Raw genomic sequence first — 70012 nt, 5'->3', positions numbered from 1 at the left:
TGGCAAAGAAGAAGTCAAACTCTCCCTCTTCACAGATGACATGATACTGTACGCAGAAAACCCAAAAGACTCCACCCTAAGATGGCTAGAATTCATACAGCAATTTGGCAGTGTGGCAGGATACAAAAATCAATGCCCAGAAGTCAGTGGCATTTCTATACACTAACAATGAGACTCAAGAAAGAGAAATTAAGGAGTCAATACCATTTACAATTGCACCCAAAAGCATAAGATACCTAGGAATAAAGCTAACCAAAGAGGTAAAGGATCTATACCCTAAACTTCTGAAAGAAATTGAGGAAGACACAAAGAGATGGAAAAATATTCCATGCTCATGGATTGCAAGAATTAATATTGTGAAAATGCCAATGCTACCCAGGGCATTGTACACATTTAATGCAATCCCTATCAAAATACCATGGACTTCCTTCAGCGAGTTGGAACAAATCATCTTGAGATTTGTATGGAATCAGAAAAGACCCCAAATAACCAGGGGAATTTTAAAAAAGAAAACCATAGTTGGGGGCATCACAATGCCAGATTTCAGGTTGTACCACAAAGCTGTGGTCAACAAGACAGTGTGCTACTGGCAGAAAAACAGACACATAGATCAATGGAACTGAATAGAGAATCCAGAAGTGGACCCCCAACTCTATGGTCAACTACTATCAACAAAGCAGGAAAGACTATTCACTGGAAAAAAGGACAGTCTCTTCAATAAATGGTGCTGGGAAAATTGGACAGCCACGTTCAGAAGAATGAAACTGCACCATTCCCTTACACGATAAACTAAGATAAACTCAAAATGGATGAAAGATCTACATATGAGAGAAGAATTCATCAAAACCCTAGAGGAGAAGACAGGCAACACCCTTGTTGAACTTGGCCACGGCAACTTATTGCAAGATACATCTATGAAGGCAAGAAAAACAAACGCAAAAATGAATTATTGGCACTTTATCAAAATAAAAAGCTTCTGCACAGGAAGAGAAACAGTCAACAAAAGTAAAAGACAACCTACCAAATGGGAGGAGATATTTGCAAATGACCTATCATATAAAGGGCTGGTATCTAAGATCTATAAAGAACTTATTAAACTCAAAAGCAAAGAAACAAACAATCCAATCATGAAATGGGCAAAAGACATGAACAGAAATCTCACAGAGGAAGACATAGACATGGCCAACACGCACATAAGAAAATGCTCTGCATCACTGGCCATCAGGGAAATACAAATCAAAACCACAATGAGATATCACCTCACACCAGTGAGAATGGGGAAAATTAACAAGACAGGAAACAACAAATCTTGGAGAGGATGTGGAGAAAGGGGAACCCTCTTATACTGTTGGTGGGAATGTGAACTGGTGCAGCCACTCTGGAAAACTGTGTGGAGGTTCCTCAAAGAATTAAAAATAGATCTGCCCTATGACCCACCAATTGCACTGCTGGGGATTTACCCCAAAGATACAGATGCAGTGAAACGCTGGTACACCTGCACCCCAATTTTTATAGCCACAATATCCACAATAGCCAAACTGTGGAAGGAGCCTCGGTGTCCATCAAAAGACGAATGGATAAACAAGGTTTGGTCTATGTATACAATGGAATATTACCAGCCATTAGAAACAAAAAATACCCACCATTTTCTTCGATGTGGATGGAACTGGAGGGTATCATGCTGAGTGAAATAAGTCATTTGGAAAAGGACAAACATTATATGGTCTCATTCATTTGGTGAATATAAAAATTAGTGAAAGGTAATATAGGGAAAGGAGAGAAAATGAGTGAAAATATTAGTGAGGGTGACATAACATGAGAGACACCTAACTCTGGGAAATGAACAAGGGGTAGTGGAAAGGGAGGTGGCCAGGGGGTTGAGGTGACTGGGTGATGGGCACTGAGGGGGGCACTTGGTGGGATGAGCACTGGGTGTTATGCTATATATTGGCAAATTGAACTCCAATTAAAAGATAACAATAATAAAAGAAAACCAGTTCAGTAAAACCTTCCAATTTGACAGACAGTCCACATCTATAACACTGTTCTCCCTCATTATGCCACTGCCAGGAGATTATTACGTCCCTTTTTCCAATGGTTCCCAAACTTTGGCATGTATCAGTGTCACTTGGAGAGTTTGTTAAAGCAGAGATTTGGGGCCCCATCCCAAGGGTTTCTGATACTGTAGGTGGTGGCCCCAAAATGCATTTATAACAAGTTACTACATCATGTACTGCTACTGCTTTGGATTGCATCTCATTCAATTGATTTTTAATTTCTGCCTGATTAGATCTAAATTCTGCAGTCATGAAGTCTCTTGAGTCCTTTATGCTTTTTTCTAGAGCCACCAGTAGCTTTATTTTTTTTTTTTAAATTTTTTTCACCAGTAGCTTTATATTAGTGCTTCTGAATTTGGTTTCTTTTTTTTAGGATTTTATTTATTTATTCATGAGAAAGAGAGAGAGAGAGAGAGAGGCAGAGACACAGGCAGAGGGAGAAGCAGGCTCCATGCAAAGAGCCCAACATAGGACTCGATCCCGGGACCCCAGGATCACACCCTGGGCCGAAGGCAGGCACTAAACCGCTGAGCCACCCAGGGATCCCCTGAATTAGCTTTCTGACACTGAACTGTAATCCAAATTTTGTAACTCTGTGGGAGAGAGGACTGTTTCTGATTCTTTCTTTTTAGGTGAGGTTTTCCTTCTAGTCATTTTGCTCAGTGCAGAGTGGCCAAAAACAAGTTGGGAAAAGGAGAAAAAGAGAGGAGAGAATGAAGGATAGAAAAGAGAAAAGAAAAAAGAAAAAAGGAAGAAGAAAAAGAGAAAGAAAAAGAAAGAAAGGGAAAAAAGGGTGGGGAAAGCAAACAGAAACCTAAAAGCAAAACAAAACAAAACAAAACAAAACAAAACAAACCACGGGGGAGTATCTTCTGATTCTGTGTACTTTAAGTCCCTTGACTTCCCCTGGAACTTGTCCGTCCAGCTGGTCTTCTGGGGCAGAGGCCTGTTGTGCTGATTTTCAGGTGTTAGCACTTGGGGGAGCTGCTCAGCCCCTGCCTGGTGCAGGGCTCAGTGGGGGTTGTTTACCCCGTGAGGCCCCAGGAGGAACAACCGCAGTGCCGGGGCCAGCCCTGGAGCCCTGGAGTCAGCCCCCGCAGGAACTCCGGGGCTCTCGGTCTGCAGGGCCTGGAGGCTCAGGGGCGGGGCCGCTGATCTGCTCAGCTCGGGGCAGGAGCGTCCTCGCTGTCCTGGGCCCTCCCGGCCTCTGCCTGTCCCGGGGGAGGCCGGATCCTGGGCTGTGTCCCGGCGCCCTGTGCTCCGGGGCCTGCGCTGTTGGATTCGCGCTCCCGCCCCCAGCCCCCTCTGCGGAGCCGCCCCCGAGCCCCTCCGAGCTGCTCCGGGTCCCGCCGTGCGCGCTGCAGCCCTTAGGGAGCTTGGCCCATCTCACGGGGCGCAGGTGTCTGTTAGTGCCCCCGGGAGCCCAAGGGCATCCCCGCCCTCCTGGGTCCTGCTCCACCTCCCTGCGAGCCCCTTTCCCCCGGGAAGGTTGGTGCAGCTCCTGCTCCTCTGGGTCGGGGCTCTCCTGTCCTGGGGACACTCGCCCCGACCTCAGCCCGGCTCCTCGTGGGGCCCCTCCCCCTTGGAGGCCTTTTGTTTCTTTATTTCTTTTTCCCTCATCTTCCTACCTTGATAGAAGCCGAACTCTTCTCACTATAGCATTCCAGCTGTTCTCTCTTTAAATCTCAGGCCGAATTCGTAGATTTTCAGGATGAGTTGAAGGTTATCTAGGTAATTTGGTGGGGACAGGTGACTTGGGGACCCTACTCTTCCGCCATCTTGCCCCTCCCTCCTGCTAATGCTTTGGGAAACACTTTGAGACCCAATGAAGTATTTCACTCCATTGATATCATTCCACTTCTCTTCAGTAAGTGTGAGTTCGTCTTCCATGAAGATCATTAGTGAGGCAAATAAAGCTGAGGAAATAATATATCCAGGAACAAAGTGGAGTATAAGCAAATCAATACAGTGTGGGAATAGTAGGCTCAAGTGAGGGGCTTATTAAAATTGAACTGTTTGTAGGAACCAGCAGTAGAAAGAATAAAGACACAGCGGTAACTGGCAAGAGGAAATTTATTATTTTTTTTCTTACTTTGTGTGTCAACTGTCTCTGAGAACCATGAGCAGAAGTGGCTTCAGAGTTTGTTAGTGGTAATTATGATAGAGCATTATGAGCAAATTCGCCAGGCCTTGCCTTCCCTGAACAGCAAGAAAAATTCTTTGTCCACTTGGGCTTATAATAAGAAGTAACCAATTTATTTCCTAGCCTACCAGTGACTCCAGTGGGGATAAATTAGCAGATAATTGTTTAGTTCAACTTGAACATATTTTTCTGTGAACCTTACATGCCTGTGGGAAGTTATAAAATATTGCTTCCATTATCTTCCTGATGCTTTAAGTGATTAATGAAGGAAAGTAGTTATCAGGCATCTCCCCATCCCAAGACCTCAGTGAATCTGCACTTTGAATTCAGAATGGGACTAGGCAAGGCAGTTACAACACAAAAGCTATGCAAGTAATTTATTAATAGAGTGACTGAGTATTGGGTTTTGCCTGGGGAAGAAGAAAAAGGAGTCAAGACCAGAAGGTGTTGACTAAAACTAAGGTCCAAGATTGGATATAGGTGATATGCAGAAATAAAGAAGTATATAACTGTAGGAAGTGGTTCCAGGTAAGGTGGGGAAAACATGTTCTACCTTGTATCCCTCATTGAAAATGGCCATAAGATAGAATGGATGGGGCAGCCATTAGAGGATTCTGCACTATGGATCCCAGCAGGACAACTGGAAAGGAGACCAGAATTGAAGTACTAACAAATCAGTGGTGAGTTTACCGTGTTTTTAATTCTCTGGTTCTCTCACTTCTTGGTCCAGTCGCAAAAGTAAGCAGCAGAGAAGAGTAACTAACGCCCCATGCTTCTGGCCACAGAACCTCAAAGAGGCACTTCAGGGACGTGTGTGTACTGGGGAGAAAATGATGAGGGGGAACCAGAGGAAGGAGATCCCGTTAAGTTGTCCAATAACTCAAAGATGTACTCCCACACGGTGCATGACTGGATCTGATCTTCATCAGCATAATCAAGACTCTGAAAACTGAATTACCAGAAAGATTTCTGGCCAGAACCCAGACTGGCACTGAGAGGTGCACACGTGGGAAAGATCTAAATAGCTTTGCAAAAGTTTTGAAAAGTGTACTGACAGTGAAACAGCAGCCTGAAGAGGATGAGATGGAATGTATGGCTTGAACCGAATCAGATCCATTTCTTGCCAGAATAAAGAAATCAGCATTTCCAAAAGGATGTTGAAAAGACTCAGAGTCTGAAAAAATGATATTCCAGTTCAAAATTACTCAGATGAACCAGGAACATCTCAATTTTCTTGGGAAAAGAAAGTCAAGAGACATCAATCTCACATGACATCGAAGTTGGAATTATCTGACAAAGACTTTGTATCAATTATTTAAAAATATTCTAACCAGCAATTAAAAGCACTTGTAAAATGAATAGAAAAATAGGACTCTGCAATGATGTTTAAAGAAGAAGCCAATGGAATTTAGAACTGAAAAATAAGTGACTAAAATATAACATTCGCTGACTGAGCTCAAAAGCATAGGTGGCGATGACATAAAATTCTCCATGAAACAGAAAATAGACCAGTAGAAATGATCCCACCTGGAAAGGAAAGACAAAAAAAAAAAAAAAAAAAGACTTAAAATAAATGAACAGAGAACCTCAGGACCCTGTGGAAGTATAAAAGCTAAAACTTCTTGTTACCAGAGAGACAAGAACAAAGAATACAGTGATGAAAAATATATTTCAAGAAATAATGGCTGAAAATCTCCTAAATTTGTGGTTTCCTAGACTTGAATTTTCCTAAATTCAAACTACATAAACCTACAGATTCAAGAAGCGGAACAAACCCTAAACAGGATGAATCCAAAGAAATTCTATGCTCAGCCAAAACAAAATTAAACTGTTAAAAACTAAAGACAAAAGAAAATATTGAAATCAACCAGAAAAATAAAGACGTATTACCTGTAGGAGGAGAGCAATTTTAATGACTGTGGATTTCTAACCAGAAACTACAAGAAGTGGCATGATAGTTTTCATTGCTGAAAGAAAAGTATTATCAACTTGAAATCCTATATTGAGCAAAAAATAACTTTAGGAATGAAAGTAAAGGACAGGTGTTCCAAGATGAAAGAAAGCTAAGAGAATTTGTTGCCACCAGACCTGCTGTAAAAGAACTTGGTAAAGTAAGTTCTTTCATTTTTAAAAGCTTATTTATTTAATCACTAATTTTAATTTAAATCTAATTGTATTTTGTTTTAGCTAAAGAAAGTACTTAATGATACAAGAGAAATGATAACAGAAGAAAACAGTACATCAGGGATAATGAGCAAGAGAAATGGTAAATATCTTGGTATATTCTGTTTTTGAGTTCTTGAAAAAATATATTTGATGGTTGAAAAGAAAAATAATAACATTATCTACTGGGGTTTTTCAATGTGTACAGATATAATATATAAGATAATTATAACATAAACAGGAGGAGGGTAATGGGATCTACATGGTGGAAAGATTTCTGTATTCTACTTAAGTGTGAAGTGTTGATTCTAATTAGATTATGGAAAGTTAAATATGTAAATTGTAATTTCCCTAGTAACCACTAAAGCAATCTATACAAATAGACACTATTTCTAAAAACCTGAGACTTAAAATGGAATAACAGCAATATTCAAAGAACTCAAATGAAGACAGGATTTGGGGACGTGAAGGAAAGAAAAACAAGAAAAAACACATAAAACAAATAACAAAATGGCACACTTAAATCCAAACATACCAATAATTTCATGAAGTGGAAACAACCTAAACTCATCCAACTAAAAGACAGAGATTGGCATAAGAAATTCTGCAAGATTCCATTTATATGGGGTATCTAAAGTAGTCACACTCTTAGAAATAGAAAGAATGGTGGTTGACAGGGATGGGAGAAGGGGAAAATGGGAGTTGTCTTATGGATGTAGAGTTCGAGGTTTGCAAGGTGAGAAAGCTGAAGAGATCTGTTACACAACAATGTGGATATATCTAATGCTACTGTACTGTACACTGAAAAATGGTTCAGATGGTAAATTTTATGTTATGTGCTTTTTTACCACAGTAAAAAGACAGAGACTTGTCAGATTAAAACCATAAAATTGAACAAATAATACATGGTTGAACTTCATGTGGTTTACAAGAAGCTAATTTGAGATATACAGGGGGTGCCTGGGTGGCTCAGTCAGCTAAGCATTCAACTCTTGATCTTGACTCAGGTTATAATCTCAGGGTGGTGAGATCAAGTCCCACATGAGGCTCCTGCTGGGTGTACAGCCTGCTTAAGATTCTCCCTCTCTCTCTCTCTCTCTGCCCCTCCCATCACTCTCATATTCTCTCTCTCTTAAAAAAAAAAGAAAAAGAGCACCCCCCCCAAGAGACACAATGATACAGTTAGTCACAAGTAAAAGGATGGAAAATGACATAAGATACAAACACTAATCAAAATAATGCTAGAGAAGCTATATTCATATAGATAAAATACACTTCAGAGAAAAGAGAATTACGATGAATTAAAGAGAAAGACTACATGATAAAAAAATAGTCATTTCACCAATAAGTTGCAAAATTCCTAAATATATATGTACTTTAAAAAGAATTTCAAAATACTTGGAAAAAATATGGCAGAATTAGGAGAAATAAATCCACAAAAATCACTGGAGACTTTAACACTCCTTATTGGTAATGGATTTAACTGGAGAAAAGAAAATTAGCAAGTACGTGGAAGAACTGAATACTACCTTTAACTAAACAGATATAATTGACACAGAATGCCTTTACTGAACAATAGCAAGATCTACATTATTTTCAAGTGCATGAAGCATTAGCCAATAAAGACTTTTTCCTGCATAACATAAATTTTAACAAATTTACAATACTTTAAATCATACAAATCATACATATTCTCTGGCCATAATTACATAAAACTAGAAATTAATAACAGAAAGATAAACAGAAAATCTTCAGGTACTTAGAAATTAAAAATACATATAAAATAAAAGTACTTAAATTATTTAAGTACTAAAAGTTTTTAAAATACTTATAAATTAAAAATAATTTTTGGCTAAAAAGGAATTACTTATTTTTTCTAATCTTTTATTTGTTATGAATAGGAAGATGGGATGTATGAAGGAAAGTATTTTCATATTTTGAGTTGAATGAAAAATGAAAACATAACATCAAAATTTGTGGGATGGAGCTAAAGCAGGGTTTCCAGGGAAATTTGTAGTGCTACATGGCTATAAGTAAGTCAAAAGTCTTGCCCATATTCAGTGGAAGGAGAGTGCACAAGGGTGTGAATACCAGGAGGTGGGGATTATTGGAGGCCACCTGAGAATTTAAATGCCACACCACCTTTATAGGATTTTCATTGGCACAACGTTGGAAAGATATAGTCTATGGCAATCTATCCTTAGACGAAAATGGATTTTATTAGTCCTTTACTCAGAAAGTGTTTAGAGAAAAAGTGACTAATCTCTCCTTTCCCTTCCCATATCCTCTCTCCATCTCCATCCCTACACAGTCGCTTCATGCAGCCAGTGTTTGTGGAGTTTGTTGTCTTCCTTAAATACTTGTGCTTGAACATCCATATATTAACTATACTTAAGTATGTTTAGTGGGTATTTCCTCTCTATAGAAGTCAGATCATATTGATTACATTATTTTAAACTTGTTTTTTCCTTTTAAACTTATTTAGCTTTTCACTTTGAAATAACTTCGAACTTACCTTAAAAAGTTGCAAAATGAAAAAAAAAAGTTGCAAAATGAACCCAAGGAATTCTCATATACCCTTCATACAGTGTCCTCAAATATTAACACATAACCAGAGAGTAATAATCAAAACCAGGAAATTAACATTTAATTTGCAGATCTTATTCATATTTTGTCAGTTATCCTCCTAAATGTCCTTCTTCTGGTCCAAGCTCCAATCTGGGCAAATGCTGCCTCTGTGCATAGTTACTTGTTTCCTAGATCTTCTCTGATCTGGGATTGTTTCTTCCATATTTCATTGCCTTTCAGGACTTTGATACACTTGAAGAGTGCTATTTATTCTATACAATGATGCTCAATGTGGGTTTGTCTGATTAAAGTTAGCTTGTGGAATTTTGTCCAAAATACTATAGAAATGATATTGTGCCTTTCTCAGGCATATGATGCCACCATATCTTATTGCTGGTAATGCTAGTTAACTGTTAGTTGTAGGTTAAAAGTGGTGTCTGTTTATTTGTTTTTTTCTGTGGTGTCTGTTTAAAATGAGTAAAGTTACTATTTTTCCCTTTGTAATTAGTATTTTATTGAAAGATGCTTTGAGACTATGTAAATATTCCATCCTTACACTTTTGTCCACTCATTTAGTATCCAGTGATGAATCTTGCCTGAAGCAATTAATACTGTGGTATTTTTTAAATAGTGATGTTCTATTTCCATCATTCCATCTATGCTAATTAGACTTCTACCGTAGAGAAGTGGTTTCTCCATCTCCCACTGTTTATTCAATCAATTCCTGGGACGCTTGGGTTGCTCAGTGGTTGAGGGTCTGCCTTCTGCTTAGGGTGTGATCCTGGAGTCCCGGGATCGAGTCCCATATCAGGCCCCTTGCACGGAGCCTGCTTCTCCTGTCTCTGCGTCTCTCTCTGCCTCTCCCTGTGTCTCTCATGAATAAATAAATAAAATCTTTTAAAAAATCAATTCTTTACTCATATAAGTATGGATGGACTCATGAGTATTTGAATGATTGATTGATTATGTCTATATCGATTAGTACACTGTTCATTGTGTTGCTCAAATTGTTCCATATATGGCCAAAAGGAGCCTCTTCAAGTTAGCTCCTTTGCCTTTTGACATGTCTCCATTATTTTCCAACCACCATTAAGGAGCTCCAGGCCCTTGTTCTTTCTTGTAGCAACATTGTAATTAGCAAATTTTAACCCAATTATGATTGATGTGTGTCCGCATTGGTCATCTGAAGCTTTCAGTTCTTTAATAGAACTTACCACTGAACAGAATTGCATTTATTTTGTTTTTGTAGGACTGGGGGTGTGTAAGTACTCATACACTCCCACATTCTTTATTAGATTACTTAGTTTTTGAAAATTATAAATAGATAGAAATTTGTGATAGAAACTCTCCTCCTGGGAGGAGTAATGCCTTTCCATGCCATCATTTTCATTCACTGTTATTAACCAAATTCTGAAGTTATCTCTCCTTTTTCTTGCCTATTTTGTTTGACACTAGCTTGAGTGTTAAAAAGGAAGCTTCCTAAAGGACAGGGGATTGATAGTTTTTCTTACCCACCATCCAGCTAGCTTTGGGGACTAATTGGTATACAGATGCTATTAAGCAAGTTTTTGCTTTTGTTTATTGCTAGAACAATAAATCCTTCTCAAAAACACTCAGTGAGAAGATTCTGTCTTGTCTGTTTAAAAGAGAAAGCACTTTAACATAGGAGGTCTTCATTCTTAGTTTTCCTACTTCAGAGCTAATGGTTTCTAAGCTATTAACTGTATAGTTTTGTAGTCAAATGCTTGATATGCCATTTCATAAGAAAGGCTGGATGTTGGATCTTGAGACTTACTCTTTTTTTGTGCCACAATGGGTCCCTTCATGCGTACATCAAGCCTTCTTCAAGGAAAACTCATATGTATTCTCAGTATAACCATAATTTTGTGCTTGCATTCTAAAATAGCACAATTTCACTAAACATGATTTAGAATTGCAAAGGCCATTATGGGGAACTTTTCAAATGCTAAAGACAAAGCATTTTGGAGTAGCTTCTGGAAAGAAGGAACCATACCAAATATTCAGAAGGGATATTTTTTATTGTTATGCTGAGGGCTCAAAACAAAATTTTGACTCCATAAGCCTTCTCCAAAAATTCTCTGGGAAAAGCTAAAGGTTCTTACCTTTATTCATATCATCATACACCGGTCCTCATTGTGGCTTCTTATGTTTTACTTGCTGTGATTTCACAACTTAGACTACTTTCCTCAAGATTTTACCCAGAAGACTATTGATTTAATGGGTCATTCATTCTTTCCTCACTTCAGATTGCCAGAAGGTAAATCAGTGGAAGATTAATATAAGCTGAGTCATATTAGAGCCATAATAAAAGACTTTCAAAACCACAGAAAACCAAAATATTGCCATGGGTTTAAAATTCTATTTAGAATTTCATGAGAAGAATGAAACTAGACCACTCTCTTGCTCCATACACAAAGATAAACTAAAAATGGGTGAAAGATCTAAATGTGAGACAAGATTCCATCAAATCCTAGAGGAGAACACAGGCAACACCCTTTTTGAACTCGGCCACAGTAACTTCTTGCAAGATACATCCACGAAGGCAAGAGAAACAAAAGCAAAAATGAACTATTGGGACTTCATCAAAATAAGAAGCTTTTGCACAGCAAAGGTACAGTCAACAAAACTAAAAGACAACCTACAGAATGGGAGAAGATATTTGCAAATGACCTATCAGATAAAGGGCTAGTTTCCAAGATCTATAAAGAACTTATTAAACTCAACACCAAAGAAACAAACAATCCAGTCATGAAATGGGCAAAAGACATGAACAGAAATCTCACAGAGGAAGACATAGACATGGCCAACAAGCACATGAGAAAATGCTCTACATCACTTGCCATCAGGGAAATACACATCAAAACCACAATGAGTTACCACCTCACACCAGTGAGAATGGGGAAAATTAACAAGGCAGGATGCCTTTCCTTATTTAAAAGAAAAACTAATCATTCCTTTCACTGGTCATTGTAATACTTCTGTTTCATCTACAAGGACCAAATAGATAAGACTGTAGCTCTGTTCAATATTTTATGCAATTAATGCAATAGTATACTTTGTTTTTTGACACAGCCTAGTCCAAACAGCATAGTTTCTTTCCTTAGTCCTACTTAAGGATAAAGCTTCTGTAACAGACTTGTGCTCAGCAATCTTTACTATCCCAGTAGATAAAGACAGTCAATGTTTATTTGCTTCACTGGGGGGAAAGTTACAAAACACTTGGATCATGATGACTCCAGGATGTGTTATTGAGGCTCCATCTTGTATCTCCTGACTTTTAGGTCAGGATATCTAAAAAGTATCTATATTAATATACCTTGATACAGCATGTCACTGATCTCCTTCTGCGTTTGACTTAACTGATTCTTCTAAAACTGATTCTAAATACTTACTGATTAAATTGGTTTAAAAAGGATGCAAAGTTTTTAAGTAAAAGATTGTGTCAGCCAAATGTAGGAGTCGATTGGGGAAAGATTGCTGACTATTCAAAATTATCCAAAACTATTTTCTAAAAGACAATCAAGAGAATTTCTTGGATTTACTGTTTATTGCAGATGATGGGGTCCCAGTTTTTCTGAACAATTAAGGCCTTTACATGAGCTTCACTCCTGTGGAACTCAGAAGTTAAAGATGCTTTTAGTAATAAAAATATCACTTTTAGTAGTATCAGAATGTCCCTCTTCAGCAACCACTTTTGCTCAGTCTTCCAGATGATGATAAAGTTTTCTTCCTGTATGTCCAGGAAAATTCAGGTCATGGTCTAGAGGCATGAATGTGAATATACTCATTAAGGACACATTGTATATAGCCTCTCCCTTAACCCAATAGCTGAGGTTTATCTTTCTTGCCTCTGAACAATTGTAGCTTCAGCTAAATTTTTCTACTAGTGAAGCTGGCCACTCTTTTCTCCTTACCCACTAACTGGGCTATGTTGTGTTTTTAATAGGATAATCTAAGCCCAAAGCTGGTTGTCTGAATACCACCTCCAAAATCTTGGTGTGATATTATTTGCTGATAGGTTTTATCTTAAAAAGTGAAAAAAGTCAATACCACACATGGTTTCTCCTTTGCCCAAGCAAGAATCTTGAAGTAAAGTTGTTTAGGTTTGAAACAAATGTGATTTGCTGTATAATATCCCATCATATGACTGTGTCATAATATTAATTATTAACTGAAGCCATAAAGTTAATTAGGAAAGAACAAAACTAAAACCTTCATATTCAACAACATAAAAGATTATTAAGACTCCATATAACAAAATATATTTATATATATAAACAAATCAGGTATAAAATGATTAATTGATTGGAAGAAAATATTTACATCATACCTGACAGATAAAGGTTAGTATCCTTTTTTGTTCAGTATCCTTAATACACTAATCACTCCTAAGAGAAAGACAAACAATTCTATGGACAAATTAACAAACAATATAAAGGATAATTCTCAGAAGAGTAAATGTACATATCAAATATAATAATAATCAAGAAAATGAGAAGTAAAATAATAGTCAATAGTGAAATAACATTTTATCTATCATATTGGCCAACACTTAAGAGAATTACAACAGATGTGTGTTTTTTGAGGCCATTGAGGGGATTAAAGATAATATGTAGGAATTGTATCTTGCAAATTAGCTATCAGTATTAAAATACATGACAATATGGAAACAGTGTGGGATTTCCCAAGGAGGACCCCACCTTTCCTTAGTCTGTCTCCTCATACATCATTCTCTGTACTTGGTGTTTCCCATAACACAGCACTCAGCAGGAGCAGCAAGGGAAGAACAGAAGGAAATAACAGCAAGGAATAGCAGAAATAAATTCAACAGTCAAGGAGAGAAGCCCATGCTTCCTCAGCCCAGGATGGAGATACCCTGGAGGACCACCTCCTGGAACTCTAGCTCATTAGTCTATTGATGTTTCTTTAAAGTATTAGTTAGTCTCAGAAAGTTTGGGGTAAGGGTGAAAAGAAGTCTCTGCATCTTGGAGGCAGCAGTTGAGCCCTGGTCATGTCTGCAGGTCCTGGAGTCTGACCATTATCACCTTGTCTCTGATGGTTTTATTATCTCATGGAAGTAAGTCTCCCAGTGGGTACTTCCAGAGAGCTTGGAGGCTCTGGGGCAAGTTCTCAGGGGCCACTTCTAGCCATAGGAGACTCTGGAAGCCTTTGTTAAATCTCCTCTAGTAGATTGAGACATCACACTGGGGTTTAGGCTTCACTATATGAATTTTGGGGGAACACATTAATTCATTCTATAGCAACTCTCCCAAGGGCCTGCCTTCTACTTTCTGAGATTTCCTTCAGTAAATTCCCTATAAACATGTTTTTGCTCAGGCTCTGTTTTTGGTAGTATCTGAAACCAAAGTAAGTTTATTTTTCCTGTTTAATTCCAGAAGAGTATTTCCTTTTCTTTATTCTGTATTATGTGCCAACAATCTAATGACTTGGAAGCAGATTCTTGTCCAGAGCCTCCAGATAATAACTGACTGGATGAAACTTTGATTTTCACTTTGTGAGACCCTAAGCAAAAAACCCAGTCAAGCCCACCCAGACTTCTGACCAAAGCTACTAAATTTGTGGCACCTCGTTTTATCACTGATCTTGAGTCAAGGAGCACCTTGAATGATAGAACCTATGTTCTTTTAGGGTCCTTATAAAATTCACATCCTTCTCGGAACTTCAGAATGTGACCATATTTGGAAATAGAGTCACTCTGGGTATATAACTAGTTTCAATGAGGTCATGCTGAAGCAAAGTGGCCCCTTAATCCATTATGACTGGTATCCCTACAAGAAGAGAAAAAGAGACATAGACATGAACAAAAAAGGGAGAAGGCCATGTGAAGGTAAAGGCAGTGTTTGGGGTGGCACTAAAGAGCACCAAGGAATGCTAGCAACACTGGAACCTGAGAGGAAGGCATGGGGCAAAGAGTTCTCTGAGTGAGGGCATGGCCCTGTCTACATCCAAATTTCAGACATCTCACCTCCAGAAATATGAAAGAATATAGTTATGTGGTGGAAAGTCACCTAGTTTGTGCTATTTTGTTACAGCAGTCCTGGGAAACTTGGACAGGACATACGTGTCTTCCTGCTCTTTTAGGTGGAAATAAAGCCTGTGCTATAGTTTCCTTAATCCAGCCTTATTTGTTAGCTAATAGGTTGTCTATCACTCTCAGGTTTTAGTGAGACTGTGGATTAAAAAAAAAAAAAGATTTTATTTATTCATGGGAGACACACAGAGAGAGGCAGAGAGGTAGGCAGAGGGAGAAACAGGCTCCCTGCCTAATGTGGGACTTAATCCCAGGACCCCAGGGTCATGCACGACCTGAGCCAAAGGCAGACACTCAATCATGGAGTCACCCAGGTGCCCCAAGACTATGGGTTTTTATCCTCACCTGTGTGCTCATGAAAATATTAGTGGGAGGTTATAGGAAGCTACTAGACACTGCTATGCAGCACAACTATTCTGACTGTTGTTGATGTAACAGGCTTTTTAAAACTACCATGAATCTTTTCTGGAATCAGGTGAGGTATTAATTAATTAATTATGAAGATAATAAATATTGCTAGAAGGTAAGAGAGCACTTCAATCCATTACATAAACTTTGCCTTGGCTATGGGGCTTTGAAGGTTTAAAAGGCCAGCTCCAGAAAGGAAAGACATAAACCAGTCAATTTCTCTTCAGGCTCAGAAAGGCAATAAAAGCATTTATGATTCTCAAGTGGTATCATTTGGAATAACACACCTTCAGCATTAGAAAGTGGTTAAGGAGAGGAAACTGAAAAGACTCTGAAACATACATCAGGCTATGTCCTTGAGACATTCTTCTACACTGCTGCCAGAAAAAAACCATCAAAATGCAGATCTGGTTTGGGCTTGTCCCTACTTAACACCACTCTGATGGTACCACACTGCCTTCAGGACATCATGCCACACTTCTTAGCTAGGCATTCAAGCATCTCCATACTCTGTGCCCTCCCTACTTCCCTGCATTTATCTCCTCTACTTCCAGCATATGCTTTTAGCAGCAGCCACACTGGGCTATGCACACCTGCCTGAATATTCCATGGTCTTTAACCCCTCTGCCTTTGCATGTATTTCCACATGGGCATGCCTTCTCCTCCTCCATCCCTCTCCCACTATACTGACGAATCCTTCCCTGGTCCCCTCAATGCAGGTGGACCCCCCAACCCCTAGAACCTGCTGGAGCCAGCACAGGTCTCTGTTTTGCACACATCTCCATTCTATGCAGTACTTCATCTCATGGTTGACTTTTCTACTATTCTATTATGCAGAGAGCTCCTAGGCAGGTGCTATGGCCTGGTGAACTCCACCCTGGCAGTACTGCTACTGTGCCCATCAGTGTTGGCTGATTAAAAGATCACTGAATGGAGCACTGACTACACTTTTAGAGTCACATCAGAGGTGAGCAGTAGCTTGGTGTCTATGTAGTAGAAAGCCCACTGAGGCAGATAAAACCTCCTAATATATGTTGAGTAGGCTACATAACTTTTTAAGCCAAAAGAGCACACAGCCTTAAAAGGCATGCCTTTTCCATCATTGTGACTCATGTGCACCACAGCAACCAGATTCTATCTCCAGCATTATTTTCCAGTAAAAGGAGCCAAGATCCCTTAGAGGAAAACCGATTCCATGGCTTAGAAAAAAAGATCAGTGGGTCTGGACTTACTGATAACATAAGATGAGGATGCTTTTAAGATATCAAGGGGAGAGGATCCTTGGGTGGCTCAGTGGTTTAACACCTGCCTTTGGCCCAGGGCGTGGTCCTGGAGTCCCCGGATTGAGTCCCACATCAGGCTCCTGGCATGGAGCCTGCTTCTCTCTCTGCCCCCTCCCCCTCTATCTCTCTCTGTCTATTATGAATAAATAAATAAAATTTTTTTAAAAAAGGAGTTGAGCTGATATATTAAAAAAAAAGATATCAGGGGGAGAGGCTCCCACTAGGGAGGATGAACAATCAGAATAATAATTGTGATGAATTAGAACAAGTTAATCCAGGGAAATGCCATGAAATGAAAGTAATTTTTTCCTAATTATACATTAGTAAAAGGGTTTTTTTTGTATATATATATATATTTTCTATATATATATATATAGAGAGAGAGACATATAAAAATATACAAATATGTATTTTTTAATCTAAGTAAATGTGAAAGAACAAAATAATGTGTTCAGTGTAGTAATATACAATCTGAAGGGCAAGTTACAAAAGATATCTTTAACAATTCTGCCACAAAGAATAAAGTTTAAAACTGGTACTTGACTTAGCTTCAGATGTTTTAAGGGAAAACTGCCCATGATGAACATTTCTCAGTCTAAGTGTGAGGTTAAAAACAAATTTAAATAAATTTATTCTTATTACTTCTGAGTAGATATGATTTACTTACTGGAAGTCCTCAGAAGACCTGAGTCAATAAATGTGAATATTTAGTAGCATTTTTCTGTGAGAATGGATATAAACATAATACAAAAACATACACAGAGATGAATTATTGTTTCTTTTAAAATAGTCGCATCAGAAAGTATGTGTTCATTGTAATATTCCCATTACTTAAACTATTGTTAGATCACTAATTTAGATATTTGGAGATTATTTTCAGAGCTAATTTATAAGTTTTAAGAATATAAGTCCTATCCCTTTACTCATTTTTTTTCTCTCTCCTCTCAATTCCTTTTCTCCTTCCCTCCCTCCAACTGTTAGAAATGGCAATACTCCTTCCCCTTGCAAAACATATCCATGGGAGCCCTGTCATCACAGCTAGCAAGCAGATGGTGGCTAGAACTGAGAACTTCCAATGACAGCTTTTTAAAGATCCGCGCATGACCCTGACATCCCTAGGGCTGCCCTGGCTGACCTTCCTTCCTAAGATCTAGTGGTTCAATTCTTTCTTTAACCATCTTTCTTTACTTCTCTTTGTATTGTTTTAGTTAGCAAAAGTTGGCTTCAGCAGCTTACGGCTATAGAACATAATTGAGACAACTGGTTTACCTGTCAGTTTTGACTTCATTTGACAGATGAGAAGACCTACAATCAGAGAGGAAAAACGAATTGCCTGAGGGCATATAGATTTTCCACAGCAGAAGTGGATCTGAAGGGGCACCTGGATGGCTCAGTTGGTTAAGCGTCTGCTTTCAGCTCATGATCCCAGGGTCGTAGGATGGAGCCCTGAGTTGGGCTCCCTGCTCAGTAGAGAGCCTGCCTCTCCTTCTCCCTCTGCTGCTCCCCCTGCCTGTTCTCTCTTTCTCCCTCTATCAAATAAATAAATAAATAAATAAATAAATAAATAAATAAATAAGTAAGTAAATAAATAAATAAATAAATAAAATCTTAAGAAAAATAAGAAATGGATCCGAAACTCAAGACTAATCACTCCAACTCAGAGATATATCTCTTATATGCACTACTTCTCACATTCAACACCCTTCTTCCCCTCTACCTTCACCCTAAGTGTACCCAACCCCTGAACACAAAGATGTTCTCATATATGGCTCTTTGATATAATTCAGCCTTTTTGAAGTGGGGGAAAGAGAAGCACCAGGAAAAGGACTGGAAGAATAAGTACCACATAAGATGGTGAGTTTATGAAATGCAATGCTACTTAGGATATCTTACCTACCAGGCAAAGGTGACAAAGCACCTAGGCATTACTCTGGGATCCCTCCTCTCCTCCCTCCCCCCGCCCCAGGCTATTTAAGTCAATCTTTTGCTACAGGAATGTAATTGGCTTTACATTTATATTTTATTTTATTTATTTTTAAAAGATTTTATTTATTGATTCATGAGATACACACAGAGAGACACAGAGACTCAGGCAGAAGAAGAAGCAGGCTCCCTGCGGGGAAGCTCTACATGGGGCTTGATCCCAGAACCCTGAGATCATGACCTGAGCAAAAGCAGACATGTAACCAACTGAGCCACCCAGGTTCCCCAAATTTTCAACATTTTGAGTATAGCATTTTCAAAGGAAAATACAAGTTGAATGTAGTTGAATGTGGATCAACTACAGTCTGGTTTCTATTATATCTCCTTTGCTGCCATGCAGTGATGGTTCTAGGAAATACAAGAATCCCAATGTCCTAGAACAATGAAAACTTCTGTGACTGAGTACAATGTTCTTTGCCCATGAGGTACTTTCATTAGGTGGGGATATTTCTGAGCCTAGGGATTTAATCTGCTGATTTGCATCAGTGGTGACACTTAATGTCCTCGAGAGCACTTACTAAACATGTTTCTGGGTCCTGTACAAAGCAAGGAAAACAGACCCCTGAAAATGACATGTGGTCCATCTCTAGCTCAAACAAAAAGCCATGAGGGCATCATGAGAAATAAGCCCATCATTGAATACTTGGGTTGCTTCTATCTCTTAGCTATCATAAATAATACCCACCCTCTCCCCTTTTGTTCCAGAACAGTCTCCATGGCACACAGCTTTAACCTGCATCAATAAACTAAACAGCTTTCAACATCAGAGAAAGCAAGGGAGGGTTCAGTGAATGAAATGAGGAAAGACGGATGCCTGGGTGGCTCGGTGGTTGAGCGACTGTCTGGCTCAGGGTGTGATCCCCACCCAGGGTCCTGGGACTGAGTCCCGCATTGGGCTCTCTGCATGGAGCCTGCTTCTCCCTCTGCCTATGTCTCTGCCTCTCTCTCTCTGTCTCAAACAAACAAACAAATAAATAAATAAATAAATAAATAAATAAATAAATAAATAAATAAATAAAATCTTTAAGAAAGAAATGAGGAAAGAGGATTGGTTTGTGTAATCCTATCCCTTTGCTGGCTGGTCTCCAGTTGGTTATGAGGAGAACCAGCCAACAGGCGGCAGCAACAGCATTTTGGTTTATGCTCACTTCCAAAGTGAAAGCTGTGTCTACTGCTGAGTGAGGCGAGATCTGATTAGACCTTTGGTCCCACTGAAATTCTTCCCTACAGAGGACGTCACCATGCTCTTCCCACTTGTGAGCATCCCTTTGCTTCTCCTCCATTCATTTTTATCGAGTTTTCAGGAAAAACTATAGATCAAGACTTGCAAAATTGTCCTAGGAGTAGCAGAGTTGAACAACCAAGATCTACATGTAAAACAGAACCTATGTTTAGATCTCTTTGGTTCTCAAAGGGCAAATAAATCCAAATTTGTGGGTGTCTATGGAACGAAGGTAGACCCAGGCATGGAACCAGAAGAGCTGGAGGCTGTGTGTAGTAGAGTCAACACTCATTCTGTCATACTCTATCCTGGCAAGTCTCCTCTCTCTTTGAGGTCAAGGAGGTTGGGACTGTTACTTTTATTTTTGATAGCCATATAAATGCATTCATCTCACATGATCTAGGATGGGGTAACAAGATTTCTAAAAGAGACATCCAAAAGGCCATGAACCTTTTTGTCATATTCGACCTTGAGTAAGTTACTTGAACTCTCTGAGTCTGTTTCTTTATCTAGACAGTGGGAATAATACCTGTTGTGAAAACTCAGATATTGAAGCCCTAACCCCTTGTGTGAATGTATTAGTAGATAGGGCTTTTAAGGAGGAAGTTAAAGTTAAATGAAATCATAAGGGCGACACTAATTCAATAGGACTAGTGTCCTTAAAAGAAGAGGAAGAGACCTCGTCAGCCATTGTCGTCGTCGTCTTCTTCTTCTTCTTCTTCTTCTTCTTCTTCTTCTTCTTCTTCCTTCTTTCTCTCTCTCTCTTTCTCTCTGTATGGATAAGGAATAAGCCATGCAAGAACACAGTGAGAAGATGGCTGCTTGGAAGCAAAGAAGAGAAAACAGAAAACAGCCCTGTCAAGACCTTGATCATGGGTTTCTGGCCTCCAAAAGAATGAGAAAATGTTTATTGTTTAAGACACCTAGTCTGGTATCCCATTATAGCAGCTCAAGCACACTAATATAATATCTAATGTTAGCACAGGATGCTGCAAATAATAATTTCCTTCTTGAATATCTTACATGCTTAGACTTCGATATTCAATTTCCTATTATACTTTTTCACCCAGATACTATCACAAACATCTCAAGATCAGCATTTCTTAAAACAAATTTATCTTCTCCCCCCTAAACTCCTAGTTACCTGGGCTGGAAACTACCACTGTGTTTCCTCTTTTGCTCACATCTCAAATCTGATGTGTCTCCAGGCTTGTCCATTCTATCACAATATCTCTTAATTCTCTCTTCCTCAGCACTTTCCACTCCAGGAACCCACTTTAATTTCCTCCCAGATGGACTATTCTAAGAATCCTCTTGACTCTCAGTGATAGCAAGTAGTCTCCTGGATCCACATCTCTATCTTTCAAATCATCTAGAAAAAATATTCTCTCCAAATTACCAACTTAAAATCTCTTCCAACAACTTTTCATTTTCTAATTTTTGAGGGTCTGGTATTGCTTGGACATGAAAATGATATTAAGAAACTGTGTGTGTGTGTGTGTGTGTGTTTTAAAGTCTGCAAAGTCCTTAAGATGCTCTAAATCTGGCTTTAAGTTGAAAAACACAGTGTTGGGTTATTTAAAAATTGGAAATGGCTGTCTTCTAAAAATGATATAGACTCTATGTGTGTGTATTTTATAATTCAAAGAGTGTAAGAGAAGAATTAGGTCATTAAAAAAAATAATCATCCAATATAGGGGAAGGTGAGGTAAGTGGCCTTCCAGGACCCTTCAGACCTGAGAATCTCTGATTCTTTAAAGGTTGATGCCATTTTTTACATTTGTTTTTTTCATTCACTCAACAAATAGAAGTGTGTGCCTTGTGGAGGGCTAAAGAATGAATTACACAATGAGCAAGGAACTCCAAGGGAATAGAAAGACTGAAGAAGAGATAGAAGGACAGCAGATGGGGGAAGAATCAAGTTCTAGGTGGGATCTCCAGCAAGGTAGGTATGGTAGTTGACAGCTAGGCTAAAAAGTCCCCAGAACTCTCCTTACCTCTTTCTTTATCCTTCTTTGTGTGCTTCTGTCTTGGCCATTCTTCATTAAAACTGTGGCTTGAATGACTACTATAAGCCAGGAGCTCACAGTCTAGTAAGAGAGAGGAAGAATGAGAGAGCTTGAAACATGGATCATTACAATTCAGTTTACAGGAAGAACATCTAAGAAAGATTCAAGACTGACTTCCTGGAGGTCTGACTCTGAGTAGGTATTGGGCAAAGCAAGATAAGCAAAGTTATAGAGCAGTTTGGAGTTGCTGTCACTCAGTGTGGAGCAGGGAATGAAAGGAAATGAGATGTGAGGCCCAAGGTAGGAAGTGAAGCCATGTAGGTCCGAATAGGCCAACTCGGTTTCTTCTGGGGGACTTTTTCATTTAACAACATGGTTGTTCTACTTCACGGGATCATCGCCTTTCAACCTATGCTCTAAAAATCTTTATGCAACTCACCTTAACAAACTGTTTCACTCTTAAGGTAATATTTAAGGCTCTTGTGGAGGCCCATTCTAGCTGTATCTCCCACACTCTAGATGAAACTGAATTGTCAATAAAGCAGCTACTTGCTGTTCTCTGAGCATTCTTCTGTGCTTTACAGCTTCCACTCCATCATATAGCTCTGTCTCTCCCCTTCTTGCTCCTCTCACCCTGTCATACATGCAAGCTTTACATTCTTAAAATTCTACTCCAAGTGTGGCAAACTGGTTAGAAGAGTAGTGACTAAAAATCTGAATTTTTGGTTTCTCTTGGAAAATCAAGAGCTGGTATGTGTGGGCCTGAATGTCTGCATGGCAACAAGTGGCTAAAATGGAGTTGGGTTATCCTTTAGAGGGGCACATGTGCTGCAGTTTACAGCACAGGTCTTTTTAGCTTAGCTGCCTGGCCTCTACCACCTTTTTGGTTTCCATTCCCTAACCTGATAAATGTCATCCCTTTCACAATAAATTCTCCCAATTTGAATGACAATCATACCATATACTCATCACCTGTTTTAATATTACTTTAGAAAAATATAACTTACCTTTGCTTCCGGTCTTTTATATATGGCCAGTGCCCAACACATTTTTATTTCCTCAACAAAATGAAAGCACTCTGCCTCCCTAATATGGAGTATAAATACTGTGTTTGTGGCTATGTACATGTATTTTGAAGAGGGACTCATATTACCTGTCAAAAAAATCATAGGTTCTTAAATTTCCTTTAAAAACGTTATTAGATGGTTCTTGCCCTTTATAGGCATCCTTTTCTCTGTAAGTCTTGACTCATTTAACAGAAATCTCACAGAGGAAGACATAGACATGGCCAACAAGCACATGAGAAAATGCTCCGCATCACTGGCCATCAGGGAAATACAAATCAAAACCACAATGAGATACCACTCACACAGGTGAGAATGGTCAAATTTAACAAGACGGGAAATAACAAATGTTGGAGAGGATGTGGAGAAAGCGGAAACCTCTTGCACTGTTGGTGGGAATGTGAACTGGTGCAGCCACTCTGGAAAACTGTGTGGAGGTTCCTCAAAGTTAAAAATAGATCTGCCCTACGACCCAGATCCAGCAATTGCACTACTGGGGATTTACCCCAAAGATTCAGATGCAGTGAAACGCTGGGACACCTGCACCCCGATGTTTCTAGCAGCAATGTCCACAATAGCCAAACTGTCCGGAAGGAGCCTCGGTGTCCATCGAAAGATGAATGGATAAAGAAGCTGTGGTTTATGTATACAATGGAATATTCCTCAGCCATTAGAAACGACAAATACCCACCATTTGCTTCAACGTGGATGGACCTGGAGGGTATTATAGAACTGGAGGGTATTATGCTGAGTGAAGTCAATCGGAGAAGGACAAACATTATATGTTCTCATTCATTTGGGGAATATAAATAATAGTGAAAGGGAATATAAGGGAAGGGAAAAGAAGTGTGTGGGAAATATCAGAAAGGGAGACAGAACATAAAGACTCCTAACTCTGGGAAACGAACAAGGGGTAATGGAAAGGGAGGTGGGTGCGGGGGTGGGGTGACTGGGTGATGGACACTGAGGGGTGCACTTGGCAGGATGAGCCCTGGGTATTATATGTTGGCAAATTGAACTCCAATAAAAAAAAGTATTGACTCGTTTAAAGTAAGAGAGAACCTATCTTTAAATTTATGGGAGTAATACTTTTGTCACTGACAATTTCAGATTCCATATAATAGTTTCTCTGTCTCTGGCAACCTAATCAGTAAATTCTAAACAACGTCCCAGGCTTCATGCTAAGCTCTCTACCTGCATTTAATTCCTTCCACAACTCAACCTTAAGTATCTTCTTTAATTTACTCAAGAGCAATTATTCAAATTGACTAGTTGCTAGGTAATTAAGATGTAAACCTAAATAGGCTGACCCCAGGGCAGTCTTCATCATTAAATCCTGCCCACCCTTACCAAGGACTAGTATTCTCACAGAGACCCCATTTTATGCAAGCACATCACTACCTACCTCCCACCCCCCCACCCCACCAAGTAATGGATTATAGCAGCAATTCTCAAGTGTGTCCTGGATCACCATATCGGCATCACTTAGGAGCTTGTTAGAAATGTAAATTATCTGGCTACAGCCCAGACCTGATGAATTAGCAATTCTGTGAATGGTCCCAGAAATGTGTTAACAAGCCTTTCAGGTGATTCTGATGCACCTTGAAATTAAGAAACACTGGGCAGAGGTCCCTCCTCTGTGCTTGCAGGGCACCTTGTTCTTGCTTTCCTAGTTTCTCAGTTCCTCCACTTGACTACTCATTTAAAGTTCTTTAAGACTGACTTGATTTATTTCTACCACACTTACAAAATGACTGAATAGATGACTGTGGCAGGCCAAGATATTTAACAACACTCCTTACTCATTAGTGTAGGGTGAATGAAATTTCAGCAATACTTAAATAATAACCTTGGAGTTTTGTTTTGTTTTTTCTCTTCCCTAAACATCCAGAGATGGGGTAAGAAAGGAGCCTGCCAGAGGAATAAAAGAATTCAGTCTAGTAAACCTGAGTGTTGATGGAAATTCCACAGGATATTGAAGGGGAGCATACTTTCATACAAAACTGTATTCAGAAGCAGAGCCTATCAGATTCACATTCTCCTGTAACTCAATTCCTAGTAGTGGAACACATCCTTTAATTCATTAACTTAAAGCAGCAATGATATTAGTCTCTTGTAAGATGCTCATAAAAGGAGATGAAGACTGCCACAGTGCACATTAATTACTACAGGAGGCTACCCTATTACTGACCTGTTTGCTCCTAGTTTTAGGGCTCTGAGAAGACATGCATACCAAACTGGGAATAAAAAACCTGAAGAGTATTTGCTTTACTTCTATACAGAATGTAAGGGTATTCAGGGTAAAAATATAAATTTTGAAATCTAGCAATATACAGAGGTTTTTCTGTTGCAGGTTGCTGTCAGAATTTGCAGATTATTAAGGTGGTGTTGGTCCCAATCAGAAGTTACTCCAGACACAAAACTGCTATAATACTGAGGGCAGATCCTAAAAAATGGCCCTATAGCCATGCCCCTGCTACAAAGTGACTTGGTTGTGATTAATAGGACACCTGCTAAGTGGTCAAAGATCAAGTTATCTTTTTGTAAAAGATAACTATAATCACCTCATACTCACAAAACACTTTGTGGATATTCTGTTGGATGAAACTTATCAACAAGACCATCTTCTATGACTTGGACTCAAATGCAAGGCCAGGAGGGGGGCAAAGTTCAAGCTTCAGGAAATCAATAACACACAAAGCAAGTGATTTTTCCAAAACCTGTGATTTTAGGTGTTGTCTATATCATTAAAACAATTTCCCAAGGGCAAAATAATCAGGAGGTAGTAGTATGCAAAATATTCCATTTTGTTTTATTTTTACGGATAACTGTCATTAATACAGCAGGAACTGGTATGATTATAAAAGATACAAAAAAAATCAGAAGAATGTTAGCATTCAATAGAAATTAAAACCTGAGCTGAAGGCTGATCAGAAAGTCTGACTCTTGGCACTGTTCTGATGAAAGTTAAGAAACATGTATGCTTGACTTCATAAATAATTCATATTAAATCAGAGAAAGTTAGCTTACATTTCAAAATCTACACATTGAGCTACAATGCATCAACACTTTAAATGATTTTCACTGTTGACAAACATTTAAGATAACCAGTGTTATCTAAAACTCTCAAAGGGGGTACACAGGGAAGTGTGTAAATTGTAGATTTCTAATTAACAAGTGGAGATGTGTTGGTATAATATGGTTTGATTCTTATTCACGTAGATCTAAAAGGCTAGCTCCATTTGTCAGAGCATAAAAGAATGCCAAAAGACAGAGGCATGGGGATAGATCAACATAAATCCACCCCAATTTCTGGAAAACAAGTGATAACAGTATAACACCACCTCAAAGAATTGTGCTCCTAGGAATAGGAGACTTGTGGTCTAATTGTTTTCACTTTGGCTTCTAGAGTATCTCTTACTAAGAATTTGGTGAAAAAGAGGGAAATTCCTTTGATTAATAACTGTCCATAAGCAGTAGGGAAAAAAACAACAAAAAAAGCTAACAAAGTGATGGGCATTGTTGATTAAAAATCTGAACATGAATACATGTTGTTATGTTCAATCTGGAGTCATACTTACAAACCAACGGTTAATATACTACAAAACTTTACAAACATAAAATCTCCTCATCAGTCGCAGAACTTCCAAACTAATGGAATTAATTTCTTCTCCCTTTTAATTACTCCTTTCACAGAAAATCCTAAAACTGAGGAGTCACCAGAATACCTGCACTTTTACATGTGTCATCAAAAACATGGTTGTTTTTGTCAAAATGATGCAGGAAGCAATATCACAGGAGTTCAAGATCTTAAAGTCTCTCAAAACATAGTTTCAGTTTTTTGTACTCCAAGTTACATAAAAAAAAAAAAAGAGAGAGAGAGAGAGAGAGAGAAAGAGAACAGGTGGACTCATAGTTTCTTTCAGCCCAATGTCAGCAAATATCCAATGTCTCCATGCTAGGAAAGGATACAGTATTTAAGTGGTCTATTACAAAATATCTCCAGTTCTAAAAGAGATAGCTTGTATTTATTTATTTTTAAAAGAAGGTTGAAGCAGTGCCCTTTACTTAGTTTAGCGGAGACCAGCCACTGACTTCCTACCTGTACCAGCTTTCCAGGATGACACTAAGTGAGTTTTTGACCTAATATTTTTGCCTCGGGTTTTACGAGGTTTTTCTTCTTTGTGCACCTTCGTGTGCTGCCTAAGATGAGAGCTCTGGCTGAAGCATTTGCCACATTCACTGCATTGGTAGGGCTTCTCCCCTGTGTGGGTTCTCTGATGTTGAATAAGGTGGGAACTCTGGCTGAAACATCGGCCACACTCATCACACTGATAGGGTTTTTCTCCAGTATGAATTCTCTGGTGCTGAATGAGATTTGAGCTCTGTTTAAACCTTTCTCCACACTCATCACATTTATAGGGTTTTTCCCCAGTATGGATCCGCCGATGCTGAATGAGGTTAGAGCTCTGAAAGAAACTTTTTCCGCAATCGGCACATTTATGGGATTTCTTTCCAGTGTGAATCTTCTGGTGTTGAAAAAGGGTTGAGCTCTGACTAAAACTCTTTTCACATTCAGTACATTTATAAGGTTTCTCATCCAAGCTTCTTCGCAGTCTACTCAAGCTTGAGTCAAATCGAACAGTCATTCCCCATTTTTGCCGCTGCCTGCCTGTTTTGCGTGGGTTTTCACAGGCTTTTCCTTGGCTCGAGCTCCGAGAAATACTTCCCTTTGGTTTTCCTAACCGCATGGTGATGAGCCAAATGTATTCTTAAGAGTCTGCTCTCTTCTGAAGTTTCACTTCCTAGTGCTACACAGCTCAGAATTTTCTGTGTAGAAGAAAAAAAAATAAGAGCCAAGGTAGATCGTTGTTATTATTCAAATTGAACCCATATTATTTAATCTTCAACCCACTGAAATTGCATCCATGTTTAAATAAAAAATGTATTCAATACATAAGAAAACAAAGACAATTTGGGGGGAAAAACACTTGGAAAATAATTCTAATAATTCCCAGGTTTTCAACTTAATAAATATCCCCAAATTTTGACCAAATTTACCTATGGAGTTTTTGTCTGTTGGGATAGGACAAAATAAAAATGATAATGTGAAATGAAGTAAGTTTTTATTAAGGCATTATCAAGTAAGTTTTTATTAGGCATTATCAAGTGACTATATAACTCTGAAGGATTAACAGGTGGAGACAACATAGTATATTAATGGGAACAGAATAACTCCGAAAGACAACCTAAATTCAGGTAATAGACTATTATTACATTTTAATATTTACTCCTACGTTAAAGTTCTACTTACCGGTGACTATGTTAGGCATCCAGATTAGAAAGAAATGACAAATCATTGCACTTTATTAAATATTTTTGTTTATGCTTGTTTCGCCATTCTACTTTCACAGCATGGATACAACTTGGCTCTAACTTTGCAGCATGAATTGTTTTGAAAGTAGGAACTACCCTATAGTTTCTGGAAGTCAATTCAGTAATCCTGAATGAGAAAATGTAAACGAAGAGATGCTTTATAGGAGGTTTGTTTTCCCTAGATTCTAATGACCCAAATGAAACAAAGGAATTGTTTCTGGAGAAGAAAAGAAATTCAGAACTTTTACTGGATAGTGGAATGAAACTGAGTAGAAACAAAGAGTGGTGAGTAGAACTCAAGAAACGGAGGAGGAAAAAAGTAGTTTACATGCAAAAATAGAAGTTTTAAAATACCCAAATGCTGCAAACACTCAAATTAATTTCATTTATTCACTTAGAAGGTCGTTTAAAATAATGGCTATAAACAAACCTACAAGCCACAAACTCCAAATAGGTGACAATGTGGAATAAGCTAGGCTGCAAAAGTAATAAGATTATTGGAACTATTTTCCACATCTTATGTCAGGAAGTAGACTTTAAAATGGGAATAATTACCCTGGGTCTCTGCATCAAGCTTATAAAGCAAATAATGGAAAATACCAATTATATCATTGTTCTTGCCTTTCCTTCATCTGTTTGTATAATTCAGACTCCAGGCCTGGTAATGCTGAGGACTCTATCTGGATATTTAATAATTCTCTGTGTTAAAATTATGGTTAAGTATCAGAAGGAGCAAAGTGCATACAATACCGATCACCGAGGGAGCATTACTCATTAACTTTAGTCAGTATTTGCAGCGCATCTATTACAGAATAGCTGTTTACAGAACGCCTATTTCAAGGAGGCATTTGCTAGGCACTTGGTGTTGATGGTGAAACAAACAGCTATAATAGAAATCATACATTGAAAAAATCATCTTTAATACTATGGAAATCAGATGTGGTAGGAAGCTCTGAGACCACGTAACCCACCGAGGCCGCTACCCGTGACAATCACGTGTGCCAGACACTATTCTAGGAGACTTGACTCGCAGAGAAGCTTCACGCGGTGATGTCCATTCTACAGCTAAGGACAGGCAGGCCTACTCCGGCCAGGTGCCGGGCCCCCAGCCTGATCCCAGAGCCCGTCCTCTTGATGGCAGAACCGAGGGGCGGCCACGGCTTCCCGCGCCAGGTGCGGCGCTGCTGCGGCCCGGCTCGGCCCGGCTCGGCCCGGCTCGGCTCGGCCCGGCCCGGCTCGGTACCCGGCAGGTGCGGTATCGCCGCAGCCCTGGGTGACGGGGCCGCCGTCGCGCCAACACGCGTCCCCGGAATGGGCTGGACCCGCCTTCCGCTACGTGACACCGGGAGGACAATAACGCCGCTACGTCCTCGGGAAGTCGGAGGTGCGCCGAGTCCGGGTCCGGGGCTCCCCTCACAGCCCCGCGCTACCCCAGCGCTGGTTCAAACTATTCAGTCCTGCGGAGCGCCGGGCGACGGCCGGCCTAGGGGCGGCGGCAGAGGAGAGCGGCCCGCGCAGGCCTCCGCCCGCCCCGGCCCGGCCTCCGCCCGCCTCGCCCCGCAGGCCCGGCCCGCCCGCCCCGCGCCCCCGCCCGGCGCCCGGCCTTCCCCGCGGCTCCCGGAGAGGGGCCCGGGTCCGCGGCGCCCGAGCGGCCTCCACCACCGCGCCGCGCGCCCCCGGCCCACTCACCGCGCCGCGGGCCGCCGCCGCCGCCGCCGCCGCCCTGGCTCGCTCGCTGCTGGGCGCCCCTCGCGCCGCCGGAAGTGCGGGCCGCGCCGTCTGTCGGCGCCGGCGGCCGCTCTAGGAACGTGGCGGGGCGGCCCTCTATGGTGCTGGCGCGGCGCGGGCGCGGGCGCGGGGCCCGCCGGAAAGAAGGCGCCCGGAGTTCCTCCCCGCTTTGTTCCCCCGCCCGCCGCCCCGAAGGCATCGCAGGGGCTGCGGGACGCCAGACCTATGGCCGCGTCCCTTGGTGGGTGCGAACTGGCCTCCCGCCCGGGGCTCACTGCAGCCCCATCAGTCGGGGCCTTGAAAGGCGGCGGCCGCCCGCCCGGCCGCGGGACCTCGTCCTCCCTCCAAGGGCCGAGCGCTTAGCTACAAAGGGGTGCTCCCAGCTCGGGGAGGGGTGAGGGCACTGAGGAGGACGCTGGATGCGATGAGCACTGGGTGTCATGACTGCACGTTGGCAAATCCAACTCCTGTAAAAACAATGAAAAAGAGAAAAAAGAGGTACTCTGGGGAGAGCTGCAACTGTTACTGCTATAGTCGCCTGTGGTTTTTTAAAGATGTTTTCTTAACGAAGGAAATGTCAACTTTTTTTTTTTTTTAAATTTCAGGTGTAGGTGCACCTGCATGGCTCGGCGGTTAAGCTTCTGCCTTCGGCCCAGGTCGTGATCCCGCGGTCATGGGATCGAATACCCCAGACGGCTCCCCGCAGGAAGTATGCATGTGTCTCTGCCTCTCATGAATAAAAAAAAATTTAAAAATCTTTAATTCTGCTGTAGTTTCTACTGTAGTTAACTTACAATGTTCTACTAGTTTCAGGTAAATTTTAAGATCTTAGTCCGCTTTGTTAAGCCACTATGAATGGGCAGCATCCAGGAAGTAGAGAGATGCTCCAAGGAGTTGTACAAAATGGAAAGTTTTTTTTTTTTTTTTTTTTTTTTTTTTTTTTATAGGAAGGAGGGTGGGAAACAGTATTAGCAAGAGGAAAAAAGAAAGATTGTTATATTTTGGTGGAGAGGGATGGAAAGGCAGAGTCTTTGTCATATGGATGCCCTCACTAATGATCATCAGAAAATTTCAGATGTTACAAGACCACATTCCTGGCATAAGTTGAAACTGTAACTAAGTCTTGGTTTCTTTAGGGGAGGGAAGCAGGGGCAAATGACTCCATTTCGAGCTTAACACCTCAATTATCACCAAAAAGTGTCTGGAAGATGGGAATGATCACACTCCACAGATAGGACACCAAGGCTTAGAGAAGTTTACTCAGGTTCACACAGGGTGTTTAGTGGAAGATCAAGGATTGGGAGGAGTCTTTTCGGCACCACAGTCTCCTGACTTTCAGCCTGCCCCCTCGTTTCTCTCTGAGAATGATCTCTCCCGGTTCTCCTCTCTTACAAGCTCCTCCTCCTTCTCTGACAGCCTGGCAAGTGCTGGGTTATCTGACCTCTCTTCCTTTCTCTGTGCCCTCATTCCCCTGTAGAGCTGCTTCAGTCTGATAGCTTCAAATACCATCTTATATGCTAAAGACTCCTGACCTATAACTCTAGTAGTCCGACCCTGGGATGCAAATATTATTAAACTCCAGACCTGTATATCCAATTGCTCATTCTGGGGCCATTTGCGTATGTGACGGACATCTTGAACCTAACATATGTCCCAAAGGAACTTCTGACATTCAACCAACCCGTTTCTTCAACAGTCTTCATCCTAGCAATTGGCAACTCCTTTTTTCTAGTTGCTCAGGCCGAAAATCTTGATGCCATTGTTGTCTCTTTTTTCACCCCCAACCCAAACTCAATGAAATCCTGAATTCTGGTATCTCTGTCTTCAAAATATATCCAGGATCAAGCCACTTTCCACATCTTCACTGCTCTATCCTCCACCAAGCTGCTGTCATCTCCTTGTTGGCTGGGCTTCTCTGGGAAACCACCTGGCAGGGACCGGTGTGCCCTTGAGCCTGGTTGTATTTGAAGAGCTCATTCTAGGAAGGGAGTACACACATCGTACAGAAAAGCCCTGTCTCAGCAGGGAGCACGGCTGCATTTGGCAATAATGTAAGGGAGGATGGTCACATGTATGGCACAAGTGCAGTAACAGGAGTGATCCATCTCCTACAAAGGGACCCTGAACAATGGTTCTGTCCACCAAGCTTGAGACTTTGTTTCCTTTGGGTTCCCTGGGAAAGGAAACTCTAGGGATTCCCATTCCTGGGTTTGCAGAAAACATCTCTATTAAAAGCATGGCCAGAGGGGAGCAGAGCCCCACCCTGCATGTTGTGAGTCCAGGGGCAGGTCAACAGCTGGCTTTCTTCCAGACAATCTCAGCTTGTGGGGTCTAAATACAGCACGTGCACATTTGTTGTTTTCATACTTAGAACAAATTGGCTCTGACTGTACTTCCTGCTTGATCACAGTTGAGGGACTGAGAGGCAGGGGGGCTGCTGTCCATCCGGGCACCTGAGAAGAGTTATCTCTCTCCTTTCTCCACAGCTGCAGGGTACCTGTGCCCTGCCCACCAGGGGACAGATTGTGCATTGCTGGCTCCTCCACAAATCACCTGGTCAGACTGGATGTGCTTTGTTTCCATGGGACTAAAAGGTCCAGATGTATCCTGGGTGAACACATGGCTTTTTTGTGATAGTGGAAAGGCCTTTAATCCATTTTCTGGTAAACATACCTGCAGGTGGCATATGGTATCACATGAGAAAAACAAGCTGTTTTTTGGTTCCTTCTGATAATTTGTTCTGGGCAAACTACCCTGTTTTTCCTGCGTCCAGTACTTTTGCAATCATGTTGATTTCATCCTTTGTTTATTATTTTCTCTGGTTCCTGAGACTGGGAAGATAGTCCTGTTTTAGGAGAGGACATTCACTCACCGGAATCTGTACTTTGTTTTGGCTACTTTTATTGCCTGAGATACTAGTTAGTGAGGGAGCACATGAGAAATACTGTAAGCTCTTTGGAGAGGAAAATAGAGCTCCTGCATTAACCAGTGGGAAGCCACAGAGCCTAGCAGAGAAAGTCTGCAATTGTGGTGTCATGGTGAGCTGAATTAGCAGCTTTTTAAATTGCCTCTGAAAAGCAAATACACTGTTGATAGAAAGATTGGCTAACCCCTCAGCTGACTGTAGAGGCCTACATTTTTCCCTTTCCTGTGCAACCTGCTAGTGTTTTTTTTCTTAGCTGTGATATTCAGAAGTTAGTTTTGATAATGTCTATTTCAAAAGTGGTCTTATCTAGATAGGCCTTAAATAGTATTTTAACAATTGCAAAAAAAAAAAAAAAAAAAAGAACATCCTAAACATGAAAAAACTATGAAGCAAAACCAGCAAGTACTTTCAGAGGGGGTCCTGATCTGATGGTTTGCCGTGTACAGGGCCCTATCCTGCTCCTAACCTGGCAGGTGTTTCTCAGGCTGGAATGCCAACTGTTCCAATCTGGGCTCAGCCTCCAGGGCCCCTTCCAGGGCTCTATACCAGCTCTATCCTCTGTGGGCCCCCTGGCCCTCCTGGGCATCTACTTTGCTTCTCCAACTGAGGATAACCCTGAACACCTCCTATTAAGGAGGCTCTTAATGTGTTAAGGATTAACACCGTGGCTCTTTGTCCCTCCAGGAGTGAGCACTAGCCTGGCACAATTACTGCTGAACAATGGATTGGCAGTTGTCCTAGACCTGAGCTTGTAAATATGTGCTGGGGAGTAGAACGACCTGGGAAGGCTGTTTGATTTGTTTTCTACCCTCTCTTAGGTACTACTGCCGTCCCATCCGAGCCCCTGCGTGGAAGATTCCTATGGTCCTCTGAGATGCTGATCCTATTGCTCATCATCCAGGCTGCTCACAGACTCCCACCAGTGATTCTTCCCCTGTGCCCTTTGGCTACCTTTGTCCTCAGGCCCCACACTAGTCTGAAATGCACTGAAATGAAGGAGTCACTTTGGGATCTACAGCAGCAGGCTGTGGCTCAGCTTTGGCTCTGTTGCCAAATCTGGCCACATATATTGTAGGATAAAAGTTTCAGAGGTTAGAGCTGGGAGTCAAGGTTGACACGTAAAAGCAAAAAGAAGTCTTGGTCCTAACTCCTTCAGTTGAATAGAGCACACCTTTATTGAGTACCTAGGAAACTAGAAAGGAAAGGAGCACAGAGATTACAGATACGATAGGGGATCTCCCTGGGGCATCTCTGCATGTCTCTGCGACAATGGAGCTAGGTCTGGGAAATCCTGGCATGAAGTTCACCCTGAACGGTGGGTCCACACAGCATGGCTGCTCCCAAGCTCTGCTCTTTATGGGGGCCAGTAAGGAGCCATTGCATGGAACAGAGCTGGAATGAATGTCTCTTATATTTGGAGGATTTTATAGTTCTTCTCTTTAAATCTTTAAATCTGCTATCCACAGGCCCCAGTGGGAAAAGAATTTGGGCTTCAACTTGCTCTGTTCTGGACAAACACTTCACATGACTGATGTAAACTGTTGCATAGTTTTGCAAAGGCTTTCCCATTCTTTCCAGAAATTCTCCATCAGCTGATAAATCCAAATTGTTCTGGCCCCAGGGAATTTAAAGCCCTTTCTCCTCATTGTGCCCCTTTGACAGGAAGTATAGAGAGTGGAGGAAAAAGCCCAGAAAGGGCAGGAGGCACCCATCCATGGGGCAGTGGGGATGAGGACTGAACATTGCCTTCCTGAGCCACTGCCTGAGCCCTGGACTCCACTGCACATGGGCTGGCATCCTTCCAATGTCATGTGGACCACCTCCTCTCTGTGATCAAAGTGCCATGTTACCCGCAGTAAGCTCCTTATAAGAATTCCTTCAGGTCTCATAGAGGTAGTTAAAAGCCAGGGCTGCAGAGAAAGGATGGGATGCTCATGGTCTTATTCCCGGTCTGACCTCTGCTGCCAGAGTGCTAGGCTATGCAATGCTCCTTGAGTGGCATTGAGGCTTGGAGGCCAGGGATGCCATGGGGAAGTGACGGCCAGAAGCAGGGCACATCCCATATCTACTGGCATCTCCAGCTTTTCCCAGCAGAGTCCTGAGCAGCAGCATGAGGTGAAGGCAGACAGGGATCTCATGGTTCATGTGGATGAGGAGGTCAGGGGCTTGTGGCCATGCAGAAACTCTGGGCCAGGCACTTGGAAAGCAGATAGAGCACACACCCGATGGGCTCAATCAGGTACTGCTCTCCTGAGCAAGAGAGGTGTAGCATGAATAGGACTGGCCACACCATCCAGCCACATAATGTGGCCAGTGCCCCAACTCCAGGGCCGCTTACTGCACAGGTAAGCCTCACACACATAGACCCCAAAGAGCAAATTCGTGGCTCCGCAGTCCTGGCTCTGGGCCCTGTGAGTGCTCAGAGAGCCAGGGACGTGCGACTCATGGTACTTAGGCAGGTAGACATGTAGAAACACAGGTGCTAGATTCTTCAGCAGGTGGCTCTTGGTCAGTGTGACCAATCAGGGCCTGGCCACCCACACTCAGTGTGCATTGGCTGTGGGAGGCTTCCGGAGAGGCTGGCACTGGCTGGCTACTTGGTCTCTACCAGCTGCTTCAGACGCTGCAGCATCGTCAGACGCAGGGCTTGGAACCTAGATGAAGACACAGCCAAGAAGACTCACTGACACTGGAACACACAGGGACAGGGCAACAGAGTGAGGGACTGCACAGATGACTGGGCCAGGAGACCCAAGGCTGATTAGTGGCTACCATCTCTTCTCCGCCAAGGAGAGGGAAGAGCCAGGCCCACACCCTGTAAGGCCAGTGGCTTAGAGGAACAGTCAGACAGGGCTGCAGACCCCGCCAAGCTTCAAAAGCAGAATGTGCTGTTTCTATCTAAAGATTCTCCGGTATAGAAAGGAGCATGCTGGAGAGGACAGGGTGGCAGAGCATGGATTGGGAAGCCTGAATTTAGGCCCAGGCTCATCAGTGACCCAGGCTGCAACCTTCCTTGCCTCAGGCCTCGGTTTCCTCTCTGTGCCCTGAATAGACTGGCCAGGTGACCCCCAGGTCCCCTTCCAGCTCCCAGACCCGACAGCAATGCAGCAGACTGCATGGTGGACGGTCCCCTCTGATTGGGGGTCTCTGCTGACTTCCCAAATGGGACCTCACTGCACAGAGGCGAGGGGTGGGGGTGGGGGCTTAGGGCAGGGCTGTGGCTTTTCAAAAATCATTCAGCCAAAAACTGGAATCCAAACCAGTCCGCCTACTACAGGCCCTCTCACCGTGAACAGACTGCTTCCTTCCCTTCCTTAAGGGGGACTCCAACCCTGGCCCTGACTGAGTGCCCCATGTGCTCTCCCTGCCCCATCCTTCACTCTGCAAAAGGACAGAGCAGTCACTGGCCAGTGCAACTTGGCTAGCCTCACCCAGCTGAGCTTTGATTTATCTTTCCCAGGAGCCAGCAGGTGACACTGCTCATGCTCACCTTTCCACCTAACGGGTCCCTTGCACCTAAAAGCATCAGTTGATACAGAAAGTTCCAATGGCCACTGTTTTTTGGCAGGCTCAGAATTCCCTCTAGCACAAAAGGCCCAGACCAGGCTGAATGTGCCCTGAGCAGGCCCTCTCCTCAGTCACTCTTCCAGGGCTCTATTATCAGTAGAACTTGTTACCCTGGTCCAGCACCCACCCGCACTCCTGTCTGACTCTCCTGCTCAGTTTCAGCAGCTGCGCCCCTCCCATGCTGGTGAGGTGCTGAAGCCAGATGGGTGGTTTGCACTGTGTTCTGCCATGTTCACAGGCTGTCACCCCAGCTTGATGTCAATAGTGAGCAGGGGGCCAGAGGGCGGTGCTGGGTAGCCAGGGTCCGCAGGTCTCCCTGAGTCAAGCAAGCGCACCTGATGCCCCCAGAAGGGACAGCTCTCCCAGCCCCGGCCTGGGTGCTCTGCCCCCTGAACACTTGCCCTGATGTTCAGCACCCACGACTGGCTCTTTATGTGCTGCTTACTTCATGGTCAGTTTGATTATTTCTCTTTCCTCCTCTTCTTTTAATTTTTCAACAAAACTGTCCAGCACCGGCATTTCAAATTTAATGTACTGAGCGACCTAGAAAATCCAAGAACATTTTAATGTGCTTTAAATTAGATGCCAAAAATGTGTTTTCTTTTCCTCATGGCTTCCACAGCAGCCGACTCAGCAATGTTTTAGAGCTGAGGAAGTGGCTGCCCTGCTCCTCACCCACCCCCAACAACCTATCTGTACTAGGATGGAGGACAGAGAAGCCCATTCTTACCTCACAGGCAATAAATATCCCTGGGAGGAAAGATTAAGTTGAATGTTAGGAAATGTATTCAATAGAAAGCAGAACCACACTGGGTGTTCTCCGGGGTGGGGGTGTGGAGTGCTGGGAACACCATTGTTTCTGACAGTGGAATGAAGCCACACCAATCTGTGAGTGGTGCAAGGGATACAGGCAGAGTAACTAGTCTTCACCTTGGGTCCAAACCTTACTGGCTTTTTCTGTGCAAGGGAGCTCAGCAACATGCTCCTTCCTAGCCTAGGACTCAGCTGTGCTAAGACTTAGCCACCTGTTCCCTTCCACTGGCCCTGTGGCAGGGGCCCTAGTTAAGGAGCCCTTGTATGGGTCTTTGATGTAATGACAACTAAACACACTCTAACAAAGGAAAAGTTTCTACCTGCCTGAGGGGAAAGGCAGAGGCAAAGGTTTTTTACGACCCAGTTTCCTTCCTTCCCTAGGACAGCTGATAGAGCTGGTGGCCACTGGCAGGAGGAGGGAAGGCTGGAGCCATCACTATGCTGGGCTTGGGGCCCTTTAGGACAGCTGTGTGAGAGGTTGCTCAAGAGGGCTCTAGCCAAGGTCATCTTCAGAGCCCTTGGGAGATCCCCCATGCTATCATCTAGCCCCTTCCTCAGGAGCGGGCCTCCCTGAGCCTCAGCCCTGACTCACATCATGGGGAACTTCCTCGCCCAGGTCTGCTTCCATCAGGAATATCCTGGCGATCTTCTCACATGGCCCATGAAGGATTCTGGAAATCAGTGGGTACTCGCAGTCTTTTAATTTTGTTCGCTCTGAAAAAGAAGGCAATTTACAAAATTCATGGGGCATTAGGATTGCCCCTCTTCATTGCAGGATGGGAATGTGGCAAAAGATGGATGTCCAGGGGGCCTGGGAACCTTCTCTAGACCCCAAAGAGAAGGTTGCCCTGAATGATGCATGATGGTGGCATTCAGCAAAGACAGATCAGAGAGGAACAGGAGCCCAGAGAGTAGGAGAGGGGACAGGGGACATGGGGAGGCCCGGCTGCTCAGTTACCATGGGGCAGAACCCTGCACAGAATGACATGTAGGTTCTGTACCAGTTCTCAGGGGGCGAGGGGCTTCAGCTCCAGCTCACAGAACCTGACATGCACCCCTACCCCTCCCAACTGAGTGAGGTTGAAGACAGTGGCTTCCCTTGTGGTTTTGGTGGGATTCTGAAAGGGGCAGTGAGTGTGCCTGGGTTTGGGCCTGGCAGAGACATTCATGGAGGCCCACTGCACAAGCCAGCATGGCCCTCAGAGAAGGAGCATGGTCCATGAGCTTGCCAAATGCACAGAGACTTTTGTTTTTCTGATCTCAAAGCACAGGCAGACACTTACCCCCAGACTCGTGAACAATGTAGAGTGCAAACTCACTGGGGCCATTTTCCACCTGTGCAGGCAGTGACAGGAAGTCAGAGCAGGGCTTGATGAAACAGGACAGAGAGCGATCCCTGGCAGTAACCACACCCCCAGTGCCACACACACACACACACATAAGTCCCCAAGGATCCTTCCCTCTCTTTGCTTAAAATCCCAGAGACATTGCATTAGCAGAGGGAACTTTACTAGACCTTCTACCCAGGAACCTCAGGCAGTGTCCCCAGCCTTTGCCAGCCCCCTCTCTCCCTCTCCCAGCAAGACAGCAAACCACCAGCATCCCAAGTCAAGGCTGTGCATGGCCAGACTTACTCGGAACTTGTTCAGCAGCAGGGTGAGCACGTGCAGGGTTGTCATGGTGCTGTTGACCCTCACATTGGTCACAGACCCGTAGGCAGGAGTAAACACCGAGGTCTGTAGAGGGAGGTGGGCACTTCAGGGCGGGGCCAGAGGGACATGGAGCTGACACCACACGGGGGCTGGGCACTGTCAGCCAAAGGGTCCGGGGTGACAGGTGAACCTCGTCTCTGGGCTTTGTCCAGTCACAGATCCACACAGAGCTGTGCCCACATCTGGTGCACTTGGGGAAGCTGTAGCAATTCCTGTCTTACAGAGGCCTGTGAGAAAGATGCCTCCAAAGCTACCAGGGCCAGCTCTCTGATCCTAGCAGCCAGTCCCATGGAAGTACTTCACAGTGGGTGGGGGTACCAGTCTCCTTCTCACTCTTTCTTTGGGTCAAATTCCCAGAGGTCTGTTGATTCTAAGGCCAAATGTTCTGGAATCTGTCTGCTCCTCCCCATTCTCCCAGAGGTAAAGGCTGAGTTTGTACTGCATCAGTGTCTCACTTCTCCCCTTCCAATCTCAGTGCTTTCTGTCTATCCTCCACACTGCTGACCAAATGAACAACCTTTCAAAAACCTTGCAGCTCAAAGTGTGTTCTGGACCAGCTGTATTAGCATAGAGTCTTGGCTCCCAGCCCCAGATTCCTGAATCAGAATCTGCATTTTGAGGAAACCACCAGGTGATGCTCTCCATAGAGTACAATTTGAGAAGAACTGCCTTTTGGCAATAGTTCTAGTTAAAAGGATCTGAAGGTTTCTCATAACCTAAATAATACCATTCGGAGCTCCTCTCACTGTTTGCACATGTAATACAATGATTCTCTCCCCAGTGCCCTGTAGTCCCCCCACATAAGCTCTTCACAGTTTGAGGGGCCCATTTATTCCTGCAGATATCTTGCCTTTGCCTATGGGACACCATATATACAGTCAACTAGGGAATCACCCGGTTTAATATGTTCTCAGTGAGTAGCCAGGTTATAGACCTGCTAAGCATTTTACCTAAAATCTTTGATTTAATCCTTATTACAGCTTTTAAAGTACCTATCACTAGTCTTCCTTTTAAGAAAGGACACAGAGTCTTGGAGAGATCAAGTAGCTTATCATGGTCACCCATCTAGAGAGGGCAGAGCCATTGGAAACCCTATGCTTTACCCCCATGGCACTGGGGCCTCCCTGTGAGTCTCACCCCCTAAAGTGAGCTCTTCCTTGCTTTCTAAAACCAAATTCAAATGTACACATTCCTCCTCTGTGGTCCTATCTCTGCTTTCTCCGGGATGTAACCAGGGCACAGGTATATTAAAGACTTGCTCAGTTTCCAAGTACCGGAGTCAGACTCAAATCCAGGCCTGCCTCCTTCAAAGGTGACATGCAGAGTGATTTGGGTTATAGAGAAAGCCAGACTAGGCTTCCAGTCCCTAAGAAATATGGAATAGAGGAGGCAGGCTATTTCAAGAAGAAAGGTCTTGTCAACAAGACATTATTAGTGTTTCTTCTGCCTGAAGCCTTTTCTCAAGATGATACTGACCAAGTAGGAACAAAGATCCCAAGGCTGCTTTGCCAACTCTAACCACAGTGGTTTCTCTCTGATAGAACACATTTGAATCAAACAGCCCAGGACAAAGCAAAGGGACAGGTACCAAGTATTACTGAGTGTGGAAATCACACCAACACTACTGTGAATCAGAATAGTTTTGGAAAATGATTGAGTGAAGTAATAGTGTGCAGTTCTAAGAAATAAAATCCAGAATAACAACCTCAGGAAGTCAATTCTAGGTATCTCTTTTTTTAAATTGTTGCCTGTGATTCAAGTACTTTGTCTCCTGATTTCTAAGGACACTGATTCTGAATGGATTGCAAGTAAGGGAGAGAGAAGGAGCCCCTTACTCAGCCAGGAGATGGGAATCAACTGTCCAACATGCCCAAGATACTAGCTCACATCCTGGAAGTTAGTTTGCCTGGAAAAATGAACCCACCTTCTGTAGGTAAATCTGTTACTGGGAGAAAGACCTGCCCTGACTGGATTACAGGCTAGTGGATTGAGTATCAAGTTGGCTAAGGAGTCCTTCAATGAAAAAAAAAAAGAAAAAAGGAGTCCTTCAATGGACACGAAAAGCTGTGACAAAAGCCCTCACTTTCATTTTTATTCATTTCAAAGGCTCAGACATCTCCATGTTCTCTGGGACATTTGCAATGACTAACATAAGGGTTAATGCACCAGACACACTTCTTAGAGATGAATGATTCCCTTAGAGGAGAGGGTGAATGTACTGGAGATAAACTCCACTGTATGGCATCTTGAGTCATGGATCAAAAGCTTCCTTTTTTAGGAATGTAGAAATCCAAAGAGCTCAAACCCATGCAAATATTCTTTTAAAATTTTTGAATAATCCCTCAAAATAGCATATAAATATCTAATATGCTTACCTAACACTTTACAGACTAAATCTGTTTGAACAAGATTTAAAGAATACCCAAGGTCAGATTGTAGGTCCTTTGGCTAATCTAAACCATTCTTAATCTCTGCTTAACTTCAACCCTGCCTCCCCTGCACCCTCTCAGGAAACTACTCTCAAATAGTCCTGGGTTTCCCTGCACTTAGCAAAGAAAACCTAGTGTCACCCATGAGCACTCATTGCGAACCCAGCACAGATTGGAAGCTGGAAGCAGAAGTGGGCCAGGGGCTGGGGATGTCCTGTGAATAAGGCAGGGTCCCTTCAGCTTTCCTTGCTGAAATCTTTACCCCAAAGTCCAGGGTGCTCTCAGAGCACTTGAATGAAAGGCCTCTGGCAGGCCTAACCTGTGCAACTGTTCTTTAGGTCTGACCCTGAGACCTGCCTCTGTCAGGCCCCCCCCCACCCCTCCCCCCCCTTTCCCATCACCCCTCCTATGAGTCATTGCCTATCAAGGCAGGCAGCTGCTTCAGCTGGAAACCTCTGCTTCCATTTCCCATCGGTACAGGATGTGGCCCTGTTATAGGACACTCCATCCAAGGCCTCACCCAAGCTGCCAATCATGCCATTTATAGAAACAATTAACTTCTCTTTCTACAGTTTGGTTTGTTTAGGGACTGATGTCATCTGGGGAAGGAGATCTTTTCCTAAGGTCAGTACAATACATACTCGGACAAAAGGCTAAGTGCTGGGAACCAGGAGCAGGGCAGGTTCTCTGGGACACAGAAACACATGCCCCTGGACACACCTCCACCTAGCAGGACTTAATCTACCCAGGGAGAATGCCAGCAGCATGTCATGTTCCCATGAAACTATCAGTCGAGCTCAAAGAAAACTGTCTCATGAGACATAAACTTGGCATGACTTTCTAAAAATCCATGTAACTTATGTAAATGGATTGACAGTGAATATGTGGTAAAAAGAAAAAAAAAATACAGGCTTTGGGGGTCACCAGCTGGAATGTGTTTTTTTTTTAATGTAATTTTGATGGGACTTTGGACAAGCTATTTCTCCTCCTGAGCCCGTTTATCCATGAGGACACAGATGTGACCCCGCCAGTACATGGGGCCATGGTGAGGGTGAGCTCTGACAACACTATCATGAGGCCTGCTTGGGGCTGGTTGCCTGTGGCCTCAGCTTCAAGGCCCAAGGGAGAGGCTAGGCTGGGACATCACCTTGTGGTTGTAAAAGTGTCCATTGATAGAGAACCGATGTCGCCGGATCCTCTGGGCCTCGCCAGGTGTGCGGGACCGGGGCCTCCTCTGGATCACACAGGCTGCATCACTCTTGGTCCGCATAAGCTGTGGGGTCTCTTCATCTTCCTCCAGGGGCTCTGTAGTGAGGGACAGATGAGAAGGTTAGTCCTGGATGGAGCCAAGGTACCAGAGAATTGCTGTGCTCCAGCGGTCATGCAGTGTGTGGGGCTTTGTTCCCGGGAGATCTGTGGTCATGCCATGCTGCAGCAGACAGTAATGTGAGTGCTGTTTCTGTGACAGAGCCTGGGGTCCAGCTCGGGTGATGCCTGCTTCTCAGACAGGAAAGGTGACCCCCAGACAGATAAGCTGTATCACCATGCCGTATGGTCTTTGGCAGCCACACACCCTGTCCTCTGAGCCCCCACTGAATGCAAGGGGAGTACACAAAGAGGACAGATGAGCAGTCTGGCTCCCAGTGTGGGGGGAAGACATCCTAGAGGCCCACAGGGCCAGGAGAGGGCCATGCTGGCTGCTGCTATCCTCACCTTTCTCTAAGGCAGGGGACTCAGACAAATTACATGAAGCAATGTCACCCTGCAAGCCCCTACTTCCTTTTCTATAGCTGAGAAGCTGATGGGAATGCCTTGTACTGAGGAGGTATTTAGCAAGTGTGCTCCTGAAGACAAATAAAGCCAATCTGTGCTCCTCCAAATTGCTGGTCTTTTTTTTTTTTTTTCTTAGAAAGGGAGAGAGAGAGGGAGAGAGACAGAGACAGAAACAGAGACAGAAAGAGACAAACAGAAAAGGCAGGAGAGGGGAAGAGGGAGGAGAGAGAAAAAAATCCCAAACAGGCTCTGCGCCCAGCATGGAGCCCAACTCAGGGCTAAATCTTACAACCCTGAGATCATGACCCAAGCCAAAATCAAGAGCTGGGCACTTTAACCAACTGTGTCACCCAGGTGTTCCAACACAAAGCTGTTCTTCAGAGATGGTGGTCATGAGCCGAACCCCTCCTCTCCTACCTCTGTTGAGAGAGGTAGTTTGAAGCCTCACTTACCTGAGCTCTCTCTGGAACTCTCGGCCCTGTGTACTGTCTGTGAGCTTGGCTCCTGGGCAGTGACCCTGCCATCCTGAAGGAGTGGCTCCTTTCTGAAAAGACAGTCATGGTGCTCAGAGAGATGTTCATAGAAAAAAGTAGCTCAAATCACAGAGAAGAAGCTGTCTTTTCAGTTCTAACAAATTTATAAAAACAAATTCTTACATGAAATAAAAGTAGAGCAGTAGGAGATTAAATTTGTGTGAGTTTTTAAGATAGAACAGGAGATGCCAAGAAATGTTTATTTTGCCCGGGAGACTGGGAAGCCCCCTGGCTACAGCTCCTTTCCTTGCAGATAAGGTCACTCCTGTGAATGTATGAGAAACAACTGGGGGTGATAGTCTGGAAAATTCTCCAAGAGTGACATGACTTGGTCAGCATCTAGAAAGACCACTGTTGGCAGGTGGAGCCACGGCCTTAGGCAGTCACAGGGTGACAAGGGTAAGGCTAGCTTGTGCTCTCCTGTGCCCCATTTGGGAATGGGACTTTTGCCCTGAGACTGAGGACACCACCCCCTGGACATTCCAAACAGTAAGCTCGGGTTGAACAGGTGTCAGGGAGGCCACCTGGCCCTGCCTCAGCCATCCCAGCACTCACAGGTGGCAGCCGGGCTGTCCGGGTGTCCAGGAGCCTGAGGAGAGGTGGACTCGCTCCCGGTCATCCTGTATCTGGAGCCGGATAGGCCGCCTCAGTCCCCAGGCAATGTTGAGAAGCCCCTCGATGATCAAAGCTCCTTCTTCCTGTGGGGAACCCACACAGGTTAGCCTCTTTTCCCAGAGCAACTCTCCTCAGGGATCACTCCCCACCTTCCCTGAGCCTCCGTAAGGCCCAGACCTTCATCCATGGAACTCCCTGAACACTCTCACCCCCAAACATGCCCTCTCCTCCTTGGGGTCCTGTCCTGCCCTGAGGGAAGGCACACAAGCCTCTACATGCTCCAAGGTATGAGGCCATGGGGCTGACTAGAGGAAGCCTGAGGCGTGCCCTTCCACTGTTCAGTTCATGTCTGGCCAGGGCATGGCCTGGGATGGAGCAGCTGAGTCAGGCGTCCCACAGGAACCCAGCTGCTATCCAGCAAGCACGTCTACACGGGGAGGGAAGAAACATGTCCCAGAGAAGCATGGCCACGTTAACACTCGTGTCATGCAGGGTGCCTTCCCATATCCCTCTCCCCACTGCACCTGGGTAGGGGGTCCTGTGGTCACCAGGAACATGCTATGGGCACTGGATTCCATGCCCACCAGAGCAGGGGTGACTGCTCCTTGGAGCTGTGTCTCAGTCTTGCCCTTTTCCCCACACTGCTCCCAATTGCTGCAGTAACCATTCAAGTGGGCTGGACCCACCCCAAGATTTCTAAGCTGAGGGCCTGTGTTGCTCTTCTCAGCACCTGGACATTGCCAGCCCCCATGTTCCACTACTGGCACAAATACCCAGAATATCTACAGCAGCTTTCATTCTGCGTCCCCAGCCAGCCTTGGTTTCTCCCCCAGGGTCTGTGAATGGCATAGCTATTGCCCTCCTGCCAAATTGATAGAACCTTCCTAATTGACAGAACCTTCCAGAGGTACGCTCAGCCAGTTTCCCCTCACTCCCCTCGGGTCTTTAATTCTGTTTCTGACCTCTTTCAGGCTCCTATCTTTGTGTGACCACCTCTACGCTCTCTGTGCCTGGACAAATTGTCCCCAGGCGTGTGACTGGCCAGGCTGCTTTCAGAGCATCTGCCTAAAATCTTCTCAGCATCTGGGACCACCCCAGAGCTGTGGCCCTCCCAGCTACCTGCCCCTAAACTGCTTTGATACTAGCCTTTTGACAATGAATGCTAAACACCATTCTCCCACTGCTATCTCAAATACCACTTTAGATTCACAAATTCCATTTCTTTCTCCTTATTGGCATTGAAAGCCTTCTGAGGATAAGGGACCTCATGGAAACATCCTTGTAACCCTGGAGGGGCTTACACAGGTGTCCTGCAGAGTTGATTTCATGGTAAGTTAGTAATTGCTTAAAACACCCTGCTATCCACAGAGAAAATAGTTCTGTGTTCAAGGTTATCAAAATACACATAGCTTTCTGGAATGACCTTGCACTATTTGTTAAAAAAGAAAACAACAGCAACAATCAAAACAGAGCAATTTTTGCTAATCACTGATGTTACACAGTCACAGACATGTGACTAACACTCCCTGCAAAGGAAAGATTGGATTGACTTACCGGAGTTAAAGGGGGTAGGAAGAAACCCCAAAGTGGGGTTCGGTTCTGTTTCCTGTCTTGGCCTCAGATGCCAGTCATATGTCAACAGTCTGCTGGGAGAACTACCCCCCTCCGCCCACCCGAAACACCTCAGCATGTTCATTCACGGAGCCCCGCTGCCTGCCAGCCCCACATCGGACCCTGTGCAGGGAGATCAAGCAGCCATGGTTCTGTGTCTGAGAGTCAGGAGATCATCTAGTGCTGTGAGGGGCAGGAAAAGAGACCACAGCTGGAGCACGGCGCAGTGGGGCCAGACACACTGAGGCAGGTTCATTCAAAAAATAGGAAGACTCCATGAAGGAGGCAGGAGGAATTGCTCTGGGACTGGAGCAAGGGGCTGAAGCAGACCTGCTGCCTCTGAGTTCAGGGATCAGCTCTGCTGGGGGGACTGCTGGCCTGATGTCACTCAGGCCCAGTGTCCCTGCAGAGGCAGCATATGTGCCTCCGAGCTGCCCTCTGACCACTGTTCCACTGTCCCTCAGCCTGGACCCATCAGGATGGAGGGAGAGCCCTGTCAGGCTGCAGCTGTCTCTAGTCAAATCAGAAGAAACTGAGGGCAGAGCAGAAGGACGTCCAGGCTACTGGGCGGCCCTCGCCATACAGGTGGGGGAAGCACATGCAGGCAGAGGCAGGACTTGAATGTGGGTCCCACGGCCTCACATTTCCAGAAGTCAGGAAGTCATTCTGGGCCCTCTGATTCTGGCTACCAGTGACCGTGTCCCTCCTTGTTGGAGCCCCTGACCTCCCCCTTGGCCTGAGGTGACAGGAGGGGTGCCACGCCTGCCCTGTAGAGTAAACATCCCCAGAGCCTCCCACAGCTCCAGGCTGGCAGCTGGGCCAAACCCCGCCCGCCAAACTGTTTTCCTCTGAGAGCCTTCCTGTTCACTGCTATTTTTGGCCCTCGTGACAGTAACTGATGGCTGGTGGGAAAGCATAAAAGAAGCTGCCAAGCCTCTAAGTTCGTCAGACAGCACGGGGAGGCTTGCAGTCCGGACAGTGGCCTGTCATCCCCACCAGAGTGCTCACTAGCCACCTCCCAGCCATATCCACGCTGGATGCGGGGCTCCACCTGCTGGACTCCGCACCCTCCACCCTGAGCTTTCTGGGTCTTCCCAAGGACTGTCTTTGCTCATCCAGCAGCCGTGTGATCCCCAGGTGAGAGAGAGCAGCCTTCCTCTGGTTAGAGATCCAACAGAAAGGTTCTGTTTATCTTCGAGGGTGGGGACATACTGGGCCTCAGTGGGGTTAGAGAGCAGGGTGTGTGGTTGACAGCAGTGCTAGTAGCAGCTGAGGGCTTTGTATTCATGGAGGAATTTCACGTGAGTTGTATTTGATGCATTTCCTACAACACCCTTTCCAGTGGGCACTTAGAACCCCATTTTATGGATGGGTCAGGGGAGGCTGAGAGGTGACCTTGCCAAAGGTCTGCAGGTCAGATGCCCAGCAGAGGCTGGCTTTACAGCCAGGTTCTCTCGGACTCTGGAGAGAACTGTTGGACCGGGTTCTCTTCCTTATACAGGCTCTTCAATAACAGTGAGGATAGACTCTTGAGCACAAGGCTTTCAGTGTTAGCAGGAAGGAAGGGCCCAGGAGTCTAGGACTGGGCTGGGGTCTGCAGACTTCACTCCACTCTCAGGCCCTCGACTCACCTAAGCAGCCTCAGATGAGAGAGGGAACACAGGAGGAGTGACAGAATGGCAGACCCTCATCCCTGGTCCTCTTGCTGATCGTCAGGTTGCTGCTCCCCCCTTGTTGACGGCCATGAGGTCCCGGCTACTGCTTCCTGTGGCCCATCTGCCCACGATTCAGGAGACCTCGGAGGAGATGCTGCCCGGGGGCCCTGGGCAGGAGCCCCCAGCCTCCCCCAGCCTGGATGACTATGTGAAATCTATTTGTCAGCTGGCACAGCCCACTTCAGTGCTGGACATGGCCACAGCCAGGGCCCAGCCCAGCAGAACCCTCCGGCCAGCCCAAGCCTTCAAGAAGAACTGCCCTACTGAGTCCCTGCAAGACATCACTACCCACTTCAGTGGTCAGCAACCTGCACCAACCAGGGATTGCACTGCTGACCCCCTGGACTGGCTCTTTGGGGATTCCCAAGAAAAGCAGCCAAGTAGGAGGGACCCACCAAGGACGACTGGCTCCTCTGCGGACCCCTGGGGTCCACACAGACAGATGGATGGTGGCAAGGCCCAAGGGACTTCCAGAGGGAGATTCTGTGATGCCAGCGTGCAGGAGCACTCTCTGGCGAGACCCTCAAGGGATTGGCATCAGTGCTCCTGGGCTTCCAGGCAATTCAGTGGGGCTGCAGCCTCTCCCCCAGCCCCTCGCCCCAGCAGCACCCTCAGAACTCTCTATTTGCACCTCCCGGTGATTCATGAACTCTGACCTCTCCCCAATAAAGCCTTCTGTACAGAGCATACTGGTCTGTGTCACCTCCTCCCCCTCCTCCCCTGAGGTAGGCACCATCCCCGGCAGGTCTCTGAGATGGAAACACTTTTCTGCAGAGGCTGCCTGCCTGGGCATTTCATAGCAAGATCCCTCCTCTGAAGAGTGAGAACAGCCTATCTGGCATGATGTGGTGTTACTGTTCCTTGCTGGCTGATCACCTTGGGCAAGTTACTTAACATTTCTGCTTGTTGGGTTTCTCATGGGTAAAATGGAGGTAATTAAACAGACCTGCTTTCTAAGGCTATTCTGATCAGTAAATGGGATAAAACCCACACGCATCATGGGGTGCATGTTATAAGCCCATAGACATGCTTATACGCACATTTATATGGTTGCTTTACAGGCAGGGAGGGACATGACATTGGTGGCAGGTGAGAAGCAAAGCTCTTAGCCACACAGGGATTTCAGAGTGAGGCCCTGGGCACTCCTAAGTCAGCCTCCTGGCCTCCACTCTCAGAGCCTGTGCTTCATGCAGCCCAAGAGGAAACACAGGGTTTCCCCAAATGTACCTGCTAAGTTTGGGGGGGGAACCTATTACTAGGATACCAGGGGTATCTCAGTGGCTCCAACTCACAAGCCCTATTGTGTCATTGGGAGAGTTTTTTCCCATGCTGAGGACCAAAACAGAACCTGCACCAGCTCAGCTTGCAGGGTGCCAAACCACTGGACCAGGTGGCCCTGTCCCCAGCATCCCATCCCTTCCTCCATCCAAGGGGTGCTTCTCAGCTGTGGGCAAAGTGCGGGCTGTTCTCCAGCTGCCCTGCTCTCAGGCAAGTCCAGTGGCCAGGGCCTCACTTCCCATGTGCTAAGGTTTGGGCCAGCCCTGGGTCCTCCAACCCCAGGGCCTGGAGGTGTCTGGCAAGGAAGGAGATGAAGGTGAGGCATAGGGAAGAGACATGGTCTTCTTAATGAGGCAGGTGAGACATCAGAGAATGCAAAAGAATCAGGCCTGAGGACCCATCACCATGTTTCCTGGGCCAGATCAGAGCTGGCTGACCCTGGTCAAGGTGGAAGGGACAGAGGGGAGAGGAGGAGGACAGAGCTGGGGCCCTGGCCAAGCTCACAGCCTGCTTCAGTTTCCTTCATCTCTTTGCTCTGTGAATTATCAAACTATTTTCTTCCTTTCTTCTTCCTTTCCTTCTTTATTTTTTCTATTTTAAAATTGCTTTGCACTTTAAAAATGTTGATCTGCCCTCTTATATGTGTGTCTTGTGGGAAGGCAGAATATAAACCATACATTTAACATTTTCAAACAAGTAATTACTCACTTTCCTTATCTGGAAAATGGGGACATGCCCTTCACACCCTGCAGGGGTTGAGGAATGGGCACGTGGCCTTGGAGATGGAGTAGAGACACGGCATAGGAATGCCTGTATCTGCCACAACCTGCTGGGTCTCTGGTCTGCTCAAACCTGCTGGTCCCTGACCTTTGCTGGCAAATAAGTGTGGGGCAGCCTTTAGCCAGAATATCCTTAGAAGGTGGTGAGGAGAGCTGACCTGGGAGGGAGTGCTGGCTGGTGACCACGTGGGCTGGGCTCGCCTCACTGTCGCCTCTTCTGTGAAGCTGTGTGAAACCAGGTCAGAGGAGGCAACTAGGATGAGGTTGGCTAATTCCCCCCAAGCTCAATACCCACACGGCTGCATTTGGGAGGTCAGACAGGGCTCTGGATTCCTCTGCTAATATCCCCTGATGTGAAAGAAGCTAATGGCAACTTCAGAAGGTGGCAAAAACGAAAACAAACAAAACAAAACAAAACAGCACCTGAATAAAGGGCATGAAGAAGGGCTTCTGGCATTATCCCAAGCTTCCCACGGGACAATACAGCCTAGCAGAAAGTCCTCGTGATGGGGGTCCTGCAGAGCAGTCTCCTCCTCACTCACCACTGGAGTAGGGAAGCAACACAATGCCCTGACCAGGGGGCAGCCCGGGAAGCCCTTGGGAACTCTCAAGGGAACATAGCCACTGTGGAATAGTCACCTAGGTGCCAGCAGTCTGTCAACTGCCTGTCGTTCCTGCCTTCAGATGTTAAAAGAAGGGGATCATTATAAGAGGGAAGGGTATCCTGACTTTCTCCACCCAGAGAGGACCAGAGGTGCAGGAGGCTGGGACCAAGGATGGGGACTGGGTGTGGTGCGCACTCTTGGCCACCAGGGGAGGAGCGGAGGTCGGCTCCCGGAGTGGCCACACACTGGCGCACCACGCGAAGGGCCTACTTTTCATCACAGTGATATATTTACCCACTGGTATTTCCGGGTGGTCATTTTTCTCTCGAGAAGCCAGTCTCATTAAAATGCTTTGCTATCTTCCAAAGGCACAGATGGCTCCAGGTTGCTCATGCTCTTCATTGTAATATAAGCGAAAGTATCCCAAAGGCAAAGGTCATGACAGAGGAAGCAGTGACTGGGCCTCCTCAGAAGAGGAAGCCCCGTGGGGTGTGGGGAATCCTTCACCCTCTGGAAGCTGGGGGAGAATTCACAGGAAAACCCTGGCCCCAGGGCATGGCCCCTGCTCCCTGACGCACTTCATCTCTCCACATTCTATGGATCCCGGAAGAGATGGTAGAGAAGGTGTCCCCAAACCATAGTAGTCAGGCCACAGTTGCTCAGGGGGAAGCCCAGTGACAGCAGGGAGCAGGGTCTCTTCTGGATCCCCACATGGCTCTGTGAGGGCACAGCGCTGGAAGCCACCTCTACTTGGTGATTGAAGGTGACAAGCAGCTCCCTGCATCCCTGATGGCTGTCAGAGCTTAATGCTGTTGCTGTATTATAAACTTGTGTGCTTAGGCCTTGGAGCCACGCTGGCATCTTCCACTCACTGCAGTGTAGGAGAGACTTAAACTCTGAAAGCCTCAATCTCTTTGTCTGGAAAATGGCCACTTCGACATCACAAAGCTCCTATATTACAATAAATAATATAGGGGCAAAGTGCTGGTGCCTGGCTGCCCTGCTCTCAGGGCCTCCCATGCCCAAGGAGAGGCCAGCCTGAACTGTGGGGTCCGGGGTCTGCATGGGAGGAACTGCAGAGGCCTGAACACCTGGTGGTGGGTGGGTCACGGAGGTACTTGGTGTCCAGGAATCGGTCATGCATCTCAGCATCAGAACTCTGTGCTGCCCAGGCCTACAATGTCTTTGTGGTGGCAGTCACCTCCTGAAGATGCCAAGTCCCTCAGGCTGGTGCCCCTTGGCTGTTAAGACTGCAGTAGGTTCCTGAAAGGGCCTTTCTGGCTCCAGGGAGATGAAGTCAGATCCTTACGCCTTCTTTAGCTTAGAAACCAGAAAATCCCCATCTGTGGGGTGTTAACCTCTTACCACAGGGGGCTGTCAAGAATACCTCTTCTCCTTTCTGGAGTCTCTTACTTTGCCACAAGGACTGTCCCACCACATACAAACACAGGGAGCACGGGTTTGGGGGCTTCCCAGCCCTACTCCCCATACAACTGTTCCTACAGAGGGGACTGTCTTGGGGAATCCCAAAGGCCAAAGCCAACTCTTAGAGTAGCAGTTCTCAAACTTGGCCCTCATTACAACCCTATGGAGGGCTTGTTAAAACACAGTTGGGAACATAGTTTCTGATTCAGCAGGCCTGGGGGCAGGACAGCGATGAGAATTTGCATTTCTCCCCAGTTCCCAGGTGACCTTGAGGCTGCTGGTACAGGGACCACAGGTCGAGAGCTGCCAAGTCTTAGGTCAGTCACTGAATGGCCCAGGGCTGAGGAACAGGGTCTAGGCAGAAGACCCCACCGCATGCCTCCAGCACCACCTAAGAGAGTCCAACTCCTCAACTCAGCAGAGGTCAAAATTGTCCAGCTGGCACTCAGGACCAATCTCAACCTGCCCTGGGTCCGGGCCTGCTGGTTAGTCACCCAACGCCTATGCTCAGGTGCCGTGCTGTGCCTGTCTTGGGGACGTGGAACCAGCCCATCACTCAGGTAAGAAAAGTAACAGCGAAACCAGAGGTAGCAGGGTGGTGGCATCAGAACCCTGCCAGCAACAGTAAGTAGCAGGGCTGTAGCTGGCTGCTAAGCAGGCGTCAGAGAGCTGCTCTGAAGAAAGAAATGTGTGGCAGGGCAGGGGTGGTGGGGACAATTTGTTGGGGTCGGCCTATGCGCCTGAGAGGGCTGAGCAAGTCTGGGGGAGGTGGAGTACGAGGTGTGTGCTGTTCCAGGTCATCCTGGCAGCCCAGTGCAGCCTGGATCGCCAGCCAGCAGCATCCCCCGCATCCAGCCTCCTGAGCTGTGTGACTAGAGTTGGGCCTGGGCTTTGTTTTACCCACAGACATGTTTTGGTTAGCCACCATGGTGTTTCGAGGTTTGGGAAATTCCACATGAAATTCCAGATATCTAACTTCTTTTGAAAAATTAGAGAGTCAGGCTGTTTGGAGCCCAGGTTCCTGCACAGCAGGGATGGATTCCACCCAAAAGGCAGCAGCATCTGCAGACAGGACATGCTCTCCCACATCCTCTGCTCCCCAAGCCTGCCCTGCCTCTCACATCCTGACCTGCCTGCCCCTGTGAGCATCCTTTGGGGAGCTCCCTTCCATTTCAAGGCTTCCCTCTGATATTTATTCTGACTGGCAAACACAGACACTGCTTTCACTTCTCATTGCCCTGTGAACCTGGGCAGACCAGGGCCTTGTGCTGAATTCCTTATTCATGCAGTAGGCTGGGCAGAGAGGGGACTAGGCTGTGCAGTCTTAAAGATTTCAAGTTCCAATGTCCTGGCAGTTCACTTGGGCAAAAGTCCTAGGTGGAAGGAGAAGACCTGCAGGTGATTATTTCCACCTGCTCTGAATTCTTGCTGGGTTGGGGGTGGGGGGATGCTTTGACCCTCAGCACCCCTTTTAGGACCTCCAAGGAGACATCCTGGCTGCTGGTAACCTGGTCCCTACTTCAGAAGATGAGTGACCTCATGATTCATCATCCAAACTGGGATATTTCTGAGTGAAGGGGATGGTCTGAATAGTGGCCCTGGAGTACTTAGCATGTATAAACCAGACCCATCTTCAGCAAACCAGGATAGACGGTGGCCTGTGAATAAAGAAGAGAAACAAGGCATACCTCTCGGTGTCTTAGCTGAAAGCTTCTGCCCTCATGGTAGCAGTTGTAAGTTTTTAGCAAGCTTAAGAGCTCCGACCTAAAAAGATAAAGACACACATAATCTTGGGCCATGGCAGGCCTTTCGAGCATAAGGATACATGTCCTACCAGCCACACATAATCAGTTTACAGCCTAGACTCTGCCATCAGACACATGCTTTTCAGTTTTCTAGAGAAACTTTCTCTAGAAACAAGGTTTCTAGAGAAACCTTGTGGAAGGTTTAGGGATGGAAAGAGGAGGAAGAGAAAATCACAGATGGCCCACATAATTGTGCAAATTGTGTTTGTACACTTTCGCTATCACAGATGAGTTCCTGACAGTCTCCCTGCCCTTTACTTCTGAGTCACTTCCTCAATAAATCCACTGAGATTGGATTATTAGCACTTTAAAGACGCTTGCTTTTTCCCCCCATCTTACTTCCTAGAAGGGCCTGGTGTAGCTGCTCTGGGGGCACCCTGAGGGGTGCTGCCTTTTCCTCATCCCGACTTTATAGATGTCTGAACAAGAGATGAAGTTGACAGCTATGAGAGAAGATCCTGAAGGTCTGAGGGAGGCCACTCTGTCCAGATGCCTTCTTCTCAGAATAAACGGAGGCCATGGCAAAGAGAAGACAGTCCCTGCACCCAAGCGGGGTTTTGCAGGGAAGTATGGTCCAACAGATAAGAAATTTGAGCCACATGGGTAATTTTAAAACTTATAGCAGTCATCTTACATAGGAAAACAAAACAGGTGAGATTAGTTTTCATAATGCATTTTGTTTTATGGCACAATATATTTAAAATATTATCATGTCCACAGGTAATCAATATAAAAAATATTAATGAGACCTTGTTCATTATTTTATTTTGCAATAAGTGTTTGCTACCTTCCTTTTATATTAAGTACACCTCGGGTACCTGAGTGGCTCAATCAATTAAGCATCTGTCTTCAGCTCAGGTCATGACCCCAGGGTCTTGGGGTCTTGGGATCAAGCCCCAAATCGGGCTCCCTGCTCTGCAGGGAGTCTGCTCTTCCTCTCTCTCTGCCCCTTTGCACTGCTTGTGCTGTCTCTCTCTCTCTCTCTCAAAATAAATAAATTCTTCAAAATATTTATATATTAACCACACTTCTCCAACCATAAGTCATGTGCTTGGCAGCCATAGGGACTCATGGCTCCTTTTCTAGACAGTGCTGCTCTAGAACCTCTTCAGGCAGGGCCTTCACTGGAGCCACCCAGGGTATAGATGAGCAAAACCTGTGGTGGTGCTCTGGTGTGCTGCCCAATGTGGGGATGATGGCAACTGACAGGGGAAGTGGTTCACTTGTGATTCCATGAATATTATGGCATTAACAAAGCATGACTCAATGTCGCATGTTTGTAGTGCTTATAAGTATGTAAATGCTGAACATAAACATATATATATATATCCTAACAAGTTTATGTTCAGCATTTACATACTTACAAGTACGTAATCATGTTATGGTTATTATTATGACTTTTCCAAAGTTATGTTTAACATTATTCTTAATATAAAATTTAAACAAGGAAAATGATGGTATGGGCAGTACTGTGAACAGAATGCTGTCTGTTTTCTCAGGTCTCCACTAGGAGGTCCCAGGAAAGAGGTCAGCAAAAGGTAGGAGGCTGGCTTGTCCTCAAGGTGGCAGATAGGAGCTGCCAAGTTTATAAAAGATTTGGATTCAGGACTTGAAAAGCAAGATAAAATAAAAAAATATACTTTTCTTTAGTTCAGAAATAAGTTTGAAAAAGTATTCCAAACATTTTTATAGTAAAACAGAGTAAATAAATTAAAATATTAATAATAGTAATTAAGAATTAAGAAAAATTAACAAAATAAATTTCAGCAAAGCTGAAAATCATTATGTCAATAAAATACTTTTCAGTAAAAACTCCAACCCTATTTTGAGGTTTTTCTTTTTTTCCCGAAACCCTGAACTGTTTAACACAATAAAAATGTTAGAATTGCTCTAGTTTTTGAATAAATTAAATGCCATCTGTGCAGAGTCACAACAGGCATTGCCATACTTTCCTGTCTTTGTGGGCCTGGGGAGGCAGGGGTCAAACCCACACCCCAAAGAGATCCTTGATCTCCAAGGAGACAGGCTTCAAAAAGAAGTGCCTCCATCACATCGTCATATCTATAAAAGGTGTCCTGAAGCCCTCCACCCAAAGTCTGTCCATGGCGGGGAGTGCCACAAGAAGATCCCCTCCCTGTATACAAAGGCTTACTTTAGGATGGACTTGCTGTCACTGATGGGGACATGAGAACTGGGTGGACAATCTTCCTTCATCTTCCCTTCTTGCCTGCAGACTGGGAAGTTACCTGCTGGGAAGAGGAGGACGGATAGACAGACAGACAGGTGAGCCTGGAGAAGCACTAGCCAGTGCAGTACCCAGAGCCCTGGTGTGCCCGCCTGTGGCTTCAGCCTTACCTGCCACCTCCCAACCCACCTATGCCCCTTCTCCCTCCACTCCTTGGCAGAAGGTGGCCACAGCTGAAAGACCAGGCTCAGAGGAATTAATGGGCCCCATACCCACCTGGGGCAGTCAAGCTCCCCTGGAGGAGGGGAGAGGGTGAGAACTGAAGTGCCAACTGGTACCCAGTACCAGCCCTATCAGCTCCCCTCTCAGAATCTCATAAGCCCTGGAGATCTGGATCAATCTTGTAAATGTTTCAGACACAGGCTCTCTTCCCCCAGCCAGGAAACCCTGAGTAATGGTTTCTGCCTCCCAACCCCCAAAGCACCCTGGGCCTTTCTCCACCAATTCCACTGAGCCCAGGCTGGTGGCCCCATCAGTGCCTTTGGAGTTGGCGCATCTGACTAGTGATGGGCTCCTAGTGATGGGCTCATTGGTACTGTGGTCACTATGTGCTGGAGACTGCATTGAGCATTCTCTCTGAATTATCTTATTACCTCTTAACAACAACAGCGCGAGGTAAGCACCATCCTAGTCCCATTTTATGGATGAGAAAACAGGGACAGAGGTTGAGTACTTTGACCAAGATTCTTAGCGAATCAGCGGCAAAGTCACTATGTGAACACAAGCATTTAGGTCTTAGATTCTGGTCTCTGACAAGATTCCATCAAATCCTAGAGGAGAACACAGGCAACACCCTTTTTGAACTTGGCCACAGCAACTTCTTGCAAGATACATCCATGAAGGCAAGAGAAACAAAAGCAAAAATGAATTATTGGGACTTCATCAAGATAAAAAGCTTCTGCACAGCAAAAGAAACAGTCAACAAAACTAAAAGACAACCTACAGAATGGGAGAAGATATTTAAATGACATATCAGATGAAAGGCTAGTATCCAAGATCTATAAAGAACTTATGAAACTCAACAGCAAAGAAACAATCCAATCATGAAATGGGCAAAAGACATGAACAGAAATCTCACAGAGGAAGACACAGACATGGCCAACAAGCACGTGAGAAAATGCTCCGCATCACTTGCCATCAGGAAAATACAAATCAAAACCACAATGAGATACCACCTCACACCAGTAAGAATGGGGAAAATTAACAAGGCAGGAAACAACAAATGTTGGAGAGGATGCGGAGAAAAGGGAATGTGAACTGGTGCAGCCACTCTGGAAAACTGTGTGGAGGTTCCTCAAAGAGTTAAAAATAGACCTGCCCTACGACCCAGCAATTGCACTGTTGGGGATTAACCCCAATGATTCAGATGCAATGAAATGCCGGGACACCTGCACCCCGATGTTTCTAGCAGCAATGTCCACAATAGCCAAACTGTGGAAGGAGCCTCGGTGTCCATCGAAAGATGAATGGATAAAGAAGATGTGGTCTATGTATACAATGGAATATTCCTCAGCCATTAGAAACGACAAATACCCACCATTTGCTTCGACATGGATGGAACTGGAGGGTATTATGCTGAGTGAAATAAGTCAATCGGAAAAGGACAAACATTATATGGTCTCATTCGTTTGGGGAATATAAATAATAGTGAAAGGGAATAAAGGGAAAGGAGAGAAACTGAAAATATCAGTGAGGGTGACAGAACATGAGAGACACCTAACTGTGGGAAATGAACAAGGGGTAGTGGAAGGGGAGGTGGGCAGGGGGTTGGGGTGACTGGGTGATGGGCACTGAGGGGGCCACTTGGTGGGATGAGCACTGGGTGTTATGCTAAATGTTGGCAAATTGAACTCCAATAAAAAAAAAATATTCTGGTCTCTGAACCTCTTCCCTATATTGGTCTTGCGCAGTGCCTTAAACCCTCCAGCCTTCTTTTTCTCATCTATGCAATGGGGTGGTCTCTTCCCTCGATTCACACATGAAACCATGAATTCACAGCCCGGAAATCTTTGTGGAGTTTCTCAAACCCTTCCAGGGAAATGCACTAGTGCCTATGGCCATCTTCTGCACAGATCTCAGCTTCTCTCTCTCTCCAACTTACTCTGGCCAAGAACTCTCTTCTTGAGGCATGCTGTGTGTTGGGCAGTGAGCCACAGCTTCTCTCTCTCTCTCCACACCCCTTACCCCAATCTTGGCCTCATCTCTCCTCTCAAGTGGTGGCTAAGACTCTGAGGGATTCCATCACATTGAGAACTGTCACAGACAGGATCCACAGCTTGTCATTCACAATGATCCTGGCCCAGTCAGGTCTTCCCCACCACCAGGTGTGTGCAGATGTTCCTGGGGGCTCCAGGTCAGATTCAACTGCTGTGGTATTAGTGTCCTCAGAGCATCCCCGTGGGCCCTGACTATGACCAGCTGAGCACCCTCTCTTCCAGCTTGTCTTAAACCACCCACGAATAAGACAAGCCTGCCTTCCATGGTGGCATCAGGCCTGAATAAGCATTTGCTTCTGGAAGCAGGAAAACACGGAAAAGGGGAATGAACTAAGGGAGGTGGGCTTCTCAGTGACCTCAGAATCATCCTATAAATACCTCCGCTTTGCCTGGGTCTAGAGTGAGGCAAGACATGCCCTAGAGGGTGGTCAGGCCCCCAGATGCAGCTGCAGTAATATAGCCCTATAGCTACAGGGCACAGGGCTATGTGCCACAGGGGCCCTAGAGTGGGGCCTCACTGTCAGGCAGCAGGATTTCAAAATCGAGTTTCAGTTCCTTAGCTCCTCAGGCTCCAGGGGGAAAAAGTGATCTGCCAGACTCCCTCTTTGGCTAGTTCCTCAAACACTTCCATGCAGAGCTGGCTTCAGCCCAAGAAAAGTACCTGGGTTTCCCTTGCAACACTGCTTCTGTGCGTCCATGGCACAACTGTGTCTGGCTTTACACAGACTCATTGTGGGAAGGGCTGTATTTACCCAGAAGTAACAGCAGATGTTATTTTTCTCTCTCTCTCTGTAGCCAGCTTCTCTCCCACTCCTCCTCACTTCCTGCTCTGACTTCGAGCCTCTTGGAGCTGCCCCTATTTCTCCTAACAGGCTTGCCGCTTTGTCCTCCTTTTGGGTCTCTACGGTTGCTGACAGAAAACAGCCTCCTCCTTGTCCTATACTCTGATGCTAGCTCCGCCAGGAAACCCTTGCCAGAGCAGCTACCTCCTCCAGTATCGGGAGAGGCTCCTTCCAGTCCAGCACCTGCTCTGGGCTCCTGGCTATGCTGGGTCTGCAGGACCTGACCTGGGTATGAGGGAGCTGATAGGAGGGTGGGAGAGTAGGGAGGCGGGCGGTGTGAGGGTGAAGCTGCAGGCCTCCACACGATGAACAGTACTTTTCCGGCTCACCTCGTTTCCAATCCCAACCCTGAGCCTTACACACAGCAGGAGGTCCATAGATGACTGTTAAGTTATTGGATGAATTTGAGAAGCCTCATGGGATCCTCCAAAGTCAACTTTCCCACACTTGTGCCTATCTAGCTGGAATAAAACATGTAAAAGTCTCCGGGGGTCAGGGAAGTGACTAAGCTGAGGCACTGGTCAGTGGAGTCCCTGGGGAACTGGGGGACATATTCCTTCTCTGGACGGTCAGCTTTTCTGCTATTTTCATTTATTTCATAAATCTGGGTTTTGTATGAGCTCTATTTCACTATTTAAAGTCGGACACTGTGGCCGAGACATTGATTGTCCCTGGAACCCCGTGTTCCCCCACTCACATCACTTAGCTCCCTGTCAGGCCACATGACTAATATGTCACATATTACACACAAGAAGTGTTGGGTGTCACTCTCAGGTTGGTGTATTTGAGCAGCGTGTAACCTTGTTCCCTGCCATGGTGATCCAGAAAGGCACATGTCCCAATTGCTGCAGCTTCCAGATAGTCAGCCTAGGTTCCTCTGTGGACTAGAGTCCTCTGCCAACCCACTGTGGATACCAACTGGGAAAGACAAATAAACCCATGCTGGGAAAAGCTGCTGGTGTCTCAGCTGCTAAACAGACCCTCATGGCTTCAGTTGACTGCCTTTTCCTCTCTGTGCCTTCATTTTCCCATCTGTACAATGGGAATATTGATCTCCAATTTTCTCAGCTGTAGAATTCTTTGTTCAAATTGAATATCTGTGCAAATCAGATTAGAAGGGGCTGCTTGGGTTGACAGTGAGATAGGTGGTGGGGAGCCCCATCCAAGGCTTTGCCTAGGACTCTGGATAATATTACTTTCAAATCACAGTACTAAGTAACACATGAGACCTTCCCTGCACTGACCTTCCAGAATCTGCTTTTTAGAAGGACATGAACAACATGCTGAGTCGCTCCAGCTGGAGTTAAATGGCATCAGCTGGGAGAAGGGGTCAGGAGGAAAACAACAATCTGGAATCATATATGTTCAAGTGAAAGGAGAAAAGGGAAGGTGGCCCAGAGGGTAAACAGTTTAGCTTGGCAGGGACAGATAATGGGGCATATCACCCTGGGGAGGGCAGGAGGTGAGTAAGCAAGGCTGCAGGAAGGCAATGAAGAAGCTGCTTCACAAAAGGGGGTCTCTTCCAACTTGCTGGACTGGGTCTGAGCCCGATGCGGTAGGAAGCTGGGTCCCCTGGAAAAACAGCCTCTTCTTTGAGAGAAGCACATATTCCTATGTTTCTTGATGTTCATCATCTGCCTCTCTGATTCTCCCATGTACATCCTTCCACACCAGGTAGACAACATCTCTACCTCTCTGAGTTCCAGAGCTCACTTGGGGGTCACTCACAGAATTCTATTCCAAGTTTGAACATTGTGTATTCGTGCCTCCTTTACCAGACTGAACTCTGAGATCATTTTCATTCATCTTGATAATCCTTATGTCTTTAGAGTTCTAAAGTGAGGTACATGGCACCTCCGGGGCTCCCTAGAGATAACTGCTGAATGAGAGAAAGAGAGAGACAGAGAGACAGACACAGAGACAGAGAGAACAAGAGCGAGACACCCCCCTGCCCCCAGGAAGAAAGCAAACATAGATTCCTCTCTGTTCACACCACGTTCCTGAAACTGCTCCTTCAACCTTCACTCTCCTTGGACCCTGGACAGGGCCTTGGAGAATCTCTAACGGAGTGATGTTCAACCTTTAATAAAAATCATAATCTTGTTTTTAAAGACAGAAGCCCAATGCAGAGATTAAAACAAGGCTACTTTGGTTGAAGCGGGATTCGGGGAGAGGACAGGCTGAAGCCGGACAGCTACCCAGGCGCAGCTGAACAACCAGAGGGACAGATGCAGCTGAGCAGGCCAAGCTCTTTGGCTCTGGGAGGCCAGCCCTCCGTCCTGGCCTGCTCCCCTCCCTCCAGGCCCCAGCACACACAGCTCAGGCCTCCACTTTTTTTCCCAGGGCTGCAGGAGGCTCTGTTCCTGACCAGAGGACTGAGACTGCAGCCAGGGCTCCTTGTCTCCAGAGAAGGAGCCCCAGGGCGATGTGCCAGCCATGGTTACCTGTCCCCAATGAACAGGCAGTGAACTGTTTTTGCTTTCCACGTCAGTGGCTGCTCTGCCACCTATGCAGAGGGGCTGCTGAGGACAGCTGGCACTGTAGCCTGCCCCTGCTATTGTTCCTGGCCTTTGATTTGGGACAAAGGACAGGGAAGCCTTTAACTGCTAGGCTTGGCCCATCTTTTCCTTGTTCGCGGTCATGGAGCCCGTGATCACAAAAGAATGCAGCTTTGTGTCTCTTCAGTCACCACTCCAGCCCAATTCCTGCTGGCCCTGGGGGGAAAGGAGAAAAAGGCTAGGGAAGTGGGATTTTCAAGAAGCCAAACTGAGCGCATCTGAGAGCCTTTTCTTTTGAGAAGCTGTGGTGCCTACTTTTTCCTCTTAAAATGTCTTTTTTTTTCATAAAATGATGACAAAAATAGATGGTCATTGTCCTAACTTGGCAAAATTGGCAAATGCATCAATATCCACATTAAAATGTTCTGGGAATGTCTGCGAGATTTGAGGGCTTGGTAACCTCTGTTCTAATACTTTAGGATTCCTATCTTCTTCCTTAGGCATGATTAAAATCAAACGTGTAAATAAAGTGATGAGAGAAGCAAATGAAAGGAGGACAGAGGTGTGGGGCGCAGTTGGGAGCATCGGGCCCAGGCTGCAATCAGACTGAAAGGAGGCAGGAGGCTCAGAGAGAGGCAGCAGGTGCAGGGAGGGACACTGCCTTGCATTCCTGAGAAGCCTAAGTTCCCTGTTCAGCAGCCCAGGACCACGATCTCCAAAGGGCAGCTGGGCGGGGAGGGGGGAGGCATTGAAAACAAGGAGCATTACAAGCAACGCCCCTCCCCCGCCAGCACCTGTCAGCCAGCAAATGGCAGGAGCCTGGCCAGGGAAGGACCTGCTGTGCCTGCTGCTGCTGCCAGCTGCCTCTGAGAGGAGGCCTGACTGGAACAGGCTGACACTTAGAAACACGTTTTCGCTGAGAAAGCTAGTTGTGGGGATGTGGATGGCAGGCAGGGACTCAACAGCTGTTCCCTCTGCCCCTCCACACTGCTGTCCCTGCCCCCCCCCTCCAGTTCCAAGAGCCACCACCATCTGCCCTCTGGGTCAGCCACACCCCTTCCTGCCTCAGCCCGACTAGGAAGGAGAACCCAGAGGACACTGTGCACAGTCCAGATGGAGGTGATGGTGGCAGAGGGAAAGCAGGAGAGGTGGCCACACCGCTGCTAGCCACCTTCACTCACTGCCTTCTGGGCTGGCTCATGGAGCCTAGCTCACCTAGACTGCATACTCCATACTCCCCACCTCCGTGGTCCTGGGGTCCTAACCACAGGGCCTCCCCAACACTGTTGCCTGTCCTCAGAAGAGCTTGGCCATCTGCACTGGAGCAGGCTGGCTTTCCTGGCATCTTCTTCTCAGCCTGAGCTCGAAGGCAGCACCTCACCCAGGCCCCGGTGGGAGGATTTCTGGTTTTTGCTCTTGCTTTCAAGGCATGGCAACCTGAGGCCAGAAAGACATTTCCTGTCCTTCTGCTCCCTCTCTCAGATACCCCTTGGGCCGGGGGGCCCTCTTGCCCAAACCAGGCTCACCTCTCATCTGTGGAAGAGGGGATCTGTGCAAAGGGGAATCCTCTCAGCCATGCTTTTTGGGCCCAACAGGTGCTCAGACTGACCAATATCCTGAGGTAGGGGTGGTCTGGGGGCAAGCCCTCCTGGTGCTCCATGCCAGATGCTGCAGAGCTGTGCCAGGTGCTCTCTGTGGTTGCCCCCACTTCTGCTGTCCACTGTACCAGGCCTGTGTGCCAAGTGCTTGACTTGCTGGTAGTGGTTTTCTGTGAGACGTAGTGTGGCTCTAAATCTTTTTGGCCACAGAGCCCTTTGGAATCTCTTTAAAGTGTAACACACACTCCCCAGGAAAATTTACATATGTGCATGAATGTGCAAGTATGTACATATCAAATCTGCACACCACTGCAGGGGCCTCAGGAAGCTCCTGTGCACATATCCCTGGATCCTCAGATCCCAGGTTAAGAATTTCTGCTGGAACGTATCACAGTGAGATGGAGGAGGCAAAAGGGCATCCCAGAGAGAAGTCTGCGTGTGGATTTTGTTGCAGCATCCACCTGGTGTGTGACTTCAGCATGTTGTGCCATCCCTTGGGCCTCAATTTAGCGGGGATTGTACTGGCTGCTGGCCCAGAGTGTCTTTAGGTCTCTCCTTGGCTCTGTAGCTATGAGGCTGCACGACCTCCCTGCTCCCACCTCCCAAAGACAGGCAGGGCAAGGGGAAAGGGTTCCAAATCTCTCCCTCAGTAGTGCCTCCTGGGGAAGAAGGTCAGACAGCCAGAAAAGAAAACTGAGCAAACTGCAAGTTCCCCTTTCACAAAAGCAGCAGCCACTTCCTATCTGATCTTAATTTACTTTAAAACAGTTCCAAAATATTTCCTTCAATGTTCTCTGTGACCAGATGACAACCCAGCTTCTCCAAAGCTCCGGACTTAAAGCTCTGCTCCCTGATTCTTCAGCTGTGTGACCTTAAGCAAAGTCCCTTTCTCTCTCTGAACCTCAGATTCCTCATTTGGTAAATTTCTGGCTGCTGTAACATGGGTCTCATATGGAGTTCACCCACAATAAACTGGAGCTCCTGGGATGCCTAAGTGACTCAGTGGTTGAGCGTCTGTCTCTGGCTCGGGTCATGATCCTGGGGTCCTAGGGTCGAGTCCCGCATCGGGCTCCCTGCAAGGAGCCTCCTTCTCCCTCTATGTCTCTTGCCTCTGTGTGTCTCTTGGGAATAAATAATAACATCTTAAAAAAATAAATCAAAGCTCCCATGATTGGTCACAAGGTGGGGAGGTCAGAAGGGATACCGGGATATGGGGATGTGAGACTCACAGAAAAGGGCCATCTTCCCAGCTGGAGTGACCATGAGCAAGGACATATGGCTGAGTTTACTCTCAAAGCCAGGGCCCAGGTCCCCAGGGGCCTAGGCCAGAGTGCCTTCTGGCTGACCTCCTGGTCAGAGTCTTCCCGTGAGGCTTTGCATTTACAGGATCTGCACTGTGACTGGCTGAGTTCTGCTCACGTTGTTTGTCACTGTCCAGCTGACCCAGACCGAGGGGGACCCTGGACTTTCACTGTTTCTCCACCTCCAGGCTACCCACTAGAGTCTCAGGGTGGAAACAGGGCCTTCCCTCCCATTTTCACAGGGGCTCTCTAACAGGTGGCCTCAACCTCACTTTCACTGTCAAGTCTGGAACCACCCGCACCACACACAGAGAGAATTATGACAAGAACTACTGGAAATACACTTCACCACTGACAACGTACTGAAACACATGCCATTACAACTTCCAGCCAGAATTTTTTTTTAATCTAAATTTCATGTGTTCCATTTTAATGTGTTCTCCTCCTCCTTCCTCTCCTCTCCCTTCCCCAGTCTCTTCCTCCCTGCTTCCTTCCTCCAGCACTTCTGACCCTGGTGGCAGCTGCTCAGGAATTATACAGGGGAGCAGGTGGAAGGCAGACCTGCATTCACCTGTTAGTTCTACCAATTCATTGCAGTTTTTTGTTCGTTTGCTTGTTTTTGTTTTTTCATCACAGCTACTGGCAACAAAGCTTGATTGTACCCTTAGCAAACTACAGAGAAGCTAGCAAGGGTTTCTCCTGCCAGTGCAAGCATGTGGCTTTGAAGTCTAACCTGCTTGGGTTCAAATTCCAGATTCTCAGCCCCATTTACTGCAACTTTATTTAATTTGCTTATGAAGCAAGGTTACTAAAGCTCTCCTTACAGTGTTTTAAGAAAACACCAGCTAGCACTGGCCTTGCACTGAGGGCGGTGGGAAGGAGGGGTTGGGAGGGAGGAGGCCCTCCCTCCCCCAGGCCTGTGTCAGACTGTAAAAACACGGTAGCATCTCTCCAGAATCAGTCAGGAGCATGTGGTGGGGGAGAACAGGATGGCTGGCAGGGTGAGCTCTGAAGTCAAGGGGTGAAATGAATGAGACCTGGCACCAGAAAGTCTAAGTTCAAATCCTGGCTCCCTCACTGACTCATCTGGCTGAAACAGGGCAACTCTATAACTCTGTAAGCCTGTTTTCTCATCTGAAAATGAGGATAATGAAAGTATTAGGGCTGTGGGAAGTGGGTGCCATCTTGTGCTGAGGCCCTTGGCACAGGTGGGAGAACCAGGCAAATCTTCTATCAATAGCCGGTGAGGCGAGCCCCTCCTTCTGCTATTATCTCGGCGGGCGCCGGTCTTCCATCTGTGAAATCTGAGAGTTGTGCCAGAGCCTCTTTGAGCCTCTCCCGCCTCAACTAAGATCAATGCTCCTAGGATATTGCCTAAGAGAAGAGACGAGGTGAGCCAAGGTGTAGCCTGCGGCCCCTCCCACCTACGGCGCCCGGGTTTGAGTCCCCGTAGTGCCTTTTCCCTGGAGAAGGTGCCTGGCGCAGCGCCCACTCTCAGGAATGGGCCTGAGGCCGGGGCTGCGCCAGGCTGGCAGGGGGGCGGGGAAGGGGCACCGGTGCCCAGGCTCCAGAGCCCACGGCTGCGGGCGGGCTCGGGGGCAGTGCTCTGTGGCCCCCCACTCCGGCCTGTGCATCACTCACCCTCGGCCCATCGCGCAGTCCGGAAGCCGCTGCCCGCGCCGTGCCCTCGCCGCGCCCTCGCCGCGCGGCACCCGAGCCGGGTCTGCAGCGCCCGGAGCCTCGAGTCCCAGGGGGCGGGCGCGTGGGGCCCGCCCCGCCCCGTCCCGCCCTTCGCCGGGCGCTGGCCGATGGCCCGCCCCATCTGCCCCGCCCCATCTGCCCCGCCCCATCTGCCCCGCCCCGCCCCGCCCCATCTGCCCCGCCCCACCTGCCCCGCCCCGCCCCATCTGCCCCGCCCCGCCCCTCGCGTCGCTGCGGCCGACGGCGCCGCCCTCCATCCCGCTCCATCCCGCCCCGCCCCGCCCCGCCCCGCGCCGGGCACCCCGGAGGGTGGGCCTGGGGGTGCGCTGGGGCGGCGGGAACGGTGGGCGGGGCCGCGCGAGGGGTGTCCCGCACCGCGACGAGGGCGCCGGGGACGCTCGCAGCCAGCAGCCCCGACTCTGCGGCGAGGCCCGGGGTGTGGGCGGTCTCCGGGACCTCTGGGGGCCTAAGACCCTCGGCTTTTCCAACCGAGGCTCCTGCGTGGCGCCAGAACCGCTGGTGGCAGCCGGAGCTTTGTCCTCTTTTCCCCTCTGGGGCCACCCGCGTGTTGCTGCGGTTTGGCTGGCGTGGCCCCGGGAGCGCCACCCCGTTTAAGAAATCGGGGCCGCTGGTACAGAGACGGAAACGTCTCCTCCGCTCCCCGCCCGCCGAGGATTCCCTGCGCCCGGACGGAGAGGACGGAGGTCCCCAGGCCTCAGGGCGGTGCAGCATTTCTGGGCCGCGGGGGTGACGGGTGCGCGGGGGATGCGGGAGGGGCTGAGGGAACCCTTTGCAGTTTGTTTTACGTCACCATCCCTAGTCCTGACCTCCAGACCTCTTCTCCTCTACTCTCAACACAAATCATTTTAGTGTCATTTGATCTGTGGTTCTTAATCTTTGTAGAAACAGATGGCCATTTTAGAACCTGAGACACACCTTTTAGAAAATGGCAAGTAAAATCAGCCTGGGATTTGAGTTTATGGGTCTCCGGAGCCCTCTTGAGAGGAGAGGGGCTGTGCTAATCGTTGCTGTCGAGGCTGCAGGATTTGGGGTCAAGAGATTGGGCTCTGCTGTCTATTTCCTGCATGACCTTGCCATGGTACAATTGCTCTGGGCCTCAGTTTCCCCACCTGCAAAAATGAGGGCGCTAAAGATGACCAGAGATTCTTCAACTTTGCATGAATCTGTGGAGAATGCCCCATCCTTGGCCAGCTCCGGGCTTCCCTGTGATCAGGGACCCCCACTTCTGCACAACCCAAGGGTCTGGTCATCAAAGCAGAAGCCAATAACTGGTTCTTCTTTGAGTTTTTAAAAAACAACGGGCAAAATTCAACATAGCCCTTAACCTCTGAGTATTCAGCCTATGCTCAATAGGATAAATAAGCATAGCTCTAGGGTAACATACTATTTCCCTGGGGCTTTCCAGCACTTTAGAATGAATCATTCTCTCTGATCTAGTTGATGGTGAGGGAATGACCGGGGCTGGGGCTAGCCTGCAGTGATGATTGCGTTTGAGGAAGCAACCTGATGTGCCTTGCACTCCTACTGTGTGTCAGGCACTATGCTAGTGCAACATGTCAGAGACCCCACAGGATCCCCTCCACAACTCCAGGGAATGGGTGTTTTCACCGGGATTTTGCGTGGAACATGAGTGTCCATCATCAGGGTCCTCAGAAGGAGGATCACCTTTTCCTTCAGTATTCAATGAGACTGTATTTGGTCTCCAGTTCACTTACAGTGGGTGTTGTGGATATTGTTTGTTTCCAATCCATTATCCATTTTTCTTTTTTGGAAAAAAGAGAGGAAAGAAGGAAAGGAACAGAAAAGGAAAAAAGCTGGGGTGCCTGGGTGGCTCAGTCAGTTAAGCACCTGCCTTGGGCTTGGGTCATGATCTCGGGATCCTGGGATAGCGCCCTGAGTTGGGCTCCCTGCTAAGCCGGGAGTCTGCTTCTCCATCTCCCTCTGATCCTCTACCCTGCTCAGTCTCATTCTCTCTCAAATAAATAAATAAAATCTTTAGAAAAAAATAAAAGGAAAAAAGTTGAGAAAGAGAGAGAGCCAGTAACTTGTTTGGAGTAGCACCATGCCAGCCCCTAGTGATGGATCATGACCAGCTGCATTTTTTTCATAGGGCACTTGGAACAACCCAACAGTGGGTCATGAAATTAATTTAGTAGATGATGCGACTTGTATTTTTAAAAATGGAAGAGAAAATATCAGTTTACAGCACACAAAGTAAATATAAGTTATGTCTTATGAAATTTTTGTTTGCATTATTTATATTTCAGTTACATGCATTAGGCTGACATGAAATGTGTTTGTCACTGTGGGCTATGGTCAAAAAAGTTTGAAAGCCGCCATCACAGTCAATCTTAATCCTTTTCATGGCTTTCCCAGTTTCCTTTGAAGCTAGAAGGACCAGAAGACCCACTTTGGAGTGAAGAGATAAGGAAAAGTGTGCTGGGGGTGGGGATGAAGTCAACTTTTGCTTTCCTGGTGGAAGGAACAGAATACCCCTTTCACTTGTCTTTCTCTCTCAAATGTGGATACCATGTGTAATTTATGGAGCACTGGCAGCTATGTTGAGATCAAGGTAAAATATGTCCATATGCTAAGGCTGGTGGACCATAAAGATAAAAAGAGTCTGGGTCTTATTTACATCATGAGGCTCCTGTACCATGCCTGTACTACCTACTCTAGACTTGTCATGGAAAAAAAAAAAACCCTATTTATTTAAGTCAGAGATTCATATTTTCTATAAAGGGACAGATAGTAAATATTTTGGCCTAGTGGGCTAAATGGTCTGTGTTGCAACTACTTAGCCCTGCTCTTGTATTTTGAAAGCATCCATAGACCACATATAAACCAAAGGGCGTGGCTGTGGCTCCAATAAAACTATGTACAAAAACAGGTAGCAGGTTACATGTGACCCTGGGCTATAGTTCGATAACTTTTTTCCTAGACAGTCTTACCACCTTTATTGCCTCTCTGATCTCATCTCCTCTTACTTCCCCTCCTTCTCTCTGCTGTAGTGATACTCTTTTTCCTGCATAGGCCTGCTTGCACCACAGGGCCTTTGCACTTACTGTTGCCTCAGCTGGGAAGGCTCTTCCCCCACATGTCCTCAGGACTCATTCCTTCATCTTCTTCACATCTTTATTCACAACTCACCTTCTCTTTGAAGTATTTACTGGTCTCCTAACTAAAATGCTCCTCACTGGTTCACACATACTACTCTCTGGCAAGCTATATGTTTTACTTCTTTAGCATGAGCTACTTGAGGGAGGAAGACTGTTTCTGTTCCCTTAGAGATTGACTATGTCTGGAATGTGGTAGTGTTTGAGCAATAGCTGGTATGCGATTTTTTTTTTCCCCTTTCAGCCAGATTCAGGTAAGAAAACAAACTCAGGTAGGCTCAATACCCCCTCTGAGGGGACCTGATGAGTCAAGTGGTAGAATCTGGGTTTGTACTCTCGTGGCCCTGGGAAGTCATGTTTGTGCCACCAAGGAATGGGGGTAAAACCACATCTGCCTCTATTGGAAGATTGGGCTCCTGCAGAGCTGAGGCCATCCAGAAGTTTCTGCAAGACTTCTTGCCCTAGCGCACCACCCCAGTAAAGGGGGCCTCTGGGAGTCCTTTAAGGAGCAGGGCACAATCCTGCTCATCTTGGGCAGTTTAACTTTTTATAGCATTCCCACATCAGAAAGTCTTTAGAAAAGTCATTATTTTGTGAACAATACACACTGACTTGTAAGATCTATGAAAGGCCAAATGGAAACACTCATGATCCAACCTTTTTAGTCAAGAACCACAAGAATGAATTCATGTTTGATTTGCAAGGGGCTAAACTTAAAGGAGCCTGAGTCTGATAAAACACAAGTGACTTCTTGCATCAGATAAGGCTGTCACTGGGGCAGGGTGCTGGGCTCAGCTTTTGCTTGAGGCTT

At 45.9% G+C, this 70012-nt stretch overlaps 4 protein-coding genes and 1 long non-coding RNA gene across 11 annotated transcripts; 2 read left to right on the top strand and 3 right to left on the bottom strand.

The window, feature by feature from the left end:
* Nucleotides 1-10951: 10951 nt before the first annotated feature.
* On the bottom strand, nt 10952-24306 carry LOC144301465 (uncharacterized). Of its 2 annotated transcripts, XR_013368289.1 has the most exons (4): nt 21898-24306; nt 20580-20671; nt 17965-18000; nt 10952-12712 (listed from the first exon to the last, which is right to left on the bottom strand). It is a non-coding gene; the product is annotated as an uncharacterized LOC144301465 (long non-coding RNA). The 2 variants fall into 2 exon arrangements; XR_013368288.1 differs by having other exon boundaries at nt 10952-20671.
* A 1453-nt stretch (nt 24307-25759) lies between these two features.
* On the bottom strand, nt 25760-30183 carry ZNF22 (zinc finger protein 22). 3 transcript variants are annotated; one of them, XM_077878540.1, is made up of 2 exons: nt 30039-30183; nt 25760-27803 (listed from the first exon to the last, which is right to left on the bottom strand). In XM_077878540.1, the coding sequence occupies exon 2, from the start codon at nt 27722-27724 to the stop codon at nt 27047-27049; it is 678 nt and encodes a 225-aa protein (XP_077734666.1). In that variant the 5' UTR covers nt 27725-27803; nt 30039-30183; the 3' UTR covers nt 25760-27046. The 3 variants fall into 3 exon arrangements, with proteins under 3 accessions (XP_077734666.1, XP_077734667.1, XP_077734668.1); XM_077878541.1 differs by lacking the exon at nt 30039-30183 and adding an exon at nt 29321-29584; XM_077878542.1 differs by lacking the exon at nt 30039-30183 and adding an exon at nt 28288-29268.
* Nucleotides 29201-30839, top strand: LOC144301464 (uncharacterized). Of its 3 annotated transcripts, none has more exons than XM_077878544.1 (2): nt 29201-29733; nt 30683-30839. In XM_077878544.1, the coding sequence occupies exons 1-2, from the start codon at nt 29400-29402 to the stop codon at nt 30712-30714; spliced, it is 366 nt and encodes a 121-aa protein (XP_077734670.1). In that variant the 5' UTR covers nt 29201-29399; the 3' UTR covers nt 30715-30839. The 3 variants fall into 3 exon arrangements, 1 of the variants encoding a protein (XP_077734670.1); XR_013368287.1 differs by lacking the exon at nt 29201-29733 and adding an exon at nt 30080-30318; XR_013368286.1 differs by lacking the exon at nt 29201-29733 and adding an exon at nt 30080-30575.
* A 3315-nt stretch (nt 30840-34154) lies between these two features.
* On the bottom strand, nt 34155-66122 carry RASSF4 (Ras association domain family member 4). Of its 2 annotated transcripts, XM_077878538.1 has the most exons (11): nt 66005-66122; nt 55816-55909; nt 53547-53622; nt 44386-44528; nt 43750-43841; nt 42672-42829; nt 39018-39119; nt 38667-38718; nt 37976-38097; nt 37016-37113; nt 34155-35657 (listed from the first exon to the last, which is right to left on the bottom strand). In XM_077878538.1, the coding sequence occupies exons 2-11, from the start codon at nt 55875-55877 to the stop codon at nt 35597-35599; spliced, it is 966 nt and encodes a 321-aa protein (XP_077734664.1). In that variant the 5' UTR covers nt 55878-55909; nt 66005-66122; the 3' UTR covers nt 34155-35596. The 2 variants fall into 2 exon arrangements, with proteins under 2 accessions (XP_077734664.1, XP_077734665.1); XM_077878539.1 differs by lacking the exon at nt 37016-37113.
* DEPP1 (DEPP autophagy regulator 1) lies at nt 46984-48456 on the top strand. The gene is made up of 2 exons (XM_077878543.1): nt 46984-47193; nt 47773-48456. Exon 2 carries the CDS (start codon nt 47800-47802, stop codon nt 48424-48426), a length of 627 nt encoding a protein of 208 aa, XP_077734669.1. The 5' UTR covers nt 46984-47193; nt 47773-47799; the 3' UTR covers nt 48427-48456.
* Nucleotides 66123-70012: the final 3890 nt, after the last annotated feature.

This window comes from Canis aureus, chromosome 29 (assembly GCF_053574225.1).
Source record: "Canis aureus isolate CA01 chromosome 29, VMU_Caureus_v.1.0, whole genome shotgun sequence".
In the NCBI taxonomy this organism is placed as follows: domain Eukaryota; kingdom Metazoa; phylum Chordata; class Mammalia; order Carnivora; family Canidae; genus Canis; species Canis aureus.
Note: the sequence above shows the minus strand (reverse complement) of the source record. Positions and strands in the feature narration are given on the sequence as shown.

Coding starts and splice junctions, on each gene's coding strand:
- ZNF22 (XM_077878540.1), bottom strand. CDS start 27,724: ATGCGGTTAGGAAAACCAAAGGGAAGTATTTCTCGGAGCTCGAGCCAA.
- LOC144301464 (XM_077878544.1), top strand. CDS start 29,400: ATGTCCATTCTACAGCTAAGGACAGGCAGGCCTACTCCGGCCAGGTGC. Junction 29,734..30,682: donor ACGTCCTCGGGAAGTCGGAG/GTGCGCCGAGTC, acceptor TTTAAATTTCAG/GTGTAGGTGCACCTGCATGG.
- DEPP1 (XM_077878543.1), top strand. CDS start 47,800: ATGAGGTCCCGGCTACTGCTTCCTGTGGCCCATCTGCCCACGATTCAG.
- RASSF4 (XM_077878538.1), bottom strand. CDS start 55,877: ATGAAGGAAGATTGTCCACCCAGTTCTCATGTCCCCATCAGTGACAGC. Junction 39,120..42,671: donor GACACTTTTACAACCACAAG/GTGATGTCCCAG, acceptor CTCCCTCTACAG/ACCTCGGTGTTTACTCCTGC. Junction 35,658..37,015: donor ATAATCAAACTGACCATGAA/GTAAGCAGCACA, acceptor GTCTTCATCTAG/GTTCCAAGCCCTGCGTCTGA.